Source organism: Amblyomma maculatum, chromosome 2, assembly GCF_055883805.1.
Source record: "Amblyomma maculatum isolate TAMU_Amacu chromosome 2, ASM5588380v1, whole genome shotgun sequence".
Lineage (NCBI taxonomy): Eukaryota > Metazoa > Arthropoda > Arachnida > Ixodida > Ixodidae > Amblyomma > Amblyomma maculatum.
The window spans coordinates 94,370,676-94,442,764 of record NC_139345.1 but is presented as its reverse complement, the minus strand read 5'-3'; the positions used below and the strand labels follow the sequence as shown (position 1 = coordinate 94,442,764).

The 72,089-nt window shown below is 46.0% G+C and overlaps 1 protein-coding gene across 1 annotated transcript; it reads left to right on the top strand.

The window, feature by feature from the left end:
* Nucleotides 1-41,724: 41,724 nt before the first annotated feature.
* LOC146199288 (uncharacterized) lies at nt 41,725-64,055 on the top strand. The gene is made up of 4 exons (XM_084592093.1): nt 41,725-41,965; nt 46,387-46,715; nt 61,142-61,402; nt 63,816-64,055. Exons 1-4 carry the CDS (start codon nt 41,725-41,727, stop codon nt 64,053-64,055), a joined length of 1,071 nt encoding a protein of 356 aa, XP_084448219.1.
* Nucleotides 64,056-72,089: the final 8,034 nt, after the last annotated feature.

Here is a 72,089-nt window from a genome sequence, read left to right as displayed (position 1 = left end):
TTCACAGCTGCGGAGAGTCCTGGCCAGTAATACATGTTGCGCACTCGAGCAAGAGTCCGTGAGCAACCCAAATGACCAGACGTTGGTTCATCATGGCAAGCAAGGAGAATATCCTCACGGAGCTCGCATGGCACTACCATAAGGTAAGTTCTGTCTTGGCTCTGGGAGTTTCTTTTATACAAGACGCCTTGCCGTATGCAGAAGGAACCAAGGTGCCGAGATAGGTGTCGAGGCAGGGTCGTATCACGCCCTTCCAGATAATCGATGAGTGGAAGGATGTCTGGATCAGCTCTTTGTCGATCCCTGAGCTCAGATGCGCTGAGGGCTCCTAGAAACCGCTATCGTCATCGGCTGTAGTATCGCCAGCGTCAACGGGTGCTCGTGACAGCGTGTCGGCGTCTTCGTGTTTGCGGCCGGACTTGTAAACAATGGTTATGTCAAACTCCTGAAGCCGTAAACTTCAGCTTGCAAGTCGTCCAGATGGGTCTCGCAGATTTGCCAGCCAGCACAAACAATGATGCTCGGTGACGACTTTAAATGGCCGGCCGTAAAGATAGGGACGAAACTTCATAGTAGCCCATACGACCGCCAGGCATTCCTTTTCTGAGGTGGAATAGTTCATTTCGGCACGAGAGAGAGTGCGGCTAGCATAGGCTATTACTCGCTCAAACCCGTCTTGATGCTGAACAAGGACCGCGCCAAGACCGATACTACTGGCATCAGTGTGTACCTCAGTGTCAGCCGCTTCATCGAAATGCGCCAGAACAGGGGATGTTTGAAGGCGCTCACGAAGCAAAGAGTAGGCCATCTGCTGCTCAGAGTTCCACACAAAGGAGGTGTCCTTCCTTGTAAGGCGCGTCAGAGGTTCTGCGATCTGAGAAAAGTCCGCAATGAAACGCCGATAATATGCGCACAGGCTGAGGAAGCGCTGAACAGCCTTCTTATTAGCTGGAACGGGAAATCGTGCGACGGCAGCAGTCTTATCGGGATCCGGGCGCACCCCATCAGCGCTTACAACATGGCCGAGGAACTTGAGTTCTGTATACCCGAAGTGGCATTTCTGGGGCTTCAGCGTGAGATCAGCAGAACGGAGGGCTTCCAGGACAGCTCGAAGGCGTTCGAGGTGTTGATCAAATGTTTCGGAAAAAACAACTACATCGTCCAAGTACACAAGACAGATCTGCCTTTTGAGGTCAGTGAGGACGGTGTCCATCATCCTTTGGAATGTAGCTGGGGCAGAGCACAATCCAAATGGAAGTACTTTGAATTCATATAGGCCATCTGGAGTGACAAATGCGGTTTTTTCTCGGTCTCTTTCGTCTACTTCGATTTGCCAATAGCCGCTTTTTAAATCAATAGATGAAAAATACTTCGCACGTCGCAATCTGTCCAGTGAGTCATCGATGCGCGGCAACGGGTATACATCATTCTTTGTCACATTATTCAATTTCCGATAGTCGACGCAAAATCGAAGAGTGCCGCCTTTCTTTTTGACAAGGACTACTGGTGAAGACCACGGACTTTGTGAAGGCTGCACAACGCCATCATCCAGCATCTCCTGAACCTGCGTCTGGATCACTTCTCGTTCTTTGGCAGACACACGATAAGGCTGCTGTCGTATTGGGCGAGCGTCGTCAAAGTAATGATGCGATGTTGTGTGATGGGCGTTTGACGAACCTTCGAGGAAGAAGCAAAGCAGTGCTTTAAGTCTAGCAGCAGTTGCTCTAAGGCCCGCCGTTTCTCGTTTGACAAGTGACAGTTAATGTCGATGTTGTCAAGAGATGGCTCGTTAGTTTCTACTGCCGTGGATGCAAAACAGACCGGATCGTGCGCAACATGGTCAGCAAAAGCGATAGCAGTCCCCGGGAACAAGTGTCGGTGCTCATTAGAAAAATTTGTGACAAGGAGTGCAGCCCGGCCATTGTGAAACGACAATAAACTTCGGGGAGCGCAAATGCCATGAGCAAGCAGGAGTGTACGGTTCGCTTCCGCTACAGCATCACCGGTACGGAAATCGTCACAGGTAACTTCCACAAGAGCACTGCTTCGCGGCGGCAGCGAGACGCTCTCAGCGGAAACACGAAGTGCGGTATTGCAAGGACTGCTACTATCTTGTTCGGTAGATTGTCCCATCGAAAACGTGACGAGTCTATTTCGCAGGTCGATAACTGCTCCGTACTCCCGCAGAAAGTCAATGCCGAGGATAAGGTCACGGGAGCAGTCACTTAAAACAACGCAACTAACGACGAACGTACGTCCGTTAATCTGAATGCGAGCCGTGCACATCCCCTTTGGAGTAACTATATGACCGCCGGCGGTTCGAAGGTACACACCTGGCCAAGCAGTGAGCACCTTCCTCAAAACAGTCGCCATGCGACCACTCAAAATTGAATAATCGGCACCGGTGTCCACTAATGCATTGACCGTAGTGCGACCGTCTAAAATAACCGGAATGTCCAGAGAAACGCTTTTTGCTTCCCTAGGTGACGGTACCAGTAGCTCGCGGTCGGATCGAAGCGGCGATCACGGGAGGTCTTCAACGCAGCGACTACCAGCGGCCTTGCTCCCGAAGGTCGCTGTTTTCAGTTTTCCCGATGAGGGCTAGACGAGCGGCCTTGGTCCTCTCGCGAGGAACCGAGAGTGAACGAGGAGGAGCGCCTTGGCGAAGGGGAGCGGGGCTGACGCTGCGAACTAGATGAAGAACGCTGCTCCGCCAGGTACTCCTTAATAACTCGGGGTCATTGACCAAACCGGGGAGGAGGCGAGTCGATGCGGAAGCCGTGGAGACCGAGGCGTCGATACGGACAATCCCGGTAGAGATGTCCTGGTTCACCGCAGTGGAAGAAAAGCGGACGGCGGTCAGGCGTGCGCCAAATGTCGGCTTTGCGTCGGGGCAGCGGACGATTGTCGAAGTTCTGCACTGGCTGCACCGAGGGCAGCGGAACTGTAGGTGACGCGAGAATGGGCGGTGGTGAAGGGGGAGCCTGACTCTGCAGAACTTCCGCATATGTGGGACGATTGTCGGTCCCCGACAGCAATGGCGGGCTCGGAACTACAGGGAAAGAGGGCTCTTGAGTGCCTGCCGCACCTCCTCCCGCACTATAGCAGAAACGGAAGTTGGCGATTGCTGCAAAGGGCTCCAGAACTTGCTTAGTTCTTCGCGCACGACGCTGCGAATCAGTTCGCGCAATGCATCGGGATGCCGCTCTGAAGATCCAAATGATTCCGCGATTGTGCTTGTATGAAAAGGTCGATCAAAAGCCACGGCACGTTGGTGTAGCACCTTTTCCATTGTGGTGGCCTCCGCAAGGAATCCGTTTACAGTCGACGGTGGGTTTCGCACAAGGCCTGCGAACAACTGCTCTTTCAAACCCTGCATCAAGTGCCTGACCTTTTTGTCCTCAGACATGGCGGGATCGGCTCGCCTGAAGAGGCGCGTCATGTTCTCGACGTACGCTTGGACACTCTCATTCGGCCTTTGGATGCGAGACTGAATGGCACGTTCTGCATGCTCGCGACGATCTGCGCTAGCGTAAGCCTCGAGCAGTTGACGACGGAATTCCCGCCACGAAGTTAATACTTGCTCTCGGTTCTCGAACCAGATACGGGCGCCGTCCTCAAGGCTGAAGTAGACGTTCCTTAGTTTGGCAGCATCGTCCCACTGGTTGAAAGCAGCGACACGTTCAAACTGAAGGAGCCAGTCCTCCACATCTTCAAAGAGGTCCCCATGGAAAGACTTCGGTACCCGAGGGGCCTGCAAGGTGTAGTTACAGGCCGGTGCGACGCCCGTTACCTGCTGAGATGTCATGGCGGCGGGTGATGGCTGAAACTCCGGAGACAGTCCCTGGAGCCGTCGACTGGAGCGATGCACGGGGGTGTCCAATGGTACAGGGCTGGCGCGACGTCTTGTAGATGGAGATTCTTGCATAGGCGATCGTTTTACCCAGCATCTCCACCAGAATGTCACGTACACGGTGACTAAGGATACCAATGATAGCAGGGGGTAGCCCAGACACAACAACACAGCAGGTGACGCAAACGTGCAAGCGGCACTTTGTCGTCCTCTTCAACTTCGTCCTCCTTTCACACCTCAGTCATGCGCCACCTGGCAACGCTAGGTGGCAATATATATATATATATATATATATATATATATATATATATATATATATATATATATATATATATATATATATATATATATATATATATATATATATATATATATATATATATATATATATATATATATATCGCTAGTCAACAAGCGCTTATTCGCATTTTTTGATAGCGAAAACCCTGTTGGTCACAACGAAGAATTTTATTTCAGACATTTGTCACCAATCCAGATTGATTATGAGCGGCTTCCAAAGGTTAGCAGCGGCTGTTTTAAGTACTGCCAGTGCGGCCACCGCGCTTTCTACACCTTGCCGCTCTTCTGCCACACAAAGCCCGCTTTTGTGGACACGAAACAGCCACTGAATTTTATCAGTTGAAGTTTGTTATACAGTTTAACGCCCCAGGGCTACTCGGGCTAAGAGGTACGTGGCAGTGGAGGGCTTCGACTACCCGCACTTCTTTAATGTGCGCTGACATCGCACAGTACAGGGCAACCTTGCATTTAACCTGCACAAGAATGCTGTCGCCGTGGTGGAAATTGAACTCGGGTTTCCCGGTTCTGTAGTCGACCGCCACAGCCACTGAGCCACTGCAGCAGGGTGAAGTAACAGATTCACTCGCAATGGGCACCTAAACCATGAAGCGAAGGAAAACAAGAAGTATTGAGTGCAGTAAGGAAGGGATGGGGAGGTTCCGTAGTGAAGGACTCTGGAGTGCACTGACACTGCACAACCCAAGGACGGATTTGGCGGTTAAACACTATTGAGACGCGCGGAAGCTAGTGAGGTAAAAAGGATGCGTACGTGAGATGGTGAGTGCACGTTTCCTTTTCGGTTAAAAAAAAAAAAAAAAACACTGTTTCGTAAAGGGGGCTCCACCGCAGACTGAAGCTTTCGCTGGCAGAGTACGCTTTACAGGAGCGAAACATTGCTCGTGCATGCGAGCGCCGGCTCCCTCGTAGGGATGTTTTAGTACGCTAGAACTAGAGCTTTCACTTAGCCGCTTAGTATTCATACCTAAGAGTACCTCTGTGACCTTGAATGAAGATAAATATGACTGTGTTTCGATCCTGCGCCGGCGCGAATTGATGAGCTTCGCTAGCCACTGCTTTAGGACGCCATTGCCGCAGCTGAACACTACTCTCTCACTATGTGTACTGCACATCGTCGTCACACAGCTGCGGCTATAGTGAACTAGAATATTGTCTAGTTCACTATAGCTGTGGCCAAATAGAGCGCGGCGCCTCAAACATATGTGGCCATCAGAGGCCGCTCGCAAGTATAAAAACATAGGGTGCCTCGATGCGCGCGCCACCCTCTGGAGGGCGCGAGGGCGCGCGCATCGAGCCACCCTAATTAAAACAGAGAGAACGCCATCTTCGATCCGGCGTCAAGGCCACGAGAGTTGCTCGATCTAATGAGACGCCCAAATAGAGGGAACGCTGTTTTCGAGCCGATGCCGATGCCACGAGAATCGTTCGGGCAAATGAAACGCCGCAATGATGAGCCACGCGTTTGAAAACACAGGTTTTATTAGCGTGGCGTGTGCTGGCGCGCACACTTCGAATTTGGTCAAATAAGCTCAACTGACTGGGCCATATAGCTTCAGTGCGAGAGAGAAGGGCGCCGAAGACCACCGATGGCGATCGAGATGACAGATCGAGATCTCCCAGGACGCTGACTAGTCTTCACATTCCTTACAACTTAGTTCTTTCTTTAATACTTGTGGTCATATGAGAGGGTTTCTTACAATTTAGTTCTTTTTTTAAAAAAAACCTTTGGTCATATGAAAGGGTGATTTGGCTTATGTAAAATATTTTTCTTTTTCATTTAAAGTTGACTAATTCAACATATAGTCTGTAACAAGGGCCTCTGCCGTAAGTTTGGATATGTTGGTGGTTCTAGTTCGGTGCAGGTTCCGGCAATATGGCTGCACCGAAAACTTTAGTACTAATGCAAAAGTAAGCTTCACGTGTAACTGAACTTTAATTTCTTCTGCGTAGTTGTTATTAGCATCCATACGCTCGATCGAACGCAACATCAGGGCTTGTATCTTCACTGAAAAAAAAAAAAAAAAAAAGAAGAACGTTCAGGTACTTGGTGTCCCAATAAATGAACCACAGCGTTAATGAACCCACTACTGTTCGAAACGCAAACTGCAGTGAATCAACAGCTTTTTCTTTTTTTTAGGCTGAGGACTAGACGGATATTCGATGACATCAATTCAGAAGGGAAAATAAAGGATTTTAGATTGTACGTATTCATGGCTCTAATAGGATGCTGTGATGGCGCGTGCTACTTATGAAGGTCAGCATTTTGAAATATACAGCATCGTTTATTCTGTAAAGTTTTCCTGTGCAAGAGAAAGCTGGGTACATTTCTACGACAATTTGAATTTTCCTGTGAAGATCGGTTTTCTCAGAAAAGAAAAGTCAAGCGCAGATGTCGTCTACACCACCTTGTCTTTCAACTGAACAGGCGGAGCTATTCCCTTCGAACTATAAGGAAGAGGCGCTTTAGTATCCCTAGATACTACGCAGAACACAGGCTTTTTGCTCATTAGAGAGCAAGACTGAGCCACCCGGCTTCTTCGATGAGCTACTTGAAGAGGCATTTATTTTCTAAAGGGACATCTCCGCGTTGAGGCAGATACCAGCAGTAGGAGTTAGCCAACAAGCATTCTGCGATCGTGTATACTTATGAAATTCCTCGTGTTCGGCTGCATGAGCTGTGATTTCCCTACGGATGCCACAACCAGCTGGGGCATATAGAACGCGCTCATTTATATTTTTCTTTTGGCAGAATATTTTATTATAATGTCCCCACGTGAAAGAACTTTCATATCAACGCGGACTACTTCTTTGTTCGCACAACTACTTTCGAGTGAGCCCCCATTGCACTTCATCATAATGAGTTTGAGTGCCTCGTTTGTTTCGTTTGTTTGTGTGCTGAAGGAAAATATAAGGTCACGTAAGACAAAGCGTCCTGTAATCATTTTAAATTTAACAAACGGCACTGGTCCTCTCGTTACCTTTGCAAACATTTGCTTGGATAAATGAAATTACTTGCTCCACATCTCGAGAATCTTAACAAGGTTTCAGTCCAGTTCAATCAGAGAAAGAATTAAATTCTTTGCAACCAAAGCCATTTGCTTCTACAGTTTCCATCATTATCCAGATGTGAAACAATTTTTGCTTTCACTGGCTCGCAGTGCCTTTCTTATTTGCCTCGACAGGGAGGAAATTACCCCGCTCCCCTGCACAGAGTTCTAAAAACTGGGCTGATTTCTTACCGCGCGCCCTCTTTCTCGAAATTTTCTTGTGTTTATTTTTCTTTTCATCAAAAGAGCGGAATGAGGAGGTATTTCATTCACTTCGCCGCGTGCCTCACTTCATCGCTCTTACTTAAAACGCTTTGGTTGTTGGGTGGATCAATGTTTAAAGGTAGGGCCGTCTCTCTTTCCGCGCAAGGAAAACGCCCCCGCTGAGCGCATGTGGGCAAGGGCATGCAGAGAACGGAGGTTTCCGTGCCCCTCTTCGCCCGCTTCTCCAAGTTTAGCGGAGAACCAAAATTGGAGCCTAATGAGACGGCAGTGCCCCCTGGGGCGCACTAATTGAACCAATCACAGGCCACCTTGGCCGTCGTCTGCGTCTGACGTTTCCTGCTGCATTTCCTTGGCGCTCACGGCAAAACAAGAAGGGAAAAAGTTCTTCGCCGTGCTGCCTCTCCCACCCAATTCAATGTACCCAAACCCTAATTATACCGGTATTCAGGTGACTTTTATCGTTGTTATGCTGGCGAAATTACTGCCGCGCGGCCTTCAGTGGGGCATGCTACTGTGCGCCAAGAAGCAGTCTCGTTAGCGAGTTTGCCGCCCACCCCCTTCTACGTAATTGAAAGGTTGCCTGTGCTCTCGACAGGTGGCGACTCCGGCGCGACGGCCGTCGTCTGTTCGCGACGCGTGCACCTTTATGCGCGCGATTCTGCGCAGTGTTCCTCACTGCCGCGAGCGAGTCGGCGACTCCAATTAAGCTCTCTTGTTGGGCGCACTTCTGCTTGTTAGCTCTCGCGGCCGAGGCCATATGACTCGGGCTCGCTGCATTCAGACTCGGCCGCGAGATCAGCTGCGCTGTCGATTCCTGCGACCACGCACGGTTCTACATTTGCTTTTTTTTTTCTTTATTCACGCAGCTGCAAGCAAACTCGGTGTGGTTCTTTCTTCCCAGCTGACGCATAGGCAGCGTGAGCGCTTCTTGACGTGATCGCTGGAGGCAGCACATGCTTCTGTGGCGTATTCATCGTTTCTCAAACGAGTGCCGCATCTCTATATGGCGAAATCGACGAACACTGCGCGCAGTTCCAGCAGCAGGAATATTTTCACGAGATCAATTTGGTTTTCTTTCTTTTTAATGCAGAAATTTATTCCGGAACTGCCATGCCAACTTTCGAGCAGCAATCTTTGAGTCCGTGCTTGGCGGCCGCAATTTCTCGTCAGCACAACAGCGCTCAGTAAAGACTATCACACATATTTAAAAGCGCACATTTGCTTCGCTGTTAGTGTGAGCATGTCAGTGTGCGCTCGCGCTCTTCAGAGCTCCTGTGTGTTCGAGCCGACCGCAAACTGAATCAAAATGGTGCATGCACAGAAGGGCCAGGAGGTAGTGCTTCGCGCTGTTGGAAACTTTGCTTCCCAGTGACAACGCTGACGTGCTGCAGACATCCGTCTGATGTCGCAACAAAACATGCAGATATTCCCAGCAGATCCCGAAGTGATCTGGCGACACCCAATGCACATCAAGCTGACCATGGTTTCTGCCTCTCATGGAGGTCCGTAGCAAGTCCCTGACGATCTAAAGGCCAAGAACTTTGTGTCTATTGTTCGCTTTAATTGCTCTGCGGAGGTTATTTTGAAATGCCAAGCCAGTACATGGCAGAGTAAAAATGGACAACGGTTTCTCATTTAACGAATAATTGGTTGGTCAGCTTTATAATGACATTATAGCAGGGCAGCTGTTTGAACTGTGGTCAGCGCGCCTAGAGATATGTAGAGATAACAAAAAAAAAAATTGATTTTTTTTGAAAAGTTTCAATATGCAACCTTTTCCATCGTCAGCGCAAACAGCGAAGACTAAGAAGAAAATGTCTGCCAGCCCTTGTTTGTATTTCTTCGACTGCATTCTACTACGACACACAAACGGCGACGACTCAGCGCTATTATTAAAATATGTTCGGCGAGATTGTGGAAGGACTAATACAGACATCAAATACTTGGGTGAGCAAAATTGGTCAGAAGCTACAAAAAAAAAAAAAAAAAAAAAGAAGTCTGTCATGAACAGCTCGACCACATGAAAAGCAGTGAGAGAGTGCTGTGCAGCCTAACATAAATACAAATACTTGCCAATGTTTAAGCGAAGTTTTCCTTACCCAGAATTTATATTATAAAATAAAACGAGTTATTTTTAAGTATTGATTTAAAACAGTCGAAAAAGGGCTTGATTATTTTGTAAGCAATGGGAAGCATAGACAAGCGATCTCGAGGATGTTTGAAATCGTGGATTGTTCCCCGCATCAGAGCTTGGGAATGGTGGTGAACATAATGGTTACATTATCCTGGCACCCCACTGCAAACTGACTGTGGAAATTGGGAAATCATGTCGAAAAGCACGCCTTATGTCCTTGTACAGTGAGCGAAATACACAAAGTGCTGCAAGCATCGTTGCATATCTTTTTTAAGAAATGCATCCTAATGATGCATGACTTGAAATTTTGCCCTCTTCAACTATAAAAGGTACTCTAGAAGCAAATATCGCTCGTATACTGTACAAAAAACAAAAACAAAAAAAACAATGAGACATATATTTGCCTGTAACAAGGTCGAACAGGATATTCTGTTGGAACATTCTTTGGCAATTCACCGGAGATCCATAGGGATGAGGCTAAACTCGTGTATCACTGGAACCCGGTGCCGTCATTTTAGAACAGGATATCCGTGATACCCAGGTGTCCGAGAAGAATAGACAGGTGAGGGAGACGTAGAACTAGCAGATAAAAAATTAAAAAGGCAGGTTCAGCGGAATACAGGGTTTTCTATGGGCGATCGGTGCGAGCGCATATCTGCAGCAGTGCAGGGTTTTGCGCAGTGGTCTCTATTTTTTATTCTCTGAAACAGTCAAGGCAAACTAGCTGCAACATAAAGATTTTCAGTTTAGTTAGGTAGTTTTTTATCAGAATATTTAAAATGGCAATGTAAGCGTCAATTGGGAACACTTACACCAGAATGAGAGTGGAGAGAGATGGGGTCATGCAGTTTCTAATTACTATACTTACGTAGACAGGAATGCTGAAATATTTTGCTTGTGCAAAATACAACCAGAAAGAAACAAAGAACACATGCTTCGCCGCTCCCTGGAGCTTACTCTTTGTCAGGGTTTTCTCTGGCCTTAATACAAGCCACGCACCAAGACAGATATTAATACAGTAATAATAATAACAGCGCATCAAGAATTAGCAGTCGTCGTGCACGATCGCTCTTGTCATTTTGTGCATTCGAAAGCTATTATGAAACTCTCGCTCATCAGCCAGAAATACCAAAGTATTCAGCAAATATTACCTCGCTATGTCCGTAAAAGCTGGCAGCTTTGTTGATATTTGTCGCCTGGTCATCCCTGCCTTCCATAAATCAGCCTTGGAAACCTTGGGCACGCAATGGGTCAAAATTAAATTAAAATAATAAACTTCACGAGGATGGGTTATAAAATACAAGTATGCGCATTTTTTTATTATGCTTTGTGCGTTCGATGCATTCACCCAACCGAGTTTTGTTTCTTCAGAATATCAGATAACTCAGTTACGTGTCTTCACCGTTCCTTAACACGCAATGAACTCGAATTTTGTGGCATGTATTATATTCGCCAAAGATAAGGATTCGCAGATTTTTCGATGCGCTATAACCCATTTTTCCAGACTTCAATGATCCGACTGTTTTAGCTATGCAAGTGACGCTGATTCTGTGTCAACAAGTGCGACTAGGTATTTTTTGTATCTTGCCTAAAAAAAAATCGAGAAAAAAAAATCCGAGAAAAATATGGCCAACAGGGTTACCACCGGGAAGTGAATTATTCTCTCCGACTGCTAAAATAAAATGTTGCTTGCAGTAACAATTCAAAATCAGCTAGATGCGCACCTCGGCTGATAATGTTTAGAGAGCTAACTTTTTTGTGTGTGTGCAAAGGCGCAGCTTTCAAAGGTATTTGTTTCTGGAGTAAAATAAACAGTGTTCACTTCAAGAGAGAGAGAGAGAGAGAGAGAGAGAGAGAGAGAGAGAGAGAGAGATTTTAATGGCAACAGGAGATGTCTGCCTGGTGGTAAGCCTAGCATGCTACTCCTGATGAGGGTTGAGGGATGAGGGTAATAGAGTGTGGGAGGGGAAGGGGAAATAAATGTGAAAAAAAAGAGAATCGGTGTCGCACACTTCCACACGCACATAATGACACACAGATGAGTTTTAAAGGGTATTGATCAACCCTGTGTCCTTAAGAAAAGTTAACTTTCACACGCACATAATCACACACAGATGAGTTTTAAAGGGTATTAATCAACCCTGTGTCCTTAAGAAAAGTTAGTAAGGCCTTGGTAGCTCGCGCAGCAGACGATCCGTCGCACCAAGGACCCAGGACATGTTCAAGGCGCAAGGTTGTTTCTTTAGGTAAGCTTAAATTATTGCGCAGTGTCCTGCGATGTGCAGTAAACCGTTGACAGAAGGTTACCAAATGTTCAAAAGTTTCACACACATCACATGTAGAGCACAGAGGCCTGCTCGCTATGCCTATTTTATGTAGGAAGTAGTTTGTGTATGACACATTTAAGCGGATTCTGTGGAGACAGTTTCGATGCCACCTGTTCAAATTGTGAGGAATTCGAAAGACGCAAGTGGGATCTATTCGGTGTAGAGGTCGATATTGATGGTTCGGGTCACACCACAGAGAGCGTTGCAATCGCCATGATTCAGTTGCTACAAGTCTTGCTACATCTCTTCGCGAGAATGGTATTGAAATTGTCCTTGTGGAATCTTTTAGTTCTTTTGCAGCGGCGTCTGCGAGGTCGTTTCCCGCGATGCCGCAGTGAGCAGGTAACCACTGTAGCACAATGCTGTGATTCAGGTCATAGGCCTCTGTGTGTAGCTTATTTATGTCAATGACGAGCTCTTCCTGAATTCTTGATGATTTAAGCAATTGTAGTGCAGCGCGACAATCGCTGAAGATAACGCATGCTGCAGGGCGTTGTTGTGGAATATATATATAATTGCTTCTCTCAGAGCTGTTAACTCAGTAGCCACAGCTGAAGTGCGATGACTGAGTGTTGCCGAGATTGTGGTGTGCATTGATGGTATCCACACGCCGATGGATGAAGAAATAGCTGTGACAGAGCCATCAGTATAGATGTGGCAATGATGAATGTAGCGTGCACAGATGTGCTCAAGGGCGAAGTATTTAAGTGCGGGCCCTGGGGTGTGGGCTTTTCTTTTGATGCCAGGTATAGTTGTCGAAATTTGCCATGAAGCAAACCTCCATGGTGGGAAAGATGACGGTACTGCGCGTTGATATTGCGCAGGCAGTAGATTGGAGAGTGATGTCATGCTTTGCTCTGAAAACGGGTGGGTAGGTTCACGTGCAAAGCGCAGCTGGGCGCGAAGCAGCTCCTGCGGTATCAGCACGGTTACAGATAGACGTCTGCTCTCCGCCAGAGTTCCCACTGTGGAAGTGTTTTTTGGAAGACCAAGGCACACTCCCAAAGCTTTGGCCTGCATGGCTTCAAGTAGTTTAATGCTTGACTGCGAGAGGCCTTGAAGAACAGGGAGGCTATAACGCAGAAGACCTTCACAAAGTGCTCCATAAAGCCGTAATAAGGAATCGGTAGAGCAGCCTCTTCTGGTCGTTGAGAGCATGCGGAATATAGATACGTATGAAGAGAGTTTGGTCTTAAGTTGTTGAACGTGTGGTGACCATGAAAGAGACCTATCAAAGGTCACACCTAGAAATTTTTGATGGTTGACATACGGTATAGGAGTGCCAGCAACTTTCAGTACATAACGGTAGAGATCACGTCGTGAAAATGAAATTGCTGCGCACTTTTCCGGAGATATAACAAGGCCTCGCTTGTTTAAAAATAATGCAATGCCAACTATTGCTTTTTGTAGCCGAGCATGCACAATGCGCCTGTTTCTTCCGGAGCACCATATGCAGATGTCATCTGCGTAGAGGGAGATTTGAACAGTAGGTGGCAAGGACCTGTCCAAACCAAGAAGAGATATATTGAAGAGGGTTGGACTTAAAATCCCTCCCTGAGGAACGCCACGAGACACATGATGTAAGGACGTGTCACCTTGATCCGTTGACATGTAAATGGTCCCATCACGAAGATAATCAGAAAGCCAGTTATACATTCGTCCATCAATGCCAATTGAACGCAAGGCTGAATGAATCGCCTCGTGCGTGACATTATCAAATGCTCCTTTAACGTCAAGAAAAACGGCAATAATTAGAGACCGCTCAGTTTTGCTGAGCCTGACACAGTTGGCAAGAGCAATAACATTATCAATACTGCTTCGGCCTTTTCGGAAGCCAGACATTGATGGAGGGTAAATTCTCCTATTCGTCAAGTCCCAGGTAAGGCGTGAATGAACCATTTTTTCCATTAATTTCCCAACACAGCTTAGCAGTGCAATAGGACGATAAGCGTTTAGATCAAATGATGGCTTACCGGGTTTAAGAACGGGTATTACGCGCGCAGTCTTCCAGCTCTCTACAAGGCTGCCAGTTATCCAAGAGTTGTTATAGATGGTAAGCAGCTGAGTTTTGGCTTTTCTTCCAAGACGCGACAGCGAAGTGTAACTAACATGGTCAGGCCCTGGGCAAGATCTTTTGTTGGTAACTGCTAGCGCAGCTTGGAGTTCTTCCATAGTGAACAATTCGTCTAGGAAAGAAGTGTTGGGCGACGGGACAAAGGTGGGGAGCACATTTTGCAGTGAAGGAGCTGCTAATGGAGCAATCATCTTTGAACAGAAAATCTCTGCTACATGAAGACAAGTAGTATTGGCATTCAGAGCCACGCACTCGAAAGGATGTAGTTGTGAAGGCTGACTTCTTAAGCTTCGTACAATACTCCATGCTTTAGATAGTGGCTTTCTAGGATCTAATTTTGCACAAAAAGATGTCCATTTCCTTCTTTCTAGCTTGTCCAAATGGCGTTGAACGTGTTTTTGTGCTCGCCTAGAAGTCCGGATATCGTCTCTAGAAAGTGTCTTGCGCGCTCGTCTTTCTGCTCTGCGACGTATTGCTCGAAGTTTTTCAGTTGTGGAAGAGGAGGAAATTCAACCACGTCATCAATTCTTGGATGACCAGCATCATCTTTCTGTGACTGTCCTTGTGATTTTTTTCCCGTCAATGGTTTTTTTTTCTGTGATGACTACTCCTGATTTGATTTTGGTCAATTAAAGCAGCTTTTGCTGACTTGTAGTCGGTATTGTTGGATGTCTTGTACTTATAGATTAGTTTCTCCTTTTGGTAGGCTGTGCAGCTGGAAAACGTTGCCTCATGCTGCTTTCCGCAGTTGGGACAAATGGGGATGTCACTTGGGCACGTGGTACGGTCATGATTTCCCCCACAGCGTGGGCAGCGTAAGGCTAGTCGGCAAGCAGTAGTCACATGGCCGAAGCGCTGACATCTACCACATTGTCGTGGTTTTTGGATGTATTCATGCACACGGTATCTTGTATATCCAAGAATAACGTATTATGGCGCAGATTCTGTCACAAACACAATGCGGATATTTTCGGAATTTCCCAGACGGCGCACCGATTTTATTGGAACTCTCTGCAATAGTGCCGACTAAATATCTTCTTGAGAAAGATCCAGGGGTACAACCTTGATTACTTCTACGCCACAGTTGTTTGGTCGGGGCTCGTATGCTTACACTGCAATTCCTGCTATTGATCGTATTTGTAAAAGGCGTTCAGTAGCGACCGCGGTTCGGGTGTCAACTGCCAGAAGATTAAGCCGCTCGTTGGGGCGAACTTGAAGGACGGCATCTGGACCCAGAGATTCAAATGCTTGCCTCATTGCCAGCGGATTAAAGCGAGTAATACGATATCCGGTGTCTACTGGTTTTGTGATTACTGTGAGGTTGCACTTGGGCGCTTCACAATCGTTAGTTGCGTCGACACTGAAATTCGACCGCCTCGAGCTGCGGCGACGCTTCAATGGCACTTGAATAAATTTGTCTGGCTCTTGAGCAGACTTCGCCGCAGCATCTATACAGGTAATGGCAGACGAAGTATCTGAGCTATCAGGAAAATCATCCTGACCTGTAGGCATCAGCCGATCCCAACTTGCGGTGGAAGGACCAGATGCGTGTTGTAGATGAGCATCAGAGGGTGAGAGTCCTGAAGTACCTGGTGATGACAGGTGACCGCATGATACACAGGTTGGGATGACAGGTGATGATTGCAGAGCTGGCACAGTCTGCAGAGGTAGGCCTGACGCGATGCCAGAAGAACACTCAGGTGATGATCCAGGGTGCGGCATCGGTGGAGCCGCACCCGGCGCTGATAACATGTCAGGATCTTGCAATATAGGCTATCTTGGACATATATATCGAGTATTAAATGGAAAATCAAACAGATTTCGCAGAGACGAGCAGGCAGCCTGACAGCTCCCTGACTTCGTCTTCTCTCCTTCAAGAGAGGAGTTATTCTCAGTATTAAGCGCCTCATATTGATATATTTAGTTCGAGATGTACTCTTTTGACGTAGTTTATAATCCTGATAGTAGCAAACACTTCAAATAACATTACATTTTAGCGACGGAGAGAGATGGCTCTCTGTACACTCTTCTTTATTTGGCGCTTACCTGTTTGAGTTCAGGTTCAAGGAAAGAAAAAGACCTCGGCCTCGGAATTCAATGAGAGCACGAACTTTCTTGTTCGTCTTTTATTATAGTTTGAGTTTCTGGCGGTGAAAATAAGTACTGCATTTTTTTTTCACACAGCAAGCTATTACTTAAGGATTATTTACTTTATCGTATATATTTTGTATGCGAATTATTTAGGCGCCTGAGCAACATGATGCCTTAGCGCTTTTCCGTAAACATGGAAGCGTAACACCAAGTATGGCGGGCCTCAAGACGACCTCTATTCCTGGCTCTTGGAATCCGAATAGCCTTCCCTGCTGATGTTTTCCGATGCCAGCGGCTTGTTGGTCCTTTCAGACGAAGGGAGACGAAGGTTGTGGAACATCTAGAATGGACGTACCCTGATTTACACATTTCAGCAGAAAAATGCTAGGCCTGCGACTATATAGCGTGTAGCACGGTCGTAATTGCGTTTGGAAAAGCTGGTCTTTGATTATCTCTGTATGTGGGTATAAGACAAACATATGCATAACGCTGCGTACCAGATGGAATAATTATATCCGTAAGTTCTAGGAGAGATGTACGTGAAGTAACAGAAGGTTAGAACACGTGCTGTATTGTGCACAAGGATAGCGATCGATATGCTCTGCAATATTACATGTCGCTTTAACGGACTAATGTTTGCTTAGACGGCATACCGCTGCTAGGTCAAACATTTAACGTCTCTATTTATTTCAGAAGGAAAAACTTGTGTGCTTTATTCAAGACCTTCAAGACGAGACTCAACATCACTGTAGTTTAGTAACAAGCATCGAATCTTGGGTTGCGACCGTCTGATGCTGCAATGGCGTAATTCAAAACTAATCTAAAGTTGTCTTTTTACAAAGATGCAAAATTTTACCGACATTAGGAAATTCGGAAATCACGTTTTAATAGAACTAAATGCAGGTCTAAGAGCGGAACGCAGTTAGCAGCTTGACGAATTTCTAACCAACTGAACCGCTACGCGGACCCAATTGATATAATGGAGGACTGTTCTTCGTTGCCTGCTTTCAGAAAACCAGCAGCTGTGTTTTTCGTGCGATGTAAATAAATGTACGTTCGTAGCACTGCCTGTGTTTGTATATACTATAACATGGGCATATTTGTTACTATTTTAAATATCCACTTCCCTTTTTCTTGTCTTTTTATGTCAAGTAAAAGGGCTTACATGGAAGGGAGTTACGATCATTGGGATTAATTTAGAATTGTGCTTTGATTGCGTATCGATTTTGCAGCATATTTCTATGCGAGTCTCCTTTTTTATATGAAAACTCTTTCTGTTCCTCAGTTCTTGCGTGTGCAAACTGGAATTTGCACTGGCCGTGTGCCACATGCATTGTGTCTAGCGCTTAGTCAGCGAACTCCTCTGTATTAAGGAAAGCTCTCTTCATTTAGGCGATTGAAACTGTCCGAAGTTCTCAATTAAACAAGTTATAAACAGTTCCAGAGCCGCGCAGCTGGGCTGACACAAACGCTTAGTTACAGAAAACTAACGGTGGCTCTTGCTCATCGACGAGCATGGTATCGGGTGCGCAGAAGCTGTTACCAGTACAAGAAATTATGTAAAAAAAGAAGCAACAGGGAAAACATGACAAGCACTATCAAGCGAAGATTTCACTGACAACTGAAGGAACTTATAACACAAGAGGTGCCACATTTCTCTTCTAGTCTCGTGCTTTCGCGTTTGTTTTCTTTTATTTCAAATGCAAACCAACTTGCCCAACGTTCTATCTGGTAAACCGTGACCAGCTTCCCGTTGATGACAATAAGCTTTATCGTCCCTGCCAATTACCCGTGCGCTTCGCGCTATAGTTCGGCAGGAATAAAGGAATAATTGCAGTGGTTGTAAAGGAACGCCCTGTGGCGCACACAAACTCGTCTCTGCTAATATAGTTAACGCCTTAGCTTAACGACAAATCAGCACTTAACGACGAAGCGTCACTGTTGTTACATGCAGTGTGTTATTTTAAGTTATAGCCGAGGTTCTGCTCTATCGACGAAGAAAACGCGAACAGGCCACGAGAAGGTTTATTTTTAGTGAGGTGAAATGCATGCATTGTTCATTACTATTTGATAGTGTCGTTGACTGTTCTGTGAAAGTGACAATGAATCCTATCAGTCTTCTTTAGCCGTCATTTTATTTCTTGCGCTTTAATAAGATATTTTTTTTTCAGTGGTGCTTAAGTTGCTGCTGAAAAAAAAAAAGCTGTACAACTCAAACTAACGATTATCTCATTATAGTGATGTTTTCTGCAGCAAATGAGCTCTAAGTAGCTTTCTCAGAAAGTTTGCAGTTGAAAAGAAATCCGTCCTCTTCCCAGAATCGAACGCAAGACTGTTGCCTCTCCGGTGTGGTTGCTTTGCGAGCTAAGTTAACCAGGACGGTTTGACCCAGAGCAGAGATAGAATAGATAAACATATTGAGGCCGAAGCTATTGACAACTCGAAGCAAAAACGGTGTTAAGGTTAATTACTTTTCTTTTTTTTTTGCTACAAGGGGAAGTCATACAGCTTTTGTAACCACCTGGGAGCATTCAGGTGGGATCCAAGGAGTAATTACTCCTTTAATACGGATCTATAGAAGAACGTAATTCATATGACCTCAGGACTTTCAAAGGCGGCATATTAGGTGAGAGATGAGTCGTTGCCTTTCGTAAGCATTGCGGTTTACCTGCGTCTTTGGAGTGGCGCCGCTCCGCTTAAGCGCTGGCAGTCCCCCACATTCAGGCTTCTGGGGAGAGGCGGCGTCGCACCCGCTTCCCGCTCGCGAGCGTGCCAAACAGCTCGGGCGCCGGAGCCGCGTCGAACAAGCCCCGCGGGCAACGTATCTCAATCCGAGCAGCTCCCTCCACCACTTGGGGACTCGACGAGCACCTAACCTGCGCGCGCATTTGTGTATCTAACCGGTCAATCGCCTAATAAAAATGGCCGTATAGCGCTTCTCTTCTGCGCCGACAGCCGCGGAGGCTGGAGGGGACAGGGGGGGTGAGGCAGCTTGAGGGGAACAGAATTGCGGCGCCTAAAGCTCCACTACACTGCCCGCTACGCGGCACACACACATACAAGAGTGGTGGTGTGGTATAGCCAAAAGGGCTGCAGATATTGAAATTGGCCTTCTCAAACCGGCTTTAGTACTCCCCCCTCCGCTTTCTATCCGCGCTCTTCCTTTATTCCCTCACACTTCTCTCCTCATTCTCCCCCCTTCCTTTTTCCGCCGGCCGCGCACACTCGCCAAGTTTCCCTCGAGCATTGTGATCCCCACTATGCGCTCTCGGGTCGAAAACCCCCTTTTCCTTTCTTCTTCACTTCTCCCAGCGAAGCGAGAGCGCTCGGCGGAGCGGCGGCAGCGAATGCACTGTGTAAACATAATTTCGGAGGGTTTTTGGACGGCGGTCCTTCCGCCACTATTGCCCAACTCACCGCCGTCGCCGTGGGGAAGAGGCGCCGGTGAGACGGCGGACGCTCGTGCGTCTAGTGAAGACAACCACGCGCGACCAAGTGGCTGAATCGGAGGCACAGGAAGAGGCAAGGGAGTGTGGCAGGCAGGGTATACCTGCGGATGCTTCGAGAGCTCCGCGTGCGCTGCGTCGGCGGCAGCGCGGCTCTTCGCTCGGTGGCCGCGTTTTATCAATCTCGATTGGCGCGGGAGGCCGTGATTGCTCCGAGCGGCGTGACATGTGAGGCGTGTTTGCAGCGCCTGTTTGCAGCGCGATTTACGCGTGGGGATTAGGCGTGATTAGGTTCGTGTATACCAAGCTACTGCCGGGGTATCGCTTGGGTGGCGACGGCGGTCACGGAGGTATGTGCCCACGAGAGCACTCTTTCGGGAGGGATGCGCAGATAGGAGGACGATTACGTGAGCATGTGATGGAAGCAATTGAATGATGTCATTTTCCTGCTCACAACAGGAAAAGTAAATAGAAATGTGCATCTGAGTTTCACATTGATTTGCTTTTATGAGGGCGACTGCTCGTATGCTGCTATAATGTGGAAGTGCTTACCTTCCGATCAGCATTGTTCTGTATTGAATCGTAGCAAGGAGAAGTTCACTCAAAGCATAAATTCTCAAATTTATTTTATTCTAGTACGGATTAGTGCAGTAATAAAATAATTACGCAACAGTAATAACAGGCGGAACAGGATGACAAGACAGGCACATGCGCATGCGTCTGCCTTCTCTCCCTCCTCGTCATTTGGCGATCTTATATTTTTACTATATTAACATGAACTAACCAGAGAGCCCCAGCCCTCCTTTACAGTGCATTCTTCGTCTAGAGGCTGCTTCGGTTTCGAATTGAAAGTTGCCTTGAGTACTAGGAAAAATGCATATAATACACTCGAAAGGAGAACATGCGACATATGGAATGTCGGGTATATAAAGGAAACTGCATCTGACAATTATATAACTGTCATAGCGCACGAATTTTTCCTGCCTTTTGTCAATATGTGGTCGATTCAATCTACGATCCAAATGACCCACTTACGGTATCTCAATGCAACTTTTATAATATATACTGAGTGGCGAGGTTGATGCGAAACAAGGAAGAAAAAAAGAAAATGACGAGGATGCACAAGCACCGACTTAAGGGTATGACGCGATATCAACCTCCACTTCGCGCAAGTTTTAGAAGTGGCAAAGCAGACAGCACCATAACTTTGAATTTTTCAGAAACGTATGAAGCAATGTACGCATGTAAAGGCAAAGCTTGCGACCGGTTGCTCCTATATGATCCATGATTGCAGCTTGAAATTTTAGCCGGACAAATGTGCGGAAAAAGATGCAACATTTTATCTTGTGGATGTCAATCAATAAAGGAGCCCAGTGTTGCTGTCTGTGACAGGTTTGCCTCTGATGCAGTACAACTCCTTACCAAGGCTGCATACACCGGCTTGACACATCACCTAACACACTTGAGTGTGGCAAGACGTCAAATATCTTCCGTCGTATATACGTCGAAAGATAACAAAAAAGTATGATACGTTAGATTTAACGTCCCCAAAACTATACGTAAGCTATAGGGAGCGCGTTGCAGTAGAGAGCTAAGGAATAATTTTGAACACTTGGAGTTCACTATACGGCGCTCACTGACACCACACGGCACGCGAACGTCATTTGCATCTCGCCCCCTTTAGAAATGTCGCAATGGCCGAAATGCGATCTCGCCACCTTTATATCTCAGCAGACGGCGGCTCATGCAAGCAGTGAAGAAATAAAACAGATCATCATTTCCAATGCTGCAACTATAGAGTACTTGCAAAACTTGAGAAGAGGCTGAAAGGGTTGCTTCAGTTTCTTTGTCTTAAATTATATGAACTGTATACAGCCATGGTTGCGTGCTACTTTTTTATTGAAACCTTGGCACCCACTGGAACGTTTCAAGTAGGGAGTGTTAATTATTGTTCTTTATTTTCACCTCTGCTGCATACATGTAATGTGACTTTTCTGATGCAGCAGCAAACTATCCGATGGCTACTGACCGGTTGCGCACTGAAATAAAGGAAGGAGGAAAGAGAGAGAAATTGAAGAATACAAAAACTAACAAAAATACTGATTTTACGAGATTTAACCTATTCACTGTTGAAGTAGCTCGAGCTATCACAGAAAAAAAAAATTGTAATTGTATAGCTCATGACCTGTACCATATACCGTCGAAAACGAACGACTTGTCTATAATTGCTAAGCATTTTTTCTTTGTATCGGAAGCCGCACTACTGTAGGTTTTCAAGCCGTCGGCGTGGCACCATGGCAGAGTGGCAGGAGCTGCCAACTTGGGTCTTTCGTCTCACATGGGACGGTATGTCAGAATCAGCCTACCAGGACCCTGGTATTCACGTTACCCCTACAGGTCACTAAGGCGCGTTCATACGGCTTGGTTAAAGCGGGGCTTTATATGTGGGCTGGTAGCATATATGCTATCACGTCATACCCTTAAAGGCGGAGCTTAAGATGTCCCCGATATTTATATGCAATAAACGCCTTTGCCACCACCACCTAAAACGCCTTTGCAACTTTGATGCGTTCAACGGAACGCTGGTTGTGTTCGATGCAACGCTCGGTCGCCCGCCACCAAAGCTTTCGCCCAACACTCTGTTCAGCAGCGTTGCACCCGTGTAATTTTAGTTCTTTCGTATCATAAGAAGTTTTTAACACTAGCAGCTGTAACCAATGTGAGCCTTGGTATATTGGAGAAACTACACAGCATCGCTATTTTTTCTACAATTCCAGCTAAGCAGCATAACCTATAAAATTATATTGATCAGTTGTGATGCTACCGCAGTTGAAATAAAATAAAATAGCTGGGACAAAGTGTCAAGCGTTATTGGCGCCATTGTGCATGAGTCCCAGAAAGGGGGTATGCATACAAGGGTGCAACCACATGTGAATATTTTACTGCCGATGTTGGGACTTAAGAACTTTGATCAGCATCATCATCATTATAATCAGCATGACTATATTCACTGCAGGGCGAAGGCCTGTCCCATATTCTTCCAATTAACCCGGTCCAATTAACTTTGATGCTACTCTATAGATGCCTGTGACATTGCACCTACTATGCATATGTAACGTCTTTTCTATGAGTTAGCTGCCGTACTAAACTAAGCAACCTCTGCACTTCAGTACGTGGAGTCAGTTATACGATTATTCTTTTTTTTTTTTTCTAAGTTGTCCGTTTTCAGACATAAGGAAAGTGGCTAAAAAAAAAAAAAAATCTACCCCCACGTTTTATGTGAAGAGGTAACCTTTTATTATTATTATTATTTTTTTTTTCATTAGATGAGGGATGTGGGTGTGGAAGGCTGAAGATAGCTGCGACCACCTGGGGTTTGTAGAGAAGTTTCGCCGAACGGCTAGAGGCAGACGAAGACGAGAAGGGTTACTCTTTTCGGGCCCCTGATTATGCCCCTACTTTTAGTCGCCGAGTTTATTTAGAATAATTTGGATTTAATAAAGTTTCCTCTGCAGCATCTCTCGGGTCATTACCCTTTCAGACACCTTTTCCGTCTTGACAGCGCTGGAAAATTCGAAGGACACTCTTCATAGCCGTTCCATTCAATTCTTCTTTCCACCACTAATGAAATAAGTGTGGTTTCACTGGTTCCCTGGGCACCGTATTGGAGAATTTCGTTCATAAACACTGTTCTTAACTATAGAACGCTGTAAACGTTTCCAGCACCTCCATTCCTTGAACTATGAGCCTGTGATTGCTGTAGCAGATTTTTAACACCTGGCATTTCCTATGGGAGCGTGCGTATATATCTGCTGTTCATGACAATGTTCTGAAGTGTATATTACCCTGTTACGCTGCAGGTCACCGGGACAAAAATTTTATTTATGTCCATCGTGGTTATGATGAACCTATGTCAAATCTTTCCACATCTGGTGGCGGGATTGAGCCCGTTAATCAATTTTTCATTTCCTACCGGCGGTATGCTTCTCTGAGCAGAACTAATTCGGAGATCCCCTCGGGACTATAGACTTTTTCTATTGAGGTTCTCCTCTCGTTCAGAGCCAATTACCAATAAATATGTTCTGAAAAAAGTGTGGGATTCTTTTTATGGCTACATAATTAAATCAGGCAGATTCTTTTGCTATGAAAAATATATTTTTTAAATACTATTATTAAACACTGAACTATTCAAACATTGCTATCCTTGCTCGTAAATGCGTATATGTCTCCTATGTATCATAGCCAAACCCCCGCCACGGGTATGTGCCTTCGCGATTGGAACTATCTTCATCATTATGACTATGAACCATCAAAACGAGAAATAACTGCTCCGTACCTGACTGTCCTGTATCACTGTCCTAAATCCCGCCTTACACTTGGTGGAGATCACACCTTTAGAACTTGACTGCACAAGTATCCTCGACCACCTGATCTCTTCGTCAGTGATCGAATCTGGCAGCATCAGCTCTGGACCCGCGTCCCCGGCCCTTTCGGTTGCCTGCTTCGGAAGGATGATGACAATGATGATGTTCATAGTATAGTAACGGCAGATACCCACGGCGGGGGATTGGCCAGGGTATCGCTCCCGGGAACCGCTAGACTTCAGCGACTCCGACGATAAAAACGTTGAGGATCGGCTTTTGCACTAACAACGCGCCAGCACGCATAAGTGGGACAACTTCAACGTCATATTTTGTCTGAAGTCACCAACTCTGGTACGCCAGTAACAACGCCGACATCAAGACCCGGGCCACCTTCAAAGCCCGCTGGGCGAATGTATTCAGATGCCCTGCACTCTGCTGTAGCTTCGCGCCAAAGACCGCTTGCACGGACAAGTGCGGCAGAACGGAGAAACTGTATACCGCTGCGGTTATTTCAGACTCGTCCCATCGCGTCAATCCTCGGTGAGCGAAATTGAAAAGGTTCGGCGCATTTTGAAAGGCATCTATAAAGGCGCTTTCTAGACGTTACTGCTCAAAGAGTCCTGTACTCTTGCTGATGTCGTCATCCTGAGCCAGATTTACGACGAGCTTCGGCAGCAACACGTCGCACGGCAGCCATGGAACGATAGCAATGTCCGATGCCACTGTCAGCTCTCCGTTCTTCCCGAAAATCAAAGGCTTCGTGCGGAAAGAGGTGTCTCGACAGATGCTGCTGTCCAGAACTGAGGAGTCGATCCCGCAGCCGGCATTCAAAATTTGCGTCGTTATTCAGGAACAAGTTGCCGAAGCGCTTTCACCGACGCCCCGTCCACCTCAACGCTCCTCTTACGGCTCCTCTTGCCTATGCCGAAGCTGTATCGAAACAACAAGTCTCGCTTGCTGTTCTCTTATGCTGAAGCCGTGGCAAAGCTACCGCCGCCCGCACGTTTTTCTTCCTCTGACTCAACCCCGTGAGTATTTCCCTCTCACCGGCGTGGGCTACCTCCTGTAGACCCTTGGCGCACCTCTCGTGCTTGACTCATTAATTTGTTTCGCATGGCCTCGCTGTCCCATCTGTGCCACCGTCTCACGCCTGGTATGTCGCCTATCGATCTCGGCAGCATATGATCTACCAATGTCCCCTTCCCGTACACCGCCTTAGCACTCACCGCATTTTGACCGCCAGTTCCCTCTTGCACACCCGTATATCTTGAAAGGTACTGAAATGCCTTGCAGACCTCGGTCTGCAGCTTATTGTGAAGAGGTGCCATTTCGCCACCGCCAATTTATCAGCTCACTATTCTAAGGAATTCCGTGTCGAAAGATGGCATCCTTTCTATAAACTCCGAGTTGCCGCTGTATTCCCAAAACCAACTTCTATCAAGCAACCGTCCTAGCTTTATCGGCTTGCGTTCTATATTTTTGGTAACTTTGCGATCATAATTGCCCCATTGACACAACTCCTCGGCGGCTACAGTTACCGTTCTGTCTGCTCGCACGCTTACGATACTGCGTTTACAAAATTAGGCCACATAAATACCTTGTTTCCCCTATTACGCTAGCCACTTTGACCCGGTCGGCTGAGCCTATACCGAAGTCCGCACGGGCGCCATGGTGACTCCTGCCTCAGCGCTGTTCTAGCCCAACGAGAATTCGTCAAGGCGCACGCGTCAGACTTTGACCAATGTCAAGACCAATTATTCGATCACCTAAAAGGAATGTTTGGCCATCGCCTAGGCGCTTTCAGAAAATTTTGCCTTATACACTTGTACGGGTGCCCATTCGATGCCATTACGGACCACCATGCAGACTCTTTGCTGGTTATCTTCACTTAAAGACCACACCGGCTGTCTCGCCTACTAGTGGAGCTTTGAAAGAGTGCATGTAGGCTTCCTAGCAGGAATAGGATATCCGCGCCCTCTAACGGACTGAGCTCAAGCACTCTGATGGAGACGCTCTATATCACGCGCGCCGATGCTGCCTAACGTCCTGCTGCCGCCTGCCTCTAACTCCATTTTGTCTTCCACGTCCATCGACGACATGGCTTCAGAACAAAGCAAATACCCATGGATGGCATCACCTGTGACCTCTGCTCACTAACCCGTCGCCCTCGTTGGAGGCTCGCTCCCTTCGTCGTCGGGCACAGCACTTCGTTTCCACCGACGCGGCCGCAAGTGGCTGCGCTTGTCGTTTTTCGCCATCTCCATGTTGCTATCTGCATATCGACCCCCGGTGTGGCCATGCGAATATGTTCAAAACTTATGAACGGTTGGTACAACACTTCTACTGGCACGGCATGTATACCAATGTGCGCTCGTGCGACGATTGCCAGCTTCGCAAACACTGCTCTATTTCTGATGGCTGCCAGTGTCTTATATTCCGTCTTGCAGATTCTCCAATTCGCACTGACATCATACAGTAGGCGCGCGCCTTGCTTTTCACCTTCGTACAAAGATTGCCACTGCGGCAGGGATCGAACTCGGATCTAGCGGCTCAGTATATAGTCGAGCTTTCTAACCACTCAGTCTTCGCGGCAAAAAACCTCATTTTTATAGAGATATGCGAGTATATTTAAAAAAAAAAAAAAGAAGAGGTAATTTTCTCGTGCACAAAAACAAGAAGAAAGGAAAATAACGACGTTCTGCGAAATGCACAGATATAAAAGATGGCTAATTTTTCCTTTTGCAGTTCTGTTCTGGCAGAGGAGATCTCATCGGAATCGACGAACTTCTGATTTACTATTACCCTTTGTTTACTTGGTTTCATTTCGGTTGGTTACTCGTAGCGTGAATAAAATTCACGAAAGGCGGAAACTTCTGTAGCTCTCGGCATTAATCTGAAATTAATAAGGAAACTCTTCTCTTTTGATCAGCAGATCAGTAAATGGAGGCTGAGATTTTCCCTGTTTGGGTTAATCATTTGACTTTGGCGTAGAGATGGCGCAGCTTTGTCTGTTTGACCAGACGCGTTCACAGCTATATATAATTTTAAATGTTCTTGTTTTCCAAGCCTATAAAGTAACTGCGATTCTTTTTTGTGCTTTGATTAAAAACCACCACCGTGCCTGTCGATCTGTTCAACGATGTCATTAAGCAATGCAAAGACGCGGAAAATAACTGCTCTGCGTCAAGCGGTAACTTTGCCGACTTTTCCTTTTTATTTTACGAACGCGCAATTGGCGGATCTCACTCGGACAGCACACACGCAGTTTCTTAGAAATATGTTCCTATTCCGAGTGAGAACAAAAAAAAAAAAAAAACAACAACAACAAAGTGGCGTCGTGTCTCAGTTTTTGTTTGAAGACGCATACAAGATGGAAGTTGCTATAACGAGGAAGTCAAAATTTATAAGGATGTAATTTATGAATGAAATAAAGAAAAAAATATGTTTTGGCCATTGCGATAAACTCTCCTTTATCCCATCCCGCTACAGCCGCAGTTGACGTTCAGTATAGCCACTAAATACAAATTTCTCCATCCTATGAGGCCGAGCTCAGTGGTGTTGATGTCTGCCCAACGCTATACAGTTGACCCTGGACATATTGAACTGCAAGGGGATCGCGAATTAGTTCGATCTATCGATAATTTCAATATATAATATACCAACAAATGAGCTTCTCTGTAGCCCAGAAGCGTGTATACTGTGTAACCACGCTAGCGGCGTACTTTGTGCAGCGATACGCTCTCCGCAGATGCAGCTTCGCGCGCGGTGCACGTGCGCGCACCCGCACGTGGAGCGTAACTTCACGAGAGGCGTCGAAAAGTGGGGTGATAGAGGTGTCAGGGCTCACGTCTTGTCCCACGTTGCTCAAGTGCCGTTGGGGATAGGTGTTGACATCAAAGCTGCTGCGAATGGTTCTTGCCGGAAATCCCACTGCTGATCATGACAGGTCTGATTTTGTTACGGAAACACTATAAACGTAACAATAACTCAGCTAAAATACGGTACAAGTGATTTCCTTTTCCCCTTCACAAGCGAAGCAGGTCATGCGCGAGCCGCCGCAAGCCTTCGCCTAGCAAGGCTGGCTTCGCCGCTCGACAGGTGGATTGAACTTTGGCTTCTCCGCATGGCAGCAGTATCGAATCAACAACGGGCATTCCGGACTAAGGGCCACTTTTTTGGACTCGCGGTTTTGCAGTGTAAATTCTAAATGCGGAGCCAGCCCGGATCCCTGTCCATGCGCGAAAACTGATCGTGGGTACCATTAGTAGAAGCATTCCTTGCAAGGGCACACCCAGAAGTTCAGTATATCGAATGCTCCGCGGAACGGAAGTTCAATAAAGGCGATCGCCCCTACTATTATTTTGCATAGGATTTTTAAAGGGATATTATTTTCATATAAGCAATAACTCGATATATGCAGGCTCGATATATCCGGGATCGGCTGCATACATGTCTGCGAGACAAAAACGGTTTTGAGGTCCTTTAATAGGCAGGGCTGAGCCCTGTTCTTTCAGTATCCTCCACTGTTGTACTGCCGAGTACCCTGGCAGGTGTATGGCTAGGCCAATTTCACTGATCCACAAAAGAGTGTTCTCCTTTCTCTTATCATTTTAAACATCTTCACTCACGACACGATTTAAGTCGCCACTAGTTCTCGCCATCAATCGCATCTTTGCTGCATTGAGGACTTCTTTTTTTTTTTTTTTTTTTCATGAACTGCCTATCAAAACGTTTTCAAGAAGTTTGAATAGAGATTCAAAGCAAAAAGACGAGCGGTGCGCTCACGCCTCATACGTACAGGTGCGGACATGAGTAAAGGGAGCACGTTTTTCTGTTTAAATTAAAACCATGCCTTCTGCACTGGAGATAAAACAATATTTGTCCAGGTGAAAGGGCACCTGTGACTACCACCGGTTTGCACATGCCACGACGGCCAGGTTCAATTATGCAAGGAGTGAATAATTTTAGAAAGAAATACCGTGCCCCGTTTGCTTTTGTCCGCACCGGTACATTCGATTCCTAACGCACTAGCAAACCGTAATGTGTTTTTTAAAGACAGATGTCTCCTCTTTGTAGCTATGCAGCTATAAGTAGTCATTCGATTCTCAATGAATTATGAAACGTTGGGTATATTGCACAGCGATAAGCAGTTTAACACTTACTATATTCAACTTAAAGTACTGAATTTTAATTGATGTATTAATATCGGAAGTGGGGGCCGAGTACTACTTAATGGTGGCCGAATCATGTCCGCTGTGATCAGGCCACGCTCTAGGCCTGTTACGCATTTGTAAGGATTGTACCATAGGAAAGTGAGCGGACGTTTTCCGGCACTTGTTTTAAAATACAGATTTTGTTTATTTTTCGACTAATGCGAGGAAAATAGCGAATTATTGTTATTTTTTAAATATTTCTTGTGGTACCCATGTGCGCTGAAAAATTGTCGTTTATTTTGACCTTTTAGTTCCCCTCAGCATTCGATTTAATTCTAATAAGTACGCAAATGGCAGTCGGCTGCTGATTAAATGTTTTATTCTGTACTTGAAGTAGGAATCGCAATCATCATATAAGATATAGGTAATGAAAGGTAAATGATGACACCGTATACGAGAAGATGTTGAAAAATGGGTTGCCGTGTTTTCTTGAGGTGGCGCCTTCTTGAGCGATTGAGTGGGGTGTCAAGCGATGTGCGTGCTGACGACAACGATGTAATTGCCGTTTTATTGTCGTAGTTCTCAGAAAAGAACACCTTTAACGCGATAGCGTTATAAGCTTCGTTCTGCAGAAAATTTGGCCCTGTCGACGTTGTAAGCGCAAAGTCGCGGGCATAGCTCTGGCCGGTGACATATAGCTGGAATGTGACAGGGTCACTTTATGATTGATTGGTGTGCGTGTTCTGCAACGTCACAGGTCACAAGACACGGCAGGAACTGTTAACTCGGGCTTCTACACGTACTTACAGATGAGGAGGAGGAGGAGAAAACTTTATTGAGGAGAAATTGGTGGGTTCTTTCTTCGTGAGGGGACGCTTCTCCTCAAGCCGCCTCAGGGGTGGTCGTCGCTCGATGGCGCTCGACGACCTCCTTGGCCTAGGCCGTGATGGGGTGTTGCCGGCCTGGATCAGAGGTAAGCAATGCGGCCTCCCACTGTTCCGAATTGGTAATCTGCAGGCCCTCCGGCGGTTGCATGTTTTCACGTTTAAACATGATGCGTTCTAGATCTGCCCTCTGATCACCGCAAAGGAAACATGGAGGCACTGTATTCGCCTGGATACCATTGTGATAATTTATGTGGATTAAAGCACGTATTTGTCTGAAGTTTTCTGAGAAGTGTTGTTGTGATGTGCTGTGTGTTGGATGGGGTTCTGGATATTTCAATCTGTTGTTTTTGTACCAATTCGTTATTCCTCTGTACGTGAGGTCTCTCTCGCGAGCCGATCTTAGTTCGGGGTAACGCACCTCCCGGCCTACGACGAATCCTCGGGCATACTGGTGCGCCGCTTCGTTTCCAGGATGGCCCGCGTGTGCGGGGACCCACAAAATTTTAATTGAACGTGCATTTTTAGATGGATCAGAAGCCTACAAAATTTCGACTTCTGGTTGATCAATTCTACCTTTTGCGAAATTTCGAATCGCTGTTTTCGAGTCACTAAAATTGAATTCGGAGTTCGTCGTGACAATCGCCACAGCTACAGCCGCCTCTTCTGTCTCCTCCGGGGTTCGTGCTTTGTTTATCGCTCCTGAATTTTCTAAGCGATACGTGTGATCGACCAGTGCCAGGTCATAGGCTCTCTTATCCCCGTATTCTGCCGCGTCGACATACGTCGTTTGTGGTATAGAATACATACATACATACATACATACATACATACATACATACATACATACATACATACATACATACATACATACATACATACATACATACATACATACATACATACATACATACATACATACATACATACATACATACATACATACATACATACATACATACATACATACATACATACATACATACATACATACATACATACATACATACATACATACATACATACATACATACATACATACATACATACATACATACATACATACATACATACATACATACATACATACATACATACATACATACATACATACATACATACATACATACACCACAAACGACGCATGTTTGTGGTTTTTCTCTAGTGATTGGGCTCTTGCTACCCGACGCTGCAGTTTGAACTCCGGGTGTATGTTTTTAGGTAGTGGAGGGACTTCCAGTATTTTGTATATAGAGCGGGAAACAGACCTTACCTGGGAGTGTCTACCCTCGAAGTGTATGTCTGTCCTTCGCAGTACTTGTCTTCCAGTCGATGTTGCGGTCAGCCGCTCGTACTACGCCGTGAGATGTGCTTCGGTCATTTCTTCTAGTGCGTTATGTATTTCCAGTTTCACGAGTTTCTCGGTAGCCGTGCTAATAGGAAGACCGCGAGGGCCGTTTTGAAGGGCTGCCGAATAATGGAGTCGATCGCTTCCTCTTTCTTGGCCTGTATGAATAAGTAGGGTGTGTTGTATATAATGTGGTGAGAACGAAGGCTTGCACAAGTTTTAGTGTCACCTTTTCTTTCATTCCTCTTTTTTTGGTTGATATCCTGCGTATATGTTTGATTACTTATCGTTCGGTGTTTTCGGATTAAATCGGTGTTTTTGCCATTTGGTTGAATGTATATACCCATTATGCGCAACTTTTCTACTCTCGGGATGGTGAAACCATCTATGTATGTAATAATGTTTGTGTATATCTTTTTGGTTTACTGATTAAATGTTCTGATTTTTGAGGTGAGCATTCCATGCCAATTTTGTTCTCCTCCACTACCGCATCTGCTGCTTGCTGCAGCGTGTCCTCAATTGTGCCTGCGTGACCCTTGGTTGTCGATAGAGTAATTTCATCGGCATAGAAAGAGTGTTCTAGATCTGGAATTCGTTCTAATTGGCGTTCCAATCCTATTAAAATGATAAAGTTAATAAAGAGAAATGAGGACCGTGCTGGGGAGGGGGGGGGGGGAGCCTTACGGCGTGCCCCTGTCTCCTAGTGGGAATTTGTTAGAGTGAATAGATCCTAATTGAATTTCAGCTGTCCTACCTGTTAGAAGGCCTTGATGTAATTACACATCCTGACGCCTACATGCAGGTCGGATAGGGCACCCATGATAGCTTTGTGGTTTACGCTATCGAAAGCTTTTGTGAGGTCGAGAGCTAATATGCATGGCTCTTAGCTTGTTATTCATCTCAGGGGCCAATATTTCATGCTTCATGCATAATATTGTTTTCTGTGTAGACAAAAGAGGTCTGAATCCCAACATAGTGTGAGGGTAGAGATCCCTTGTCCATGTATGATTGAAGCCTTGCCAAGGCTACGTGTTAGAATAATTTATTTATAGCTCGAGTTGAGGCAGATCGGTCTCAAGTTTTCTACTAAAATGGTTCCCTGGTTTCAGAATAAAGTTACCTTGGCGTGCTTCCACGTTTTCGGTAATGATCCTTTATTCCAACATTCACTGGCGAAGTTGGTAAGTTAGGAGGTGGAGTTTTGATCTAGGTTTCTTAGCATACTATTTGTGATCCCATCCTCGCCGGGTGCAAAGGGCGTGCGAATTTTATGAATTGCTACTCGGACCTCCGCCTCCGTTATTTCGGAGTCGATGTGAGGGTTCGGATTGCCTTTACATTTTGGTAGGGGTTCTTTGTCACGAGAGATGTTGAAATAACGAGTCTTAAGAGTATTAAGAATTTCCTCATGCATGAGGTCATTAACGTGTGGGTGAGATAGAAATTGAACCTTCCATGGCTTTGGCGATAAGTATAGGATTTCTTAGTAAGAATAGTGAGTCTAAAAGGTCTTGACGAGTAGAATCCAAAATAAAGAGCCAAAACAAACAAAAACCACGTAAAACTCAGTTAACGCTCGTCAAACTCGGCTATAGAAAGCGCGAAACAGAGTAACACTTAATTCTTGCACATTCACAGTACGTAATGGGACTTAAGTGACCCCGGTTGGTACGTGGTTTCTTACTTTTTTTTTTTTTCATTTGGGGGAGGGGGGGGGGAGGTGTCTTCTTTCTTAAGTCGTCTTTTTGTATCTGCTGACTGGTCCCCGTGTTAAAGTCAATACCACATCGCACTGACTCTGACCTGCAACGTGCATCCCTTATTCGGATCATGGTTTACGGAGCAACTGGAAAGCAATAGTGCCGAAATGTTTTTCATCAAGCACAAGCAAAAAGCAGGCTTCTCTGCAGAGTTTTCGTGAGCTTGCGGCTGCGCACTATTGCGCGTTCATCAGTTGGGACGGGTGCCCGTCGGAGTGCTTGCAGGTCATATTCAGCTCAAATGCATCTGGTTTTGATGAATGTACGCACCCCATCAGAGAACATTTAATCACATGTCCGGGCTGACAACGAGGAAGCAGAGGTGGGTGGTAGATAAAAAAAAAAAAAGAGAAAAATAAAGGCTTTAATCTGGAACCATGCTTATTCAGCGAACTTGAGCCCGCAAACAAAAACAACTGGGCGATGACAAAAGCTGCGAGTAGGCTCGGGTGTCTTTGATGATCGCGAGTGATGGTTATGTGGTGGCGCGTCTAGCGCCGCGTGCTATGAGGTGAAGTGTTGTGGTGGCGCGTTAAGCATTGCGCGCTGTGAGGAAGAAATGAAGGAACAGACGCGCATCGGCTCGAATAAATCAGCTTTGATTGCGGCTCTTGTGGAAGCAACATCTTCTTCTACAGTTACTTTCGGTGGGTTTCAGTTCAAAGTGAATAGAGACGACCGTCGCAGAAGCAGCGGTAAGCAAATACAATCACTGAGGATTGTGGTTGTTTTTCGCATACTGGTCACTTAATTCGTTTCTTCTTGTTTTCTATTTTCCTGTGTTTATTTTGGCTTTTGATTTCTGGTGCAAGCTGATATCACGATAGCACGGCCTAATATGCGAGGACCATGCTGTGCCATGGCACTGCTCCACAAGTTGTATGTTCGCTCGGGCAACCAATAATGTATGTATGTACTTTGGTAAAGAAAATATTATTTATTTATTCAGATATTTATGTATTTATTTTTTATGTCATACTGTCTGATCAGTTTATTGCATTATTAATTTGTAGCCATACGCCTGCACTTTGGTGGGTGCTGTTGAGTAATTACTCCTTGAAATATTCAGTCTTCTCCATCTTGGAGGATTGCCCTAAACATAAACGCCGTTTCCAGTTCGAGTTGTTGATCAATTCGCTCTATCCTTACCATTTGATTTTCTAACTTTCTTCGCTTTCCTTCTCGCCAGCTGGCAGACGATGGCTGCGTGTTCGAGCCCCAAACCAGAACTTTCTGGAACTACAAAGTTTTGTGCAGGCTGCATAAACCTTTCTTTGTAGCCATACGGCTGCGCTTAGGTCATTGCCAACGAGTAATATCTTCCTTATTAGTAAACATAATACTATAACCACCATATATAAACTGATATGACCCAGTACCAGGCGGCTCCTATCAGAAGTCCGAACAAGTGAGCATATCAAACCTCCAATGTTGTTTCTGGATTAATAAATTGTATACCTCGCTACGCCTATATTACTGTACTGGTAAAACAATACGAAATCGATGTGCACTTAACTATAACATGCAAATTGAAACCAAAACGTCAGGACAGGCTAGTTATGGGACGGAAACGTTTGTGCCAATGCTCTGTTAGTAAAAATTGTCGTTTTTAAGAAATAGCGGCGCTTAGCTATCATGCGTTAGTAACCGCAGATCGGGGATCGTAGCCGAACGTGCACAACAAAACAGATAAGTTCACAGCAGGGCTGCGCGACAGCTGTGGAAATTGCCTCGACTTTAGAAAGAATCACAACAAAGCTGCCCACATTCCCGGCATAGCGGAGGGGAGTTAAGCCACTTAGTACATGTGCCATAGTTATGAAAACTTTGGGGAGATCTTAACCATGCATTTTATGTGTTCACCAGTTTATTTCTAGCCGCTATCTTTACAGAACAATTCCGCATCTCTGAGCTTCTTAGCGTCCTCTGAGCTTCTCTGTTTTTCTTTCGAACTTGAGCAATGGCTATAGGCCACCTTTCACCGCGATTTTTCAGGGAGTCTTCAGGCTTAAAATTAAGAGTACAAGCTAATGCTTACTCCTAACATTTTAATTTCTTTCTTACTCAATACATGGATGGTAGAAATTAGCGCGTTGAAAGAAGAGACAACCTTCTGCACAGAAGGTGCGCAGAAAGGAGCGAACAGCAACTTACTCGGCAAACATTCGCGATTTGATTTACTGTTTCAGGGACGACACATTTTTTTTTTTTTTTTTTTTACCGTAGAGTTTATTGCGCTCATTATATTTGCTCTCTTTGAAGTATGAGTATACATGCGCTTAAGGCGTTTCATTTCTTTTTAGTTTTTTAGTTTTTATAATGTTGCTTGGAGATTTTTGGAGAATGATCATTAATCAATGTAAAATCCCCTGATACGCTACTTGTCTCATCTACTAAAGTGCGCAACAATTTAGTTATTTTCGGAAATATCGCTTTCATCAACTTTAGATACGATGAGCCACATAATATGTGATCGCCCTCTTTGTCCGTCACATTTTTATTGTTATTTTTTAGACTTACCGCTAGCCGGCTACATTGTGAGTCGCTCATTACAGCTCTAATCACTCTCAAAGCATCCATCAATTTTAATATACGGCGTTAACGAGACGTAAGAGAGGAATCTCTTTCCGAGGTCGTTTTTAACACCTCGTTATCTCGAAGTTTTCCTTTGAAAACAACGTCGGCAAACAGGGACCCCTTTCATCCCACATCTCACTTGCACATTTTTTCTTCAGAGCCTTGAAGCAGGAGGAAAGAAGAAAAAGCACGGAATGTTGGACATGCAATCCAAAGTATGGGAAAAGAGAAAATTCCATCGCACTCGAAGCTGCAAAAGGGACTAGTGAAAGCGGTACAGCTTCGGCTGCCAGGAGAAATAACGTTCTGGGTGTGGAACAACAGCAAAGTTGCTTTCTGTGATGGAAAAGGAAAACCAAACAAATAAATCCGGAACTAAACGAAGCAGATGAAAGCTGCCTGTGTCTCTCTCGGCGTGTGTGCGTCTGTGTGTCTCGAGGAATTTCCCCTTGCCTTTCGGCGCTGCCCGATCTCGTTAACCAAATCCCCGCTCTCCCCTCGCGTCGCGTTCCGTTTGCCGCGGCCGGCGAAAAAACCACCCACCCCAATTCGTGGCCACGCCCCCCGGACCCGGGACTCGACCAATAGACGCCGAGATTGAGAGCCCTTCTCCTCCTCTTCTTTCTTGCTCCTCAGACGGCCGTACTCTCGGCTCTGCAATTCCGGCAGCCATCTTTCACGGCGAGTCTCACCTGCGCCGCGGCTCTCAATGGAGCGGCTGCGCAAGAAGAGAGCAGTTCCGGATGATACGAGGCGATCGAAGCGGAGGCGATCGGAGCGGAGTCACTCCGAATTACACTTGGAGTGCGATCGAGGAGCACATTTCTTTTTTGCATAGATTAATAACTTTTGGGAGACTCATAACCTTTTTTGAGGCAGCTAACTACGCATCGAGAAGCGTTTGCTCTTAGCTCCACTGTTGCTTCGCTTGTAGGTTATACGAAACAAACCAAACACGGCAGTGCCGACTGGCAAAAAATGAATGACATACATATGCCTCAGCCGCTGCAAGTGGGTAATATATATATATATATATATATATATATATATATTTGCCTTGCTTCTCGCGTTCCAAGCTTACATATACCATGTACCTTGATATAGCGAACGCTATCTGATGCCTGCCATTTGTAAATTTTTTTTTTTCTGCAGTCGTCTTCCTTTGGTCCACTACTGTTGCGGTCTGTAAATCGCTTTTTTTTTTTTTTTTTGGTATTGAATGAGTTGGTGATCATAACTGTTTTGTCTTTTCTGAGCTGCATATTATAAGAGATTCTCCAGTAGTAATCAGTGCTTGTAGCAAACAGCACAGATCGGCAGTCTGCAGTTGTAATACGCACCGCAGCATTTTACTGTTATTTCAGCTTATAAACTGCATCTTAAGTTCGTGTGGTGTCACAACACTCAATGCCAGTCTCTTGTTTTTTTTTTTTTTTCTATGGTAATATGACCTCTATTGGAATAAAGCTCGTGGATGCCCTCAAGCTCATGCCTAAGAAAGAAAATCTATTTTATTGTAACTAGCGTTACAGACGCTTTCTTTATCCAAACTGAGGCGTTGAAGTGAATCCTACCTCAATTTCCTTCTGCCAGGAATCCGATATTGCACTCAGTACTAAAACCACTGTATTTGTGAGCCTTTAATTGTTCTAAGTATTCACCCGTCTTTAATAAAAAAATTCGCAGTCCCGCATGTACTGCACACTTTTTATCCGGCTTTCTATGGGCCAAGCTAAAAAAAATTGTTTAGCGATGCTTTAACCACCCCTACAAAATGACTTGCGCGGGAAAAAAATGTTTGCAAACTCATACTGCCAAGCAGTGGGACTGCTTGGCAGTATGACTATATCTCCACAGTTCTCATGTTGTTTTCAAATAATGAGGAAAAGTAAGGCAGGACGCATTTTGCAAGAAAGTCAACACATAATTATTATGAGCCGGACTATACCCACTACAGGGCGAAGGCCTTTCCCATATATCTCCAGTACCTGCACATGCACTAGCTGCATCTATTGGACCCCTGCGAACTTCTTAACGTCATTTGCCCAACAAATGTTCATGCCGCCCAAAACAAGCTGAAGCAAATGTAGTGCACGATAGTTTGAAAATCTGTCTATGTAATAGCGACAGATGCATGAATGTGAGCTCGGCGCTTATGTGGCGTATATAAGTACATCATGCCACAATAGGCGCGTTCCTACTACACACTGATACAGAATCAAGAATGAAGGCCTTATTTTTCTTTCTCGCGAAGCCCATAAAAAATTTCATTGTCTGAGGAAAGGGCAACGACGAAGTGCAGTTCTACAGGCTTGCACCTTGTGCTTGATTTAAAAGTACAGTGTACCAGCTGTGAACGTATAGCACAGTTGCAAAATGGAGTAGGCGTTCTGAAAGCTCCCACGTGAATGTTCACCTGCGTGTCGTGCGCATTCAGAAGTCAGCGTTTCTTGGAAAGGAAGAGGACAGAGAGACATTTTTTGCGTTTTCACATATTCTTGGAGGAGGTTTTATTGCGCTCATTTTACAGGCTTACTTTTATTACTCTTTCTTGCTCCTTGCACATAAGACGCTGAACACAAACTTGTGCGTGTTGCGAATGTGAAAGCTTATTTTGCTTAAAATAACTCCCAAATTAATAGTTTTTACGCTTGTGCAGGACGGCGTTCTCAGGAAGATGGTATAATTACAAATATTTAAAGTGAAAGCCTCAGCCGGCGTAGCAGCGGGCAACACCGGGAATAAATTTACTAAGAGGACTTAAGGCTATAGTTGCGTGCTGTGATATAATTATGTAGCTAGGTTCATGGAGACAAGACATACATATAAATCCCCCGCTTAGCTACGAAGCCGTAAATACAAGAATGCGTTGCGCGGCATATTCGCAACCCATTCACACACACACACACACACACACACACACACACACACACACACACACACACACACACACACACACACACACACACACACACACACACACACACACACACACACACACACACACACACACACACACACACACACACACACACACACACACACACACACACACACACACACACACACACACACACACACACACACACACACACACACACACACACACACACACACACACACACACACACACACACACACACACACACACACACACACACACACACACACACACACACACACACACACACACACACACACACACACACACACACACACACACACACACACACACACACACACACACACACACACACACACACACACACACACACACACACACACACACACACACACACACACACACACACACACACACACACACACACACACACACACACACACACACACACACACACACACACACACACACACACACACACACACACACACACACACACACACACACACACACACACACACACACACACACACACACACACACACACACACACACACACACACACACACACACACACACACACACACACACACACACACACACACACACACACACACACACACACACACACACACACACACACACACACACACACACACACACACACACACACACACACACACACACACACACACACACACACACACACACACACGCACACACACACACGCACACGCACACGCACACACACACGCACACACACACGCACACACACACGCACACACACACGCACGCACACACACACGCACACACGCACACACGCACACACACACGCACGCACACGCACACACACACACACACACACACACACACACACACACACACACACACACACACACACACACACACACACACACACACACACACACACACACACACACACACACACACACACATAATATATACGAACTTTAAGCCAAGTCAACTGTTTAATCATGTTAAATCATTTGACATAGGCGGCGGCCTTTTATTCGCATTGCATGCCATATTTAAATAACTTTCATTCCACTTCGTAACGTCGCATTTAACGCCAGCACTGTGGCGTGTTTGAAATTTCCGCGCGATATGTCGCTGTAACGCCACCGGGTTTCTGGATGCCACTTTTCTTGGTCGACGCGGGCTTTCATTGCCCGTATAATGATGTCACTAAATTGTTGTTGTCCTCATAAAATGGCTCATACCCACAAAGGAGATTGGCCATGACCAGGGGGTGATTACAGTTTCTAAAATTCCATTGTGTAGAACTGAGATTACAATTTTGACAAAATACGCTTCGCTGTCAGTGATGGTTGAAAGGGGTGCATGGGCTTGTTGAAAGTGTAATTAGTGAGATTGCAAATAATAACAAGATAATAATAAATAAATACATAATTAGGAATAACAAAAGTAAGAGAAGCAATGTCTCTTCGTCGTCTTCCACGCCTGTTTTCTGAAGAACCATGGGAATTTGTAGTCAGCTGCCTGATCACAACAATATACTGCCTGCTATACTGTGAACGAAAATAGATAGATCGGTGGCAGCAAAAAAGCAAGCAAGCAAATAAACGCGTCCGCATTTTTGTTTATGAAGGTCAAGTTGACGTGACACGTGTGAGCAAATTTGGCGCTTTAATTTCATATCATCATGTGGTAGGCGAATAAAACAAAAAATACAAAAACAACGGAAAACAGACTGCAAAAGCGAGAAAGGTAAATTTAGACCTCACGAGATTTCTTAAAGGAACAGCATATTGCATTAAACAAACAGTACTATAGATTATATTATAAGGAAGCTTTTTTAGAAGAAAACAATTTTTTATGGCAAATTAACGATTCTTTTGAAAATGCAGCATGTGCTGAATTTGTTATAATCGCATACCGCTCGTGAATCGAAATGCTAATCTTCGAAACCGTGTTTCAACTTTCAAGTGCAACTTGATGTCATGCTACGTCACTTGGAAAGAGAGAAGGAAACTGAGATGCATGCACGCGCACTTGTGCGAAGAAAAAAATAAAGGTTAACATAAACTTCGGCAGGGAGCGAAATTTTCCACAAGAAGGAGCAAGAAAACCTAGATAATATTCGATGATCTATAGAAGAACGAAAAACAGAATTCTTGGTAGGAATCTACAGACACGAACCTCGAGCCCATGGCGCAAAGGGACAAAGTGTCTATATCTCTCGTCCTGTACACCTTGCTGCGACTCGGGTTTGTCGCATTATGATTGTCGGCGTGAAACTTCGCTCCCATAAGCAAGTTTCATCTGAATCTCTTGGCAGAGAAGTACTTCTACATTCGTTTTATGATAGGCATTCTTTTTCCTCCGCGTTCCCTTAGCGTCATCGTACCAACAAAAGATGCATGTACACTTGACGGCGATATGATCGCCGACTGGCAGCTGCTGAAACTAAGCTATAGGAGCGTTACACATACGAAGCCAATGTCAGTATGGAAAGAAAAAATATTTCTTAAAACCGCAAACCACATTTATGCCATAACAACGATTTGTCCTGCACGAACGTGAATCTTCGTTTGCATGAGTCTTCACCGGATCTTTTTTAAGGTTCCATGGAAGGTCCCATTAGGAACTCATTCCTCTTACTTTTTTGTCCCGAGCACGCGGTTGGCTTTCTATCCGTATCTCAACGAGGAAACCCTCATCACGATTAAATGTAATGACTAAAGGGAGAAGAACCGAATTAGTAGAAAGACAACAAGTGGAGAAAAAAAGAGGAGGAAAAATGGAAGCCAGCATGTAGTGCACGGAGGAGCTTCGAAACGCGCACGCGAAAGAGCCGCGTGGATGGGAGTTTCATAGCGCGGAGAACGAAAGGAAGGGTGCAGGGGAGGGAGGGGTGGAAGGGCGGCACGGGCGAATGCAGCAGCGCGCTAGCGGGAAAAAGGCTGGCAGGCTCAACGAGCTCGCGTGCTCAAGCCCGCGTCTAGTTTCGAAACGACTTGCGTGGCGGCGCTAGTTGCCTCCGTGCTGTTTTGCGGCTGCCGACCCGCGTTTCCCCCTCCCACCAGCGGTGCGCCCTCTCCTCGGGCTCCCTTATTTTTCTTGAGCCCGCGAGGGATGCCCCCTCCCTAAAGATGGGGGAGCCGCGGGACTCGGCGGCAAACGCGCCGTGACCGTCGGAGACGTGCGCGTGCGAGACGGGTGGTCGCCACCTGCGCGAGATGCAGCAGTCCCAGCAGCAGCAGCAGCAGCAGCAGCATCCGCCGGTGCCGATGGAAGGCCCGCCGTCGTCGTTGCCCGCAGCGGCCCGCAGCAAGCCTTCCCGCTTTTCGCTGTACAGCATCGAGAGGCTGCTGGCCGGAGCGGCGGCTGCTAGTCCGGCCACGCCACAGCCACCCAGCTCAGCATCTTCCTCATCCGTGCTGGACTTCAGTCTCGCCCAGCATCCGTCGGCCAGGATAGGTGCGTGCAACGCACGATAATGACTCGTATCACAGTGTGCTTTGCGCTGTTTCTTGAATTCGCCCGCAAAGATTTGCGCGGTTGGTCTCGTGTGATTCCGTTCAGTTTTTGCACTCGGCGGTAGGTTGGTGGTTGTGATGTGCATTACATAAGGAGGGGGTTGGGAGGGTCCGGTAATAGTTACATAGTCAAGTGCCTTCAGGGTATCATACTTTCAGGAGCGTTTGCCTGTGCAAAAATTCAGTGCGTGAAAAGTTAACATTTGTCTTTAGGATAACACAGGCCCATTCATTCATTTTCAGGCGAAGTTCCGTCATTCAGACTTCAAAACAGTCTGCTGGCAATTCTAACAATGCCTGTGGCTTCACTACAAGCGTACGCCTAACTCGTGCTTTTCTCGGGAATAGTCCAAGGCTAAAATGCTTAGCGACAGGGTAGTGGTACACGAGAGCTTTAGTACGCTTGCATCTTCAGCCGCCTAGCCAACCTACTTCCTTTAGTCAGGAAATATGTCTTTTGGGTGACCGTTGACAGTAATCACTGAAGCTTCAATGCCTTGTTGCCTTTCTTACAGAATCGCATATCAATGGCAGTGCCAACTGTGTACCTTAATTAAAAAAAATATATATGGTTCCTTATTAATTAAAATTTTCGAAGAAGGGATGAAGACGACGTTTAACAGCTCGCTATATGCAGCTGTTTGTTTGCTCGGAAAGTGCACTAATGCCTTCATTTAACTATTTAACTAACCTGAGGACATTTACTAGTGAATACATCGTTCTGCTGCATCGTTAATTTTGGTTTCAACCAATGGGTCACGACACCCTATCGCTATCCGACACCAGGGTAGCCCCCATAACCCTCTGTATAACTGTGCATTCGTCACGTTATAAAAAGGCCTTCCGGAATTCGCCTTGAGAGAGTACGAAAGCTTTATGCCCCGACATGTGCAGTCGCACGTGTTAGCCTGCTAAATGAGCCTTGAGGTGCACATTTTTTCTTTAGCTAGGATTAGATCTTTATTTAAGAGCATGGATGTATTTCGTTCTGAATGATGTTTTTCAGGAACATGGAGGCGAAAGCCCTAGTTGTGAAGTATACGATATGCATTCATGCATGGATCTCAATGGACCTCACAGATAACGCGCTGAATCGGTTCTTCACTTGAGTTTATAGCGTGCATTTTCATATAACGAATTACAGGAGATGCGATCAATACTACATTAATAATTTAGGATTAAGTCTTTATACAAAGTCTAATTTTTTGAAGATCGGTTTTAACCGCGAGGTAACTGCGGAGAAATTTAAGATACTGATATGAAGTTATTTAAAAGAATGTGGTCCAATCACTCTATGCGTAACAAAGTCATTGCTTGTGCGTCGCTTACCTATAGGGGTTAAGACCGTCAGATCTTCAGGAACCCGATCAAAAAGGTCTTTGGCGACAACAAAAAAGTTAATAGCAATAAATACCAACCTCAAGAGGGAAGATCTGTGGTTTACGGTTTACTGAAATGAAATGTTCCGACATGAGGAAAAAAAATCGCCTTCATCATCAAAAACGTTTTTGTCCGGAAATTCTTTCTATGACCTCAGTTTCTAATCCTATTCTTAAAATCAGCTTGTCAAGTTATAGGTACGCTTCAGTTGCCTAGTAACCCACTATTGATTTAAAAGCCTATTATGTCTGTTTCGAAGGTATTTCCGTTATTTACATGGTGTGATGGTTTTTCTGAGAAAATATTTCAAACTTGCTTTTCTGTTTTACGCTAAGTCAACAGCATATACAAAATAGCCGTTAAACAGATTTACGCGATTGAATCACGCTAAATACATTTCGCTTGTGTATATCGAAAAGAACACTTCATGTAAGCGCTTAAACATACAGCTTAAAGCTCACGTACGTTAAGACAGTTTACGCAAATGAGCAAGAATTACCAAGATGCAGCACTCACTGATGTGTGTGTGTGTGTGAGACAAGGAAAATAACCAGAAAAAGCTTGCTGTGGAAGGATGTCTTGCACTTAATTAAAGCAGGTCCGAGTGCAATATTCTTTCAATTTAGCCCGCATTATAATAAGTAATTCAGAAATAAAGTGCAGATGAAAAGTAATATAAAGTATTCGATAACAAGGCGACTGGGCTTCCAGAAATATTAACATAAAAGGTGAAAAATAGGTTACACTTAGGCTCCACCTTTATGAATATCACGCGATAGCGTATGCGATCACCCAGCACATAAAGCCCCGCTTTTACCAAGCCCTACAAGCGGCCTGTGTATTCTAAGTGCATGTAGCTTCCCTGACCTGGGATTCAAGAGCGCTGGAAGGTTGATTCTTATTCCACCTTCCCATTTCAAACGAGAAATGCGAGTTGGCAGCTCCTACCAGCCTTATCTTATGATGTGGTCTCATATAGCGCCAAGGAAGCATTTTGCTTAATTATTCGTCTGAAAGTAACTTTCAGCCGTTTTCTTTATAGTTCCAAACAACAAGCAAAATTAATCCTATTCAAAGGCTACCTCTATTAACTTTGACGGAAATTGTTCCCCGTTCTATAACTCGACAGTGAAAAAGAGAATGAACTCTACAACACCTGATTAGCCTTACAAATCGGGAGCTTCTAGTCTTAACATCGAACGGCTTGCGTGTATTTATTGTTCCGAGTATTTTCTTGAATATTTTTCTTGGTATTTTCTTTTAACAAGCACTCAGTTGTGAAAATACTCAGAACAAATCGATGTCTGCTTACAAGTGCTAATACTAAGCACCTTCGTTGTAGAGCAGGAGTGCTGTGGTTAGGGCGTTCGACTGCTGTGCCTAAGGATGTAGGATCGAAACCTGGCCGCGAAGGCCGCTTTTAGATGGAGGCGAAAAACAAGGCGCCCCTTTGCTGTGTAAGGTTAGTGCACGTTAGAGGACCCCAGGTGGTCGAAATTTGCGGAGCCCTCCACTGCGGCGTCTATCATAGTCTATAGTCACTTTGGGACGAGAAACCCGATAAACACTTTCCCTTGACCCATTTATCCGGATTGCGTAGGCGTTGTGAGCGAAACATCACATGCATGTCTCAGACAGGTGATGCTTGGCAGGCGACATGGACTGGTTGGTCGATGGTTTGTGTGACGTCACATGGATAAAGTGGCAGGCGCTTCCAAGCCTTTGAGAAGGGAGGGTGACTCCGGATTGCAGCCTTCCAGGATCCCTAGATCTCGGGTTGGACAGGCTGGCCCTCACGCATCCACTTTCGTTAAGGCTTGGTTGAAAGGGGGATGGGGTGGTTATACCTACGTCGGATGGTCTTTCTTGGTACGGATGTGTACTATTCAGCATATATAGGATAATAGAGCCACAAATTAAAAGAATAACAATTAAGTGACTAGCAAAGTGAATGTACTCGAACGAGGATCGACCTGTAGGGAAGCCGATAAACTGAAGCGATTCCCCCGCCGGGGTGGCGCAGTGGTTACGGCGCTCGACTACTGTTTTCAAGGGTGTGGGTTTGAATCCCGGCCTCGGCGGCCGCTTTTTGCTGGAGGCGAAAAGCAAGGCGCCCGTGGGCTGTGCAATGTGAGGGCGCGGTAAAGAAACCCAAGTGGTCGAAATCTCCGGAGCTCTCCACTACGGCGTCTCTCATAGCCTGAGTCGCTTTGGGACGTCCAACTCCACAAACCAATCTGAAGTCATTAACGCTCTCTCTTTGTACCCTTAAAAATCAGAGACTTAAGTGCTCCTCTGGTGTTTTTTTCTTTCTTCCCCCCTCCTACACCCATATATTCTTGCCTCTAGCCACCAGTGCCTTCAACTGCGCTAGCATTTCGTGATATGCACCTATGATATTTGACGACTAAGGGAAAAAATGTCAAAGACAACAAGACATTTAGTTGACAATTAGATGGCTTTACTTGAAGCTGCGCATGCGTTTTCTTTTTCTTTTTTTTTTGTCTGAAACTTTTTTAGTCTAGTATTGCTTACTTATTTGTATGTACGTATTACTTGATTCCTTCCCCTTTTCTCCTCTGCTTTGAATATCAAATGTCCTGGTAAAGACAACAAATTTTGATCACTGACTCGCGTGGAAAGATGTGTTGGAATCTCCTTTTGTAAAATAACAACCTAGCACGAACGAGATGTGTAACACGCTAATAGGCACGGCGGTCGTACGTTAGAGGTTTTTCGCTGGTATTTGGCACCCGGATTAGAGAGAGAGAGAGAGAGAGAGAGAGAGAGAGAAAGAGAAAGCCCACTGCGCAAAAGTGGACGGCTGTGGTGGTACGGTAAAAAAGCCTTTTCTTCTTTCTTTTTTTTTTTGCTTTCAATACTGCTTTTATTTGCCTACTCTTTTAGACAAACTGGGCACAGTTATGGATGTCGTGCATTGTCGATAACGAAGACAGAAGATGCCAACTTATTTTTGCGCAGAGACTGCCGGCTCGTACTCGGGATCCGTGAACGGCCGCTCCAGGGGAAGTGGCAGCTCCTGTTCGGATAAGACTGGTTCCCATTCGCTTCACGCAAGCGCGAGTGACAATGCAACGACACTATCCATGCACCAGCCGCACCAGCATCAGGCAGGAGCGGACGACACAGGGCTGGGGAACAAGCCGCGCAAGATCCGTCGCAGCCGCACCACGTTCACCACATTCCAATTGCACCAGCTGGAACGCGCCTTCGAGAAGACCCAGTACCCGGACGTGTTCACGAGGGAGGAGCTGGCACTCAGACTGGACCTCAGCGAGGCCAGGGTGCAGGTACGGATCCGCTACAACGCTGTCTGCTGCTCATGCATGCGCCTATACGTGATGAATGAACGAGATCGGACGGATGGGTAAACAAGAAGGGGGGGGGGGGGTCAAGGTGCTTCTCATATCGAGGGCGTGCAATGCTGGCAGGTACTTCAGAACAATACAATGACAAGAGGTAAGGCTTCTAGTTTGTTTTGTTGTTTTTTATTTTGTTACATGAATTTTTAATATTTTATATTTGTTGTTTACTTTACTTTGCGCTGGTCAAAGGTGTTTTTATTAATTCATGCCAAGCATAAATTTCAATGAGCGTTTTTATAAAGACGGATGCATACGTGAGGTGCGATAGAGTGCATTTTAAGAATTGCTCATTGCCTGTTTGAATTTTGTTAATCATACTCATTAATAGAGGTAAGTTAGTCATTGATTTCTGAATGGTTAAGATTACATAAGTTAAATGCTTTACGTCTAGCTATACGAAGCAGACTAGCGCGGTCCACTATGGCTTGTTGTATGGTGTCCTTGCATAGAGTTTGCATAAATGTGTTCTGAGTGCAAACAGTTTGGAGACCCGGGAAATGACTCCTCTGGGGAATGCCGGATTGGGGCCACCCCTTTTGACCACCCTCTCCATTTGGTTGCTTGAATATTGCAAGAGGGGAGGAGGACTAAAAAAACACGATTTTTTCCACTCTTATTTGACGCATTCGTTTGTAAGTACGAGAGAGAGAGAGAGATAGATAGATAGATAGAGAGAGAGAGAGAGAGAGAGAGAGAGGGAGGGAGATAGAGAGAGAGAGAAAGACAGAAAGGACCGTTTGATGGACTGATGGTGATGGATATACATATGAACATGAACATATACACGCAGATATGGATGGAAGGAGGGAATGGCATTTTTATTGCTTCAGGTTTTCACTTAGCCGAAAACCGATCGTCCGCCAGTTTGTGCGGTCCCTCTCACCTTTAAAGAAAGTAAGAAATTTGGGCGAGATTGGATTTCAGTCCTGCGGCCGTGCGAACGTTCAGTTGACCACTGCTTTAGAGCACTAGGCCGTGGATGCATCCTTTCTTCTTCTTCTTCTTCGTCGTCTTCTTCTTTTTCCATCCCTTCTTCTTCTTCTTTGTCTTCATCGTCTTTTTCCTCTCTTCTTCTTCTTCTTTCTTCTTTTTCTTCTCCTCCTCCTCCTCCTCCTCCTCCTCCTCCTCCTCCTCCTCCTCCTCCTCCTCCTCCTCCTCCTCCTCCTCCTCCTCCTCCTCCTCCTCCTCCTCCTCCTCCTCCTCCTTCGTCTTGTTCTTCTTATTCTTCTTCTTCTTTTGTCGAACACTCCGTGTGTCTAACTGCCACTCTCTCGCTCTGAGGATGACACGTCTCGTCACACAGCTTTGCCCAATCAAAGAGCGGATCTTGACACAGAAGTGGTCAATCAGAGGTATATCGGCGTGTCACACAGATTACGTCTCTCCATCCTCATCCTTGCAAGATATGTCCGAAAAGAGCTTCCTGCAGAAATACTCGATAGTCGGAGATGTAAGAAACAACTGCATCGAATTATTCATCATGATGTTCACAGCATTTCTAGAACCTCGTCAGTGACCTTCCTTTTCTCCAAAAATTCTTGCCCAGTGGAGCCGTTTTATTTGTCAGTGTCACTATGCAGTGTTTCATGCCACGTTTTTGTTTAGGGTACAGTTAAATTAGCTATATTACAAATAAATAAAGAGCATATGTCGAGTGGCAAAAATATAAAGCCCGATCGGAGCTGACTTGCAGAGGTGAGAACGCAAAGCGTTATTTCCATGTTAAGCTGATGTTAAGACGCATTTGCATCACAGAAGTATGGCCAGGCTGTTTAATGATTCGACACGTGAAGCATCGTACTATTGTATTACAAAAACGTGAAGCTCAAGAAAAGAGCAGACAAGAAGGTCGCTGGATATCAGCCTATTTTTTATAATTGCAGGAAAGAAATTCGTGTTCCTTAACTGCTGTGAAAAGCCATTGAGTTAAATTACTGCACTGCTTCATATACAACGCACTGCATAACTTTACAGAGGTGAATAAGCAGTTTCAATATAAGTACGGCTTTTTGAAGAGTTATTGCCGTCTAAAGTTCCGAAATGTGCGTACATCAGAACTGTCCGGATTAATTTACAAAGTATCGGCGTGCTTGCTTTCGAATACGAATGGATGACGAGCAGGACGTTTTTAGTTTTATTAAACGTTATTATTATTAGTAATCAAAAGCGCTCATATGTTGGCACAGTTCGTTTTCCTTAACGCTAGTGTGTTAAATGTTCAGTTCCTTAGAAAATCCGACATTGGCGTCGCCGTTTTGAGTGAAAAATAACGGACATGGCATGAACAGATGAGCTAAAATAGCAGGGCACAAGTCGTTTAACGTAAATTCGCTCCTCAACTCGCGCTTCTCAATCGGGGTGGGCGGCTGAGGGGAATCGAACTTTCCAATGCCGGTAGATAAACAAGCGCTATTCAATGAAAATCTAGTTATTATGTCAGTGTGGATAGGACGCGATAGAGCTAGTGGATCGCTGATCTTAATCAGATCAGCGATATCATCAATTCTATCGCGTTCTACTCATATGGTAGAGCTTAAGTGTGCTACGTTTTTTTTTTTTTTCCTTTTTTTTTTTGAGCAGCAAACAAAACTACGATCACCCTAAAGATCGTCTTCATGAAGGGAACGCAGATGTCCTTGAATTGGTTCTAGTTTTATTAATCCAACAATCCAAAAGCGAAGCTTTGAATTCTTGCGCAATCAGGAACGAAATGTTCAGAACACGAAGCACGTGCGAATCGGTCACGCTTGTATCAGTGTATTTCATCTTTTTGGTCCTGATGCCACTGAATTCCATGCACCAGTCAGCACTGTGTCTCCGCAAATAACGAAGAGTTCCGACAAGGTGAGGAAGCAAAGAGTTGGGGAAGTGAGAGTGGGTTGGAGGGCGGAGTTTACGTCTCTACGCATAGACCATCTCTTTTGCTCTGCGAGGGTATATTATACGCGGCACAAAGAGCGAGTGGCGAAGTTTTCCGCGCCAGGATCTGGCGCGGGCACATAGGTGGTGGCAAGGGAGACGCTTTCACGCCCCATCTGATTGGCTAATGAAATCACTGCGCACAGCTCGGCGCGAGGTGCCGCCGGATGGGCCGTAAACGCGTTTCCCAGCCGTCGCGAGGCAAAGCAAACATCAGCCTCATGCCTGCCTGGGCGCGCTCTCGGGTTCGCCCGGCTGCGCTCGAGCGGGGCTCGTCGTTGGGACATTCGCAATAAGGCCCTTTTCCGGCACCCGTCATCATCGACCGACTCAAGCGGCTCCTCGTATTTGCCCTGGCCGGAAATGACGTCACGCCGGAAGCGTGACGCTAATGCTCTGCGCGCAGGCAGAAAAGCGCCGCGCACAGCTCCCACAGGCAACGGTGGGACGTTGTCTCCATCTTTCTCTCTCACTCCCTCTCGGTCACTAAACTCGCTTTTTGAACCCCTTTCGCGTTATTTCCCCCCTCCACCTTATACCACGCTCGCACCCCCACCCAGGCCAGCTCCGTACATCCCTGTCAACAGCTATAAGACTGCAGCTCGCACGTTCGAGCGAGCCACAACTGTACCGAATGTTTACTTTGCCGTTTGATTTTTTCTCTTCCCATACTTCACCTCTGTCGTACCTCTCAAAAACTCATTTTGAGCGGACTTAGTTGGGGACCAAACTAAATTAGGGCGCCAACATCTCCTCCTCGATTTCTCCATCGCACCCCTCGTCGTTGTGACGAAATGTCCACACGGGTTTCCGCTTATAACACCACCGCTCCAATTACCAACACATATTCTCGCAGTATAGCACATGCATCAAAGGCTGTTGAGCACATTACACGGTGTTGTTTTTTTTTTTTTTCCAGGAGTCGCGGTTTAGTGTACTTAGCTTCATTAACGCCTAAGCGTACTCATCACCGCCTCTGCGCCTACATTAAGTGGCCAGCAGCAACCTCCTTTTATATACACTTTTCCCGGGCTCTCATCGTTGTATCCCTTCCTTGCTCCTCTTTCCTTTCCGTCACTCTTCACCTCCTCTTGCAAAACTGCCCGCCGATGCTCCCAGTTCTGCTCAAACACGTGCCCCACGCAGTCTCTCGAAGAGAGAGAGAGAGAGAGAGAGTGTAATATGTATCTGAGGCGAAACGAAAAAGCGGTGGCCGCGCTTATGAACACTTCATTTTCGTCCTCTTCGTAAAGGAAAAGGACCGGAGAAGGAGGGGACGCAGTCTCCTTCTTATTAAGTGAGACACCCGGGGCAAATGGCGATTAGTTAACGTCTTTCGAGGGCCCCGCGAGAGAGGCTGCTGAAAGCGCTAAGTGGCTATTCGGCGCAATAATGTTGTCTCTCTCTCGGCGGGCACCGAGTTATCTCCGTGTGCGTAGCCTCGCCTTGTGGAAGCCGACGCCGGGACACCCTCTCCTCGCCAGCTTCGAGTGCCATGCAGTGTCTCTTTGTTTTCTTCGACCCAGCCTTTTCTTTTCTTTGCTAGTCTTTCGCTTTTCGATGCCCGAGCTGTTCCTTGTTTCCCGTCTGCTCGGCGTCGGTTCTTTCTTTTCTGGCTTCTAGCTGTCCGTGTTCCTTGGACCTTTTGTTCCACCCTGCTCATTTCTGTCTCGTTTCTTCTCCGCCAAGAGTTAGTTACCTCGTTGTCTTTGTCTCTGTGTCTTCTCTCTCCCTCACATGGAAGCTGTCTTTAATCGGTGAAGGCGTCGCCGTTCTGTTTGTATTAATGTTGCCATTTCTTGGCCCTCGGCCTGCAATTGCGCCTATGTTGTCCATTCTTTATCTTTTATTCGTGCTTCCTCTCTGCCTCTTTGTATAGCCCATTTCTGGTGATTAACTTCGGCGGAGGGGAAATTCTTGCGGCTCCTTCGTCCAAGTGGCGTAAAGATTTTGGCACGAAGGTAGCAAAGAAAAAAAAAAAGTGAAGAGGAAGAGGAGGGAGCAAAAAAGAACAGTAACAGGATTGTTCCATTAATAAGATGAACTCGCCGCGTGTCTCAGACAAGCGGGGCCGTTTTATTAAACATGGCGACCATAAAAGCCTCGCCGAGTGCGCCTGCACCCCTTTGAAAGAGCATATAGAATTTGCGTCTAATAACTCGTTCCGGGCAAGTTTTTTTTAATTTTTTTATTCCTTCTTCCGTGTCGCGCTCGCAGATTAAGCAGAAATCTGGCATAATCGATTCATTTCGCTAGCAAATCGTGTTTCGAAACACTCGAAAACTGCACATCTTCTCTCTCTTTCTCTTTGTTATTTTCGCGGCCGCACCTTTCTTGTGGATCAGGACTCTGCGATTGTATGTTCCCGTAAGGCTTAAGATAAGCGGGAAATTTGAACTTTTGCTTTTGTTTTGAAGTGGCTGACACAGCCATTCAAAATGGGTCTTCGAGAGGAAGCCGTTGTTCTCGAGGAGCAATATCGAACCAGCCTTACATTTCTCCATCGCTGCTGAATATAGACGGTGTCTGCTTTTATTTCTTACCTGTCTCGTTGAGCCAATAAATGCTAGAAATTCACGTAGTGCGGAAGAGAGGATCTAGGTGATTCCCAATTTTTTCGCGCAGTGAGTCAAACTGTCAGGCTTAAGATACTTAGCTTTGCCATGAAAGATATATGTGGAATCTGGGGGCGTACGTTTATGGGGTCCCGGGCCTAGAAGAACAGGTATATAAAACAAGCACGGCATTGTCTATTATCATAAACGTGCTGTATTTTGTGGATCAGGTCTAGATTTCCCGGTGATCAATTTTAATTGTGAGTCAAGTGTAAACTGCTGTAAAACGGTGTCATGGAAATATTGAAGCGAATGTTCCAATTCTCCCGGTACGCTACAAAGTCGTCAAAGTTTGTCCTTCACTCGAATTGATTAGATAAGACCATCATAGAAAATATAAAAAGAAATGTTTTACGATAGCAAGAAAGTTAATAGAAAAAAAAAAGTATCCCGATGGCTGATCTGCAGGTATATTGATCGCTTAGTGAAATTTCATGACACGGGGAAAAATTGCATTCATGAGCAACTTTCCGTCTGGAAATGAGTTTGTGCTGAAACTCTTGTTTATGCTATAGCCTTCGCAGTTTGATTACGGTGCCCAGGACGTTTGCATGTACAACTAAAAAATTTCTGAAAAGCGTGCCGCGCTGTACAATCAGCGCAGCTTAGCGAGCGCTGGAAGGGAGTTCGTGTGCGGCGTGAACCAGAGGGAAAACAAATAGAGTAATCTGATATCCGTTTTGTATACAATCAGTGGGTGTACATCGTATACCACCCAGCACAAGTGCTGACACTTTACCCTTTAAGTATAACTTAATGGCAATGTTCAAAAAACAAAGAAGGATTACGTTAACGATGTTCAAACGAAGTGGAAGTGATGTCCGCGGTTCCCGAATCAGCCTGGAGAGGACAGCTAAACTGGGCTAATCATTGCGCACACACGCGTAATCGCGTAATCTTTCACAGTTCGCCGTTGTGCTCCGTTATATAGCGCTTATTGACTTATTGGTCGACGCTTGCGCGTTCAGGTAAAAAAAAAAAAATTGGGGAGTGTGCTTAAATAAGCTCCGCCTTCAAGGGTATGACTCGGCAGTGTGAACGGCTTCCATCTGCAGCTCCTCTTGCGGACCCTCTTTAATTCGCTTAGTCATTCATCTTTATGATTATCTCAATCATACCATTAGCACACAGTCGTAAACTCCTACATTATTTTATCATCATGTGCAAAAAAAAAAAAAAATCCGGAATTGAGAAATTATTCCAGTTTAAACCACTTATTACCAAAGTATTCGCATGACCTACAGGCAGTATGACTTGATATCCGGAGGTCCTGGTGACTCGATTCCCTTCTCACCCTTCCATACCAAAGGCTTGTCGTAATGGGCAGCCAGCTCTGCCTACGCAATGTCATTTTGTCCCGTCACGTCACACAACCGCCGACTGTTCAGCGTCCTGCCGTGTAAACTGAGAATTACCACCCACCAGTGGCACGTCCGAGATTTTTTCACTCACAACAATGCCTAAGCCGACAACGCCTGACTTTATGGAGAACAGGGCCTTTACGATACCCGTTTATTAAATGGGCAGCTGAACTCTCTTTAGTGGTGTTTTACCCCCACTAAGTTGCCAGAAGAGTGAAATGCATTCTTCGGCAGGGACTTTACACACTTCTATACACACATACATACACACACTTCTATTGGCTACTGGCAAAAGGATTGGGGGTATGGTTGGTTGGTTGGTTTGTGGGGTTTAACGTCCCAAAGCAACTCAGGCTATGAGAGACGCCGTAGTGGAGGACTCCGGAAATTTCGACCAGCCTTGTGCTGTACGGTGTCAGTGCTATGTAGTGTTCACTTGTGATTTGAGACTCTCGCAAAACATATCCACAGTGGATATTTTCCGGAACGTAACGGCGTCTTCTTGTGAGTGACGGAAAGAAAGGAGAGAGAGAGAGAGAGAGAGAGAGAGAGAGAGAGAGAGAGAGAGAGAGAGAGAGAGAGAGAGAGAGAGAGAGAGAGAGAGAGATTTTAATGATTGGGGGAGATGTGCGTCTGATAGTTAACCTGGAAAGTTACTCCCAATGAAGGCGAAAAGAAGAAGAAAAAAAAATATTTACGAGTAGTAAATCGTGCACAACACTTGCGTACTCAAAGACACACCCGAGTTGCAAAGGGTGCGTATCAAACCCGCGTCTATAGGATAGGTTAGTAAGGCTTTGATCATACCCGCGTCCGAAGACCTATCGCTGAAGGGACCTCAGGGCATAGGGTTTCATCCTGATGCGTGATTCCGTTCTCTCAATGCTAGGGTCTAGGGAATCTACATCATACATGGCAAAATTACTTTTAAAAAGGAATTAAATTACATTACTAATTAATTTGTTGAAAATTGCAGAGAAGTAATTACATTACATTACTCATTACTGCTCCCAAAAAGTAATGAAATTACATTAGAATTATTTCTAGTGGGTAATTCAATAACTTTTAAATTACTTTCTAGTTTTCATCCATGCAAAAACTAAGTCAAGGTAGTAAACAAAACCACAGATTGTTCTCCAACCGAAGGACACAAATGTTTTCGTCTTCCCGCCAAATTTCGTCCCAGAGAGCTATTTCTCCCCCTTTTCCTACAGCGCTTGCCGTTACAAAAACAAGACAAGAACAGACAACAACAACAACTGCAAAAGCAGAAGCATATAATCGAACGATCGTGAAATGACCGGCGAACCCAGCGTCTCGCTGGTGGCGGAGCTTTCTCCGTCATTTAGAGGGCCGAAGAGCTAGATTATTTATTGCTTCCAAAGTCCCAAGAATCGGCGTCGGCACCTTGTTCTCACTGCTCAGTAATGCTCAAGCAACGATGGCTCACGCCATGGACCATTCCACCAATCTCCCCCAACCCCAATCCTCCCTCGCCCCGTGGTTACGAGTGTAACCAGGCACCACTGAGCCCTAGCCGACGCTACAGGGAGTGCCACTGCGCCGCGCTCTCAACCAGCCTTCATCTCTCCCTTCGGCTCCTTGACGTCTTGTATCCTGCTGCTTGGAGAATGGTTGCCATGGGATAGCCGTACCAAGTGACCGTGCTACACACGAGGTCTCAGACGCACTGCTCTGCTCAATTCTGCCGCCTTTTGCCGATCCGCGCTGGTTTCGGCTTGCCGCGAGTCGTTCCTGCTTTCGCGGCACTCTACTTTGTTGTATATTGATGGAGTAGTAGCGCACTTTAGTAAAAAGTAATTTCAAAAGGAATTAATTATATTTACTGCAAAATTACTACCAAAAATAATTCATTACATTACTAAATTACCAAACCGAAAAAGTAATCCATTACATTATAAATTACCGAAAGAAGTAATTAAATTACACTAATTTCATTACTGTAATTCCATTACCGCCATGTCTGATCTACATATAGGCTCCCTACTAGGGTCCTCTAAGTAGCGTCACTTAGCGACAAACTGCTGAAACTGAGAATGAGAGCACAATTAAAGCCGGCCATTCTCGTCGCTTCTGTGGCGCAATGAAATGATAGGTCCCTTCATTATGGCGCCACAGAAGCGTCGGGAATGGCCGTCTTTAATTGTGCTCTTGTTCGTTGTCACGTTGGACGAGATTAAATCAGCTACTTCTGAACTGCAGGCTCAGAAATCGTCTGACCCAGGGCGAGTTTTATAAAACGCCTCCGCCTTGTCTTGCGCCTGTTTTGGTGGAAGTTTTCCAAGCACCTTATGATGCTTGCTTTTTGTGTCCGACTTTATATTCTGTGCATACTATATTCATACCAGAAAGCTAAGACACTAATAGTTTGAAGACCTTTGAAGGTTATCGTCCGATTTTCCTCTGTAATGTAGATCGCAAACTTTTCTCTAAGGTTGTTTGTGATCGTATGCAGCTAGTAGCCACAAAATTAATAGAATCGCTTTAGAGGCCGCTGTATACAAATCCATATCCATATTGTACGTTAGGTGTTGGAGACTCTATCAGATGATGCTCGCGAAGTATACTTCAATTCAGATTGACCTTTCGAAAGTGTTTTGATAAAGTGCGTCACGACTTCTTGTTCTCGATGTTGCAGAATGCAAATATTCCTGATATTGTGCTCAAGGGCATCATATACTGCAAGTACTGCATATAGCAGTACTATACAAGGCTAACTGCTAACTAAGAGGTATCCAAACTTTTTCCACTGAACTCATCTGTCCGCTTCGTGTTTTGCCTTATATCTGAATCCCAATTTGTATCAGCATTATTAACAGCGATGCTGTTCTAGCTTTCTCCATGGTTCAATGTGAGATTAAAATACAGGGCTATGCTGATGACGTTATCATTTTTTGTTGTGACTAAAAGAGTGTACTCGAGGTTTTACGTTTGACATTGACATCAGTTTTGCGAGTTATCAGGTGTGGCTCTTAATTTGGGCAAATCGAAATGATTTTGGTTGGAAAAGTATAGGGTATGAGGCCGAGTCTTTTTGGGGGCATACGTTGGAATTGCGGCCCCCTTCACTTCCTAGGGGTGCTTTGCACCAGATTTGCAACAATGGGGCAAATAGAGATTCAGAAGTCTTGGCCATCAGGCAAAAAATCCAGGATTGAATGTGTCCAAAACTGTCCATGTTTGCTCGTGCGCAAGTGTGCGACATAGTCTTGTTTGCAAAACTTGCCTGTGTCCGGCAGGTTCTGCATTGCGCGATAAAGAAGGTGCAGGCAATACCCAGAATATTCGCAACCTTCGTGTGGGGTTGTCAGTCGGAACCCACGCGTCGTGGTATATTATTGCGAAAACAATACTGCTCGCAGTTTGAGCCTTCAGAGTGGCCCAGCGGTGACGACCATTGACCTTTGACATTTAGACGACCCCCGTAGACGACCCCAAGGTGGCAGGAGCTGCCAACTTGGGTCTCTCGTTTCACATGGGACGGTTATGTCAGAATCAGCCTGCCAGGACCCTGGTATCCATGTTACTCTTATATATGCCCCTAAGGCATGTTCATACGGCTTGGTTAAAGCGGGGCTTTATATGTCGGCTGAGGAAGAAGAAAAAGAAAAGAACGCTCGGTCACCCGAAGCTAATGCTTTCGCTCAATATTTGGTTCAGCAGCGTTGAACCCCAGCTAATTTTTTATGGTCTCAGAAAGGCAAGCAGGTGAGAAAACACGGAGCCGAACCTATCCCTGGTGCTTAGGGAAATACATTTGAAATTTCCGCTGTCAAGAGAATCAGGATCAAGAGAAACAGAGAGTATGAAGCGTATGTCACAAAGGGTTATCAAGAGCATCAAATGAATGTATCTAACGAGGCAAATAATAGGTATGTGGATTATACATAAGTAGAACAGCTTTGTACGAAAAAGCCTTTAACAGAGTAAGAGATGAAATACGATGATTTGCTTGCACAAAAAACAAAATTATGCCGCTACTAAACTTTAAGCAGTAATCGAGATATGATTGCAATAAACAGGTTAAAAACACTCAGAAGTTTCTGGAAAAAAAATGAATACCAAAAAGAAACGAACACTAAAAATATATTTATGTGCATGACATATGAGAGCAAAATATAGACGTGATAGGGCCTGGCTTGATGCGATGAAAATGGGCAAGTCTGTGTGTAGCAGATTGGGGAAATGCTTTTAACATCTGTAGACTACTAGAGGTCTTAGTTTGAGTATTTTATTCATTCCGTTCCTTTACTGGGCTCCCATTAAAAATAAAACTGTACAAAAATAAATAAAAGTGTTTTTTTTTTTTTTTTTTTATCGAGGGCACCAAATCAGCGCTATCTCTTTGAAGTTTAACGTCATAACGGACATAGCACACTATACGATAATTTTGGCTGTAGTGACAGGTTTATTTGATCATTTTCACAGGTTGTCTGTTTATAAAGCAGGTAATCTTCAAGAAGGCGGATATTGACACCTGGATGAATTTCAATGGTTCCTTTTTTAAACCAAATTAGAAGAGGGAGGTCCTAAAACATTTCCCTTTCGAACTCCCTATGTAACCGGCAGAACATTAGAGGAATATTCTTTTATATCGCCACACTGGGTACTATGAGGAATGTAAGTGTTTACATAATTTAATGTTAATTAAGAACACTGGGAACACTGCAATATTGAAGTTAAAGGTTTGCTATGAGGGAAAAGGCGAAACGTATTGCTAAAGTTGAGAAATATTAGTTCTGTCTAAGCAGATAAATCAAGAAGTTTTGCGATGCGGTTGTTGTGGAATGTTAAGTATATGTTGATAATTACTCACGAAATTCATGCTGTAATGGAGAGAAGATATTGCGCTTCACGTTCATTTAACTGCCGTATTTTCTACGAAACAATGATAGTTATGTCGCTAAGTAAAATAAAATAAAATAAAATGAATTTCGGAGGTGTCATTAACGCTTTCGTACACCTATTCTTACAGCGAACGTCCGAGAAAAGCGATTCACAGGAGGAACATACATTGCGGCTGAATTCCCGTAAATCTTCATTGATTATGCCGCAGAGCATGGCTTCAAATAATTTGTCTTGCAAAGTTGCTAGCGTGTTCAATGCTTCAAATAAGCGCTTTAGTGAATACACATTGTTTTGTTTTTTTATTCAATAAATTACGCACTGCGGTGACATCAGTTTTCGAGCGGTAAACCTTCAACAATTACACGGCACAAAACTGCTACCAATTGATGATTTTCTGCGGGTGCAAATGCTTTTTGGAATACTTCATCGTGTACTAAGCTGTGGAAACTAAGACGGTAGCAACGCGTAAATTACTGGCAATCCGCACCGCTGGAGATCGCAGAATGTACGCGGGAAGAAGCCGCGACACTCAGACTGCAGCATACATTGTACAGACAAACTCGTAACTGCGACGCAAGCAATATGCAATGCATCTGCTGTCGCCGGCTGAGTCGACTGTGTGTTAGTGTCCTAAGTAGTACATGAAATAAGAGTTCTCAAAGCAGTTTTCTGGTTTCACAATGCTCCTATGATGTTGCTCATTCGCGAAAAATAACCAAGGGCATCCTATATAGAACAGGTTGTGGAAGTATAAGGCGTGTCTTCAAAGACAGAGTGTTTTTAAATCATCGCAACCATTGTGCACGGAAGCCGTCTTCCGCATGGGGTATATACAAGTCAGGAGCGCGATCCATAGAATACATTTACGAAAAAAACTTTGCGAAGCATTTTAACCTGACAGCGGTAATGCGCTCATGCCTGAAAAAAAAAAAAAAATACACGGCGTCGTTGGCGTTGACGATTTGATGCCTCGCAGTTTCGAAAAACCACGACCATGCATGCCTCCTGCAGGTGGTAGATGGCAGGTGACATGGTCGGACGCTGATTTGTCGGCGGTTTGTATGACCTCACGAGACCACGTGACACGACACAGTTAGAGGGAGCTGCCAACTCGAGCAGCTCCTTTCGTACAGAAGGCTTAGATAGATATCGAACATATCGGAATCCTTGCAACCCCTATCCGAAACGTCGCATGTCTCGAAAATTGCCGAACATGGTGGTAGATGGCAGGTGACAATGGTTAGGAGCAGCATATTCTAAAGAAGTAATTCTCGCGCGTATACGTCACATGAACCTTATTGATAGCTGCAAATGTTTGTCGTTTCAGAGCGCACCCACTGAGGCGAGTGTTTATTAAGCGCTAGAAGGTGCTTAGAAAAATAGTGTGGCGAAGTATGCTCAGTCATTTCGAAGGCGAATTATTTTAAAAACACCCTAAGTAATTCGTGCTATGAAGCTGGACGTTTAACCATAAAATCTGCCAGGTGTTTCTACGAATCGCACAATCCTCTCGTATACAGTCCGACCTGCTATTGTGTGCGCTACGTTTCTTCGCAAAGGATTCATTGAAACTAGACAGCCTAGACAGCATTACATGAAAAAAAAAAAAATATTGGGGACATTTAAGCTGCGTCTTTAAGGGTGTGACCAAGCCGCATGAACTTACCTGCGTAGCCTATAGGAGTAATTGCCTGACTCGGCTTCCAACAGGCTGATTGTTATTCCTCCTTGCCACCTTAAATGAACAACTCGAGTTGGCAGCTTTTCCCTACTATCACATATTACGTGGTCTCGTTAAGTCGCACAAACCATTCAAGAACCGGTGCCCATCCACGCCAGTTACCACTTGACAGCGCAATGCTCGCCAAGTTTCCGAGTAACGGTACCTTTAAAGCTGCCGGGCCTAACAGTTTTTAAATGACATGACAAGCAGCCGAAACTGCACCACACTCTAATGAAGACACAAAGCCAGCATACCAAGCAGCGCCAAGCCATACGAAGGTGGCTGCTTGGTCTCGAGGCAGCTTGTCTTACTCTGAATTCAAGGGTCGTGGAAGTTTGGATTCTGATCTCACTCTCTCATCTTAAAGACGAGGCCCGAGTTGGTAGAGCCTGACAAATCGGCCATGTCACGTGGTCTCGTGACGTCACACAAGCCTACGACCAAGCAGTGCCGGGTCACGTCACCAGCCAGCTACCACCTGCCAGAGCCATGTCCGTGTTGTAGACAACGTCAATAATCACGGGTATTCAAGAGAACGGCGCCTTTTTCGTGACCAGAATATTGCGACTTGTGTCTTTTAAAACATATAATTATTTTTCACGCCTTTGTGATCTCCCATAAGAATAACGTGACGCACCATTCAGTGCGAGATCGACGCAAGCGCTGTTCGCTCTAGTAGTGGAGCTCGTGCGCAGTCTACAGCCATAAGGAATGCATCCATTTGCAAGCAGTTCTCATTCTCAGACGGTGCTAGGAAGTCCTCAATTGCTGCTGACTTTCGAGTGTTTCTAGCAACATGAGCTAAACGACTTCATGGTGACAAATATGCGTCCTGCAGCCAACACATGCGTCTTCCCCGTGCAGGTGTGGTTCCAAAATCGGAGGGCCAAGTGGCGCAAGCGAGAGAAGGCTATGGGAAGAGACAGCCCTCCCACGGTGGCGCCACCTTCCTGCGGTGGTGTATCGCCTTCCGACCGCAATCTGGGGCCCTTCCTGCAGGCGGCTTGCGGTATGAGCGCGGCCCGTGCTGAGCTGTTCGCCGCTGGGCCTTTCAGCGTCGCCGAGTCCTTCTGGGGAGCCCCCTCTGCGGCACTCGTAGCACCCGCCTGGCCCAAGCTGTACGGGGTCAGCATTGTCACTTGCACTCACCTCTTTGATCTGCCAACTTCTTTACGACACGATGACTGAAGACGTGGTTGTTGATGAATACTGACGCAAGCTCGCAAGCAGCACAAGCGACAAATATAATCCAATACGAGCACATACCCGCCGTTCTGCGGCTTGAAATGCACAAAAATGCAGTATTCAGCAACCATTTATTAGAGCGTGCACTTAACATTATAGGCGGCAAAGTGTTAAAAAAGACATTGAGATTTCTGGAACTTACTCTGCTGTGAAGGAGGTTAAACTTTACTGTTGTTGACAAAAAGTAGTCTACTGGTGGTGGGAAAGAAGGGGGGGGGGGGGGGGGTAGGCCATTAAAGTCGCGATGAGCCCGTGACCATGTAGCGCCTCCTTTATTATCCAGTGCCTGCCAGATGCGTCTGATCTGTCTGTAGCCCATTCCTCTCCTTCTTTCATACTCTTCACTGTCGCCTATCCTTCAAGCCTGCTTACTTACGTCTTTGAGGGAGACTATGTGAATAGCGTCTCACTATGGAAAGCGGAGACAGCCACACAGCAGCCAGCAGAATCACGCTTGTTCGCGAGCAGCTTCAGAGATTGATAACTGAAGCCACGTGACATCTGAGTAACGTCCCGCAGTGCCACCTAGCTGAACTAAAACATGAAAACGGTTCTCATTGCGAAGCGAGTGATGCGCCTGCAATTGAAAATAGAGAAGGTGCTGCCGTGGCACTCGTCGTCAGCCTCTATAGGGCTCTTATCACAGCCCGGACAAATTTGTCTGAGTCGGAGTTGGCAATGCAGCCTCCTAGCTTAAACTTTTTTCAGCAAAAGTTATCGATGTGTATCTTTCTGCGAAACACACCCGTAGCTGCGTCGCACCCGTAGACCATGAAATTCACCAGGGATGCTGCCTGTATACGGTATAATTCAGCGACACCACGTCGGGTGATGTTTTGGGCCATATAATTGTACTGCGAAGTGCGGACGAAGTAAGCTTAAGACATAGCAGCTCTTGGATGAGCATTCGCTAAGTGTGGCAATTCACGCAGCCATTAAATCGACATGATTGTCCGGAATTGTTAAATCGATGGGGCGAGAAAGCACTTCGCGCAGGAAGACGTGCGTTTGCTTGGTGCCATGCTTGCACTGCGCATTCTGCTGTCAAGAGGGAAAGGTGGGGAAAATAAAGCATGCGCTAATGCTATGGGTGCCAGTCAGCGTGCACATGGGTCTTTACACTATGTTAACATCATACCTTTAAACTGCTCGCGCTAACAAGTTTCCACAGAGGCATGTAGAGGTGCTGTTGTGAGTTACATGAATCAGTGGTTAGTTGTATGTATATTACAGAGCAGTGACATCATTACACGTGTTAACAGTCGCCATTTTAATTTACGTAGCAATCGATTAAGAACTGGGTAAGTTTGATCTGTCATCAAGTTAAAGAGGCATATTTCAGATCTTAAGCAGGCATTTTTGGGGTTGCTACGCACAAGCGTAATGGATCGCAATGTTTGCCTGACAATATCCCAAGTACAGTGTGACAGTCTTTGATCGCGCAGTGTGATAGGGCACTGACTTCAAAGCACGCGGTGTTTGGTGTACGAAGGTTGTGAAAATTTCAGCGAGGTGTTGAAATAATGCTGGCGGCTAAAGATAGAGAGATCGCGCGAAAAAGAACTACATTTAGGATTCCCGAAATTAGTTCCTAAGGGGCTGGCCGGGCTTGTTCCGGTACGGCCATTTGATCTTCCAACCTGTACAAATTTATCGAAGCTCTCTTTGAGGGAAGAATCGTTTACTCAAGCATTCGGTAGTCTTGGGACCATCTGCAGGACATCTCAAAGGCTGCTCATTCAGCCCGAAGAGCGGGGGGTGTTGCGTATTGAATTTTCGGTTTCGGCTACGTTGTCTATAGTGAATTTGTCTTAGCCGACGCAGAAGGCCCCCGTGAGAGATCTGCGATACATTGGTCGTACCGAGACTACGGACTTATTGTCTCCTCCTCTGTAGCCTATATGCATTCACACTAAGTGTGTTTGGAATAAAAGCACGTAATAATTTGAGTTACACACCATGAAGACTCGAAAAAAATATCATTGACACTTGGCCAGTGCTATATATCTTCACTAGGGTTTTATTTCTCTTGTCGCCAGTGTCGTTTGCACCTAACGCATTCGTTGAATCGAGCCACACTGAGAGCACGTGGGTGTGTCCTCAGGAGTAGAGACTACTACCATCGTCTCGCCACAGCACATGTACTATCAGTCCCAATAGCCACAACCTCTTGCGTCACCTAAAGTAGAAGATTATATGCAATGCTGCATAAATTGGAATTGACGCACACAATTTACACACCACCGCGTAAAGCTTAGTGATTCACCAGCATGTATTTGTCATATTGACGCAGTACATGCTTCCCACACTGCTGCCGGCGCCTCCGTGCCCTCCGGCGGCTGTCCTGGACCTTGGATCCAAAAAGTCTCCAGCCAGGCTACCGGTATCATCGCCATCCGTGATGCCGTCATCGCCGACGTCATCAAGTCTGGACATCCTCAGGGTCAAAGCACGCGAACACGCCGCTAAGAGGGCCAACACAGCGTCGCCCAAGTGCGCCTCGCCCGCGGCAGACAGGGCCGAGCCGTCATGACTGCGGCGTCTGGTGCGCCGGTGGAGAGATGTTCGCCATCGCATTTTCGTGCCATCACCCTTGAGGAAGAAGTGACGTCGCGGCAAGTGCAAATGCTGGATCGTCTCATGAAATCGGACCTTGCTTTGAACTAGATCCGCACAATGTGTAAAAATTTTGGGGAGTAAAGTGCGGCAGTGAAAGACTTCTTTCGTGCGCCACGAGCTCCTCAATGTGTTCCTAGGAGGTCTTCAGTACTTAAATAGATTATGTCGGTATTCAGTGCGCAAGTCACAAACGGAAGCATGCATGCAATGCGGCGTTTCTCAAGACAGCACTTTCCCTAAGGGTGGCTACAACGCATCGCGCAGCTGTAAAAAAGGCATTTAACTATGAAAACTGCAAGACATCTTCGCCTTCTGCTGTTTTCGTTTCTTCCCGCATGGTAAAAAATTGAGAGAACTGCAACTTTACAAAGTTTCCTAAATATAAAGCGCATCATTTTTCTAGTGAAACGGGTATAGAAAGAAAAAGAAGCCCTTAAACGAACCTTCAAGTCTGAATTAAAGTTGTGCTTAACACCGGAATAAAATTGGCTCGTAGTAAAAGACTACGCAGATGCACTACATGTATATAGATAAGACATTTCGTTCTCGGGTCAAACCCGATTTAACACGAATGTTACATCTCGAATAAACGCCTAAAATTGATGGTAAGCCCCATTTAAACCCAGAATCGCGCTTTCCAGGGCATAATTTTCCGGTGCACAAATCTATAGACACTGCATGAAAATAACGGATTTGCTATACGGAAAATAACGGAATTGGCTATACTCGAATTAGGTTAGAAATTGATTTTTATTAAATTTAGACGAGGTAAAATTTAGAGTTCAGCGGGCCAAATTTTGGGGATGGCCTATCCAAACTTGGAGGTCACCACTGAATTGGCCTTAATGGAATTAGGTACAATTCTGACGAGCTCACATTTCGAGTATCCAGGGGGTCAAATATTTTGGCGCGGCCCATCCAAATTTGCAGCTCACCGTGCAGTTGGCTACAGTAGAATTAAGTTGTATATAAATTTGGCCAGATTACTTCGTTATTCCTGCGGATACGCTATGATGACAAGTTCTGCTCATGCATTTTTTCGACACATTCTGGTGACGCCACTCAAGAGAAAGAAATGCTTTCGCATTAAAAATTATGATTGTAGGTCATGGATACACAGGCTATATGAGAGGGCATTTCCCAAAACTGCTGCACGCATGGACACGCAAAACATTTCTCTTCATCTTCAGCACAACAGACGCCAAGGAGCCAAAGCAGCAACAAGCAGATGAAATGTGGATTTAATGGTTGGTTGGAACGTCTAGCGCTGGCAGTACTTTGGGCACAAGGGATCGAATTACCAGCCGCAGTGCACAGCTTCAGCGCGAGCGAGATGGGCGCCAGAGACAAGCGATGGTGATGGCGATGCCACAGCGTTTTCTGTTCTTTGTCTTCTTTACATTTCCCCCGCGTGAAGAAGTCGCCATCCTGGCGACTCAGGGAGAAGAGACGACCAGAGGGTTGTAATATGGCTTGAGGCGGCTAACGTGGACAACCTCGCGGCCGCGACGGCGGTGGTCGGAAGAAGGGGTGACTGGCTCGATGACGTAGTTCACAGGGGATGTGCGTTCCAAGACGCGATAAGGTCCGTGGTATTTGGTGTCTAGTTTGTTGGTGGCAGGAACGCATAGCCAAACGAAGCTGTCGGCCAGGAACGTGGGAGCAGGGGTATCGGTATCATGCTGATCTTTGCGATAGCCTTGAGTGTTGGAGGTAAACGTGCGAGCTAGCTGCCGGCATTCCTCGGCCTTCTGTGCAATATCTGACAAGGCACTGTACTCAGAGGCATCTGGATGGTATGGCAAAATTGTGTCCAGAGTACAAGATGGTTCACGGCCATATAAGAGAAAGAAGGGCGAAAACCCAGTTGTTGCTTGGGTGGCTGTGTTGTACGCGAACGTTACGAATGGCAGTACCTGGTCCCAGTTGGAGCTTCCCGATTCAGATGTAACATACATTGCGAGCATGTCCCCAAGCGTACGGTTGAAGCGCTCCGTGAGGCCGTTTGTTTGTGGGTGGTACGCGGTTGTAGCCCGATGTATCGATTTGCAAGACGACAGGAGCTCTTGAACTACTTCGGAAAGAAAGACACGACCTCTGTCACTCAGTAGCTCGCGAGGGGCGCCGTGTCGAAGAATGAAGTGGTGTAGAAGAAAATGGGCTACCTCTCGGGCTGTCGCCGCGGAAAGTGCAGCAGTCTCGGCGTAACGGGTCAGGTGATCGACTGCGACGATGACCCATCGGTTACCAGCGGCCGTGCATGGTAGCGGACCATAAAGGTCGATTCCCACGCGATCAAACGGGCGAGCTGGACAAGGTAAAGGCTGGAGAGGGCCAGCGGGGTGGCGAGGAATCTTGCGTTGTTGACAGGCGGTACAAGAGCGAATGTAGCGCCGTACGAAATTGTACATTCCCCGCCAGTAGTACCTCTGACGAATTCGATCATAGGTTTTGAGGACGCCGGCATGAGCGCTTTGAGGGTCAATGTGATGGTGGGCACAAACCTCGGAGCGGAGGTGGCGCGGAATGACAAGAAGCCACGTTCTGCCGTCTGAGTTGTAGTTCCTGCGGTAGAGAAGGCCGTCCCGAATGGCGAAATGGGAGGCCTGTCGGCGGAGTGCCCGAGGATGCGTAGCCGCGGAAGTAGTGCCAAGGATATCCAGCAGGTTCGAAACCCAAGGATCTTGTCGTTGCTCGAAAGGCATATCCTCAATGGTGAGTGCTGACAAGAATGCTTGAGGAGGGGACGATGAGTTAGGCGAGCGCACCGGTGACCGAGAAAGAGCGTCGGCGTCAGAGTGCTTGCGGCCAGAGCGGTACACTACACGGATGTCGTATTCCTGAAGCCTGAGAGCCCAGCGCCCGAGACGGCCAGACGGATCCTTGAGAGACGCGAGCCAGCAGAGAGCGTGATGATCTGTAACTACCTCGAAGGAGTGGCCGTATAAGTAAGGGCGGAACTTCGTTACAGCCCACACGATTGCTAAGCACTCTTTTTCGGTAACGGAGTAGTTGGACTCGGCTTTGGTGAGAGCACGGCTTGCGTAGGCGACAACGTATTCGGAGAAGCCAGGCTTGCGCTGGGCGAGGACGGCGCCGAGGCCGACACCACTGGCATCGGTGTGAAGTTCTGTAGGTGCAGTAGGGTCGTAATGGCGAAGGATTGGGGGTGACGTCAGAACATTGCGCAGTGTCGCGAATGCATCATCGCAGGCTGGCGACCAAGAGGAGAGGTTAGGGGTGCCTTTCAAGAGCTGTGTAAGGGGGGCTATGATGGTTGCGAAATTCCGAACAAAACGACGAAAGTACGAGCAGAGGCCCACGAAGCTTCGCAGTTGTTTCAAAGTGGTCGGTTTCGGAAAGTCAGCGACGGCGCGCAGCTTCTCAGGATCAGGCAGAACTCCATCTTTACACACAACATGTCCGAGTATTGTGAGCTGGCGGGCACCAAAGCGGCACTTTTTGAGGTTGAGTTGAAGACCGGCGCGGGTTAGGCAGGTGAAGACCTGGCGAAGTCGAGTCAGGTGGGTCGGGAAGTCGGTTGAAAAGACGACGATATCATCGAGGTAGCATAAACAGATGTTCCATTTCAGGCCGCGCAGTACAGTGTCCATCATTCTTTCAAATGTGGCTGGGGCGTTACAGAGTCCGAATGGCATAACATTAAATTCGTATAGTCCGTCTGGAGTAATAAAGGCGGTCTTAGGACGATCCGCCTCTGCCATGGGCACCTGCCAATGCCCGGAGCGTAAATCGAGTGAGGAAAAGAATTCTGCGCCTTGCAAACAGTCTAGGGCATCGTCGATTCGTGGGAGGGGGTACACATCACGACGAGTGATTTTGTTGAGGCGGCGATAATCAACACAAAATCGTATGGATCCATCCTTCTTTTTAACTAGAACCACAGGAGACGACCATGGGCTACAGGATTCTCTAATTACTCCGCGTTGCAGCATGTCATCGACTTGTTGGGCAATAACACGGCGCTCAGTCGGGGACACCCGATACGGCCGCTGATGGAGAGGTGGGTGAGCGCCAGTGTCGATGAGGTGGGAAACGGTCGTCGTGCGGCCCAGGGAAGATTGCGGAATGTCGAAGGAGGCGCGGAATTGGTGTAGAAGGTCAAGAAGTTGCTCGCGGTGGCGCGGTTCTAGAGCGCTGTCCACGGAATGGTCAAAAAGGTCCCGCTGTAGCGGATCTGAAGCCACACGAGTTGGAGTCAAGGCGTCAACTTGGCAAACAGGGAATGACACATCATCAAAGGTGAACAGAAGGTCCACGGGCTCGATGCGGCCGAGGCACTCCCCTTCGATCAACATAGCGGGAGAGGGAAGAGGATTGGATACCAGAAGTGTGCTAGCGCCGTTTTTCATGTCAAGGACGGCAAACGGCAGCGGTAAGTGGCGGCGGCGGCAGACAACGTTAGAGGGCACAAAGAGGACTGTCGCGGCGGTGGTAAAAGAGGCAGTGAGGGGAACCAGAACAGCGCTAACGGGTGGGATGGTTGTGTCATGTGCTACGAGGAGTTTGGTCGCAGGTGCAATGAAGTCGGCTCCGTCATTGGGGTAGTCAATGTTCTGCTGCGAAGTTCCAGGGCGAGATGGGTACAGGGAACTTCAGATTGACCTCCACCAAGTGAAATGTGGATTTAATGGTTGGTTGGAACGTCTAGCGCTGGCAGTACTTTGGGCACAAGGGATCGAATTACCAGCCGCAGGGCACAGCTTCAGCGCGAGCGAGATGGGCGCCAGAGACAAGCGATGGTGATGGCGATGCCGCAGCGTTTTCTGTTCTTTGTCTTCTTTACACAGACCTTAAACTATGCGTCGTCCAAGCCAAGGGCTTCGCGGCTCCCATTCAAGCTTTACACTAGTTTGAAACTGAGTCCCGTCACGCAAATGCTTGAAGAAAGGCTCCAGAAATAATGGAGACAAAGGAAAGAAATGAACTCTGCTGATTTTCACATAAGGTGCTTCATTTTCTGACGACGGTTACGCACAGAAACAATGTGCTGGAATTAAAAAAACAACTAAACATGTGTTCTAAGATAATCATCCCCTTGAATATAGGTAAAATGTCCCATGGGTAGTTTACGAAACGTACATTAGAAGAACCAACATTTTACATGTGATATAAAGTAATACCTATGTTATATTAGAAATCACTCTCACAGAGTTGCTAACAAACAAACAAACAAACAAACAAACAAACAAACAAACAAACAAACAAACAAACAAACAAACAAATAAACTAACTAACTAACTAACTAACTAACTAACTAACTAACTAACTAACTAACTAACTAACTAACTAACTAACTAACTAACTAACTAACTAACTAACTAACTAACTAACTAACTAACTAACTAACTAACTAACTAACTAACTAACTAACTAACTAACTAACTAACTAACTAACTAACTAAATAATAAATAAGCACAAAAATAAATAAATAAATACGACAACGAAATAGGTGGAAAAATGAGAATGGGGCAGAGAGCATCATGCAGGTATTCGAGAGGCAGGACTATAAGTTTAGAAGTATAACTCAGGCAGGAAAAAATCATAGCTGTGCTTTGCGGGTATTCACCAACGAGCCAAAAGCTTGAAGGTGTACACTCAACATCATCCACTTGGCACATGATGGAGTTAGTCGCTTATGCGCCATTAAAAACGCCGCAACTTCCAAAACTTGGTAATGCATAAAGATAATTTTATAAATGTTACAGGTAGCAATGACCAACGTTGCAACGTTGTAACGCTGATAGCTTTGATGATTTCATTATTTCTGAGTAGTGTAAAGGCTAAAATGCCATTAACCAGTCTACTTATGCGTTATTTCGGAAGGATCTGCCGCCTAACTTATGCTCGTGTACAGATATTTCAATTCCGCGGACATTTAATGGACAAGGGAGCCCTCTCTGTTTACGGTAACTACGGCAACAGCTAGGTGACTCGCGCGCACTGAAAAAGTAAAGAAAACATTCGTTACTTTGCTCCAAGTCTTTTTGCGTCTGGCGAAAATGAGTACTCATCTGAGGGAAAAAAAATTAGCTGTGGTTTAGCTTGTGGTTAAACCTAGAGTTATGCGAGAGCGATCTGCATGGCTACGCTTAGGTTCGGCTTGAAAGTAAAGACATGGTTTTTGCACATAGTAGTTTACTCTATGGTTTCAGCTTTATTTATGCCATAGGGGAATCACTTCACGTATGAGCACCCCTTGCCTCTCGTCGCTGACTATTCTTATTCGGGTGTAGAAGACTTCTGGTGGTATGACATCATCTTTACGTCGAACTCCGGGGCCCACCACCGTCATAACGTTCGAACGAACCTTCTGTCCTAGCAATTCTCACTTTTTTCCGCCTCTAACAACTACCGAGTTAGATCTGTTCTCTTCTTTTCGTTCTTCTCCTATTTCTCCCCCTACTTCTACTTCTCCGGGCCGCCGGGTACCCACCGGTTTCCAATGGGTGATTTCCCCCGGCCTGGTGCTCGGCTCTTTGGGGGTGAAATGCTTGGGAAAAGGGGCCATGAACCAAAATGTTGGTTCAAGAACAAGAACCCCACCCACCCTCTACCATTACTTATGGGAATGCCCACATCCAATCCGCGTTCCTCCCGTCAAACACCCCACCCCCTCCTCCTGGGAGGCTGCCCTTCTAGCCACGCAACCTGCAGATCAGTTACGGCTGGTCGAGCGGGCTAAGCTAGAAGGAACAGCCAGAGGGCTCCTGGACTAAGAGGTCCTCCTGGGAGTGTTTACATTTTTTTTTAATAAAGTTTTTTCCTCCTCCTCCTCCTTCTACTTCTCCTCCTTCTTCTCCCGCTTCTTTTTCTCCTTGTCCTTTTTCTCCTGACAGGCAAACACACACACACACACACACACACACACACACACACACACACACACACACACACACACACACACACACACACACACACACACACACACACACACACACACACACACACACACACACACACACACACACACACACACACACACACACACACACACACACACACACACACACACACACACACACACACACACACACACACGCACGCACGCACGCACGCACACACGCACACACGCACACACACACACACACACACACACACACACACACACACGCACGCACGCACGCACACACACGCACACACACACACACACACACACACACACACACACACACACACACACACACACACACACACACACACACACACACACACACACACACACACACACACACACACACACACACACACACACACACACACACACACACACACACACACACACACACACACACACACACACACACACATTCCTCCTCCAAGGCCAAGCGCTTCAGAAGCAGTAACCCTTTGCTCCTAGCATCAAGCATGTGCTGAAGACTCGGTCAACTATAGTGGCAGTTGTACAGGTGAATGCATACCCCACTTCCGTTCCGGCGTTTCCACCAATCAGATGACGGCGAGAACAACACTGCTGGGAACAATGTGAGCGCAGAATACGGGGGCCTTCACTGGCTGCTTCCATATTTGACGATTCGTGTTTGCTTGAGCAGGACCCGGCGAGTAAAGATTCTTTGTCCTGGTGTCATGTCTTGTTTTCAGCCTATGTGTATAACCGTTCTGTTATCGCTACGAGATACAGACTTGTGCGCGGATCCCGTGCATAAATTCGCGCTACTATGTCGAAATGTCTTCATGCACTCCAAAGGCAAACGGACGATGATTCATTCTGACGACGCAGATTTGGTGAGCAAGGCATTTTCATGCTGTGAATTGTCATTACAGGTTTGGAAATCAAGCTTTTCTATTTTTACCATTTTGATGTTGATTTTGGGAGGCATGTTGTTGAGTCGATATAGTCGCCCGGGCGCATGTGATTGACGTGTTGCTACGAAACAACATCTGTGTATGTTTTTACCACGTACA

What these genes read in the sequence shown, in the direction of transcription:
- LOC146199288 (XM_084592093.1), top strand. Translation starts at nt 41,725, where the DNA reads ATGCAGCAGTCCCAGCAGCAGCAGCAGCAGCAGCAGCATCCGCCGGTG. An exon ending in GCATCCGTCGGCCAGGATAG is followed by an intron (nt 41,966 to 46,386) that starts GTGCGTGCAACG and finishes ATTTTTGCGCAG; the next exon opens with AGACTGCCGGCTCGTACTCG. An exon ending in TCAGCGAGGCCAGGGTGCAG is followed by an intron (nt 46,716 to 61,141) that starts GTACGGATCCGC and finishes TTCCCCGTGCAG; the next exon opens with GTGTGGTTCCAAAATCGGAG.